This window comes from Vidua macroura, chromosome 4 (genome assembly GCF_024509145.1).
Source record: "Vidua macroura isolate BioBank_ID:100142 chromosome 4, ASM2450914v1, whole genome shotgun sequence".
Lineage (NCBI taxonomy): Eukaryota > Metazoa > Chordata > Aves > Passeriformes > Viduidae > Vidua > Vidua macroura.
This window is the reverse complement of record NC_071574.1, coordinates 71,205,962-71,276,450: the sequence shown is the minus strand read 5'-3', so window position 1 is coordinate 71,276,450 and position 70,489 is coordinate 71,205,962. Positions and strand designations below refer to the sequence as shown.

Sequence of the window (70,489 nt, the reverse complement as noted above, 5' to 3'; positions counted from 1 at the left end):
TTAGCCCCCTCAGCTGAGCTGACTTTGTGTCTCAACATCCCCCTGACACCTCTGGGCAGGTAAACTTGACTTTTAACACTTTTGCTGACTGAAAACTATCCTGAAAGCACAATTCATCCCAAGGGAATCCAAATGGAATTTGGGATATCCAGAGTCAAAGGATGAAACTGGCAAAGGGAAGGGACTGAGCCCCCTTCATGCAGGCTGCAGGCACGGGAGAACAGGCAGCAGGGATCTCTGCAATTTAAAGGATAAAACATAAAAAAATTTCAAATGGGCTTTTTAAATTAACATTAAATTAAAATCAACATTTTAAAAATTGAAATAGACATTAAGATTTCAAGTATGAAAAACCAGAGGCACAAATGACCACGATCCAGGTGTAATTAAGCCACTGATGAGTATCTTTTGGGGTGGAGGAAGGCTCAGGTCCCCCAGCACGACATGGAGCATTGTTAGAAGGAGGCAGCTGGCAACACAGGCAGGTACTTTTTTTTCCTGTCACGAAGCCAGCAAGTCTCCTCTTCCACAGCAATTATTTGCCTCGGATGCCTAAAAATACAATGCTCTGGGATTTGCAAAACTTTTGTTTTTTAAAACAAAGCGAGCGCTTTGAACTCTTTTTGTCGTGAAGCAAGTCAGCACTCGCGTGGATTTTGTCTCAGCCCCATCCCACAGCCTACCCAAAGCCCTGTTTCGGTTTCAAGTCTGCCGTGGATTGTTTTAGGCAACCCCATCACTTTGGAGGTGTTAAATCCGGGTTTTTGGTTAACCTCGGCTTTGCCGCCCCCGCAAGCCGGGCACGTGTGAGGAGGGAAGGGGAGGCAGAGCGGAGCCCCCGCGTTGATGGAACGCCACATCTCGGTGCACTCACAGACAGACTCCTCTTGTCACCGAAAATATCCCGGTGGCAGCAGCTGCAGAGCTCGTTTTAGCTCCAGGCGTGCCTCCAGCCCACACTGGGTGCTCTCCTGCTGGGTGCTGACAGCAGGGCTAATGATCACTAATCTCTGGTTTATTATTATTTAATCTTTTTTTTTTTTTTTCCCAGGCTCCTGAGAGAAGGAGAGTTATCTGTGTCATTCCCCTCCTGCTCGCCCCACTCCTCTGCTGCGATCTTTGCCACCTGTTGACCAGTTTGCAATGGAATGGAGGGAAAATATGCAGCAGAGGGATGATCTTAAGGAGAGAAGAGCCCTTCCAGGCATCACCACTCACAGGGGATGATCATCATGAGCCAGACTCTAGCTTGTGAAGAGCGTTCATGTTTGTCGTGTTCCCCAGGCAAAGATTTACATTTTCCTCCTCAAAAGCCTCCCCAGCAGTCACAGAATAATAAAATCACGGAGTCATTGAATGGTTTGAGTTGGAAGAGACTTTAAAGCTCATCTTGTTCCACCCCCCATCCATGGGCAGGGGCACCTTCCACTATCCCAGGTTACTCCAAGCCTCATCCAACCCAGCCTTGAATGTTCCCAAGGATGGAAACTTCTCTGGGCAACTTGCACCAATGATTTGTCATCCTCATTGTAAAAAATTTCATCCTAATATCTCATCTAAATCTCTCCTCTTTTTAGTTTAAAACCATCAACCCTCGTCCTGTTCTGACAGACCCAATTAAAAGTCTGTCCCCATCTCTCCTGGGAGCCCCCTTTAAGTGTGGAAAGGCCACAAAAAGGTCTCTGCCTCCATGGGTACCACGTGTCCCCAGCCTGTGCCACCAAGGAGGGAGGGGTGGCCCCAGGTTTGTTTTCCAGAGCTGTTTGGAGATCCCAAAGCTTCGGATGCGTGAGTCATTCCCAGCAGCAAACCCACCCGTGCCATTTCAGAAGCTCTTCCCTGGGAGTTTGCTCGGCTGCTCGGCTTCCAGCTCCCGATCCGCCGCTCCCAGGCATGTGCTCTGCGATCTGTGGGAGGAAATACTTTCTCAGATCCTCCTGGGTTTGCCCTGAACTCCTCAAGAAACTGGGAAAGGGATGAAACAGAGCGTTTCCTGCCAGCAGAGGGGATTTGACCTGGCACTAAACCCATTGCCCGTAGAACAGTCGCTGGAGAGGAAAGAAAGGACGGAGAGGAAATGCTCAAGTCCTTCTGCATTCCGTGTGCCCGGGCTCCCGGTGAGGAAATCCAGTGCCAATGAATTATACAAATGCTTATGCAATTAGAAGGAGCTACAGTCAGTCCTCCCGCAGCCAAAAATAGCTGTGTGCACCAGCAAAGGGCCTGCCTGCCTTCACATCTCGTTAGGAGGAGAAAACACTCTGGGCTGGTGAGTGGGAGAAGCTTCAGACAGAACAAAATATCCCTGGCTGGGGATGCTGGAGGGCAATGAGACACAGGGGTGGAACACACAGCTGGCCCCACGTGTCCTCCTTCCCAACAGGGGTCTTGGAATCATGGAATGGGTTTGGTAGGAAGGGACCTTAGAGACCATCCAGTTCCACCCCTGCCATGAGCAGGGACACCTTCCACCAGCCCAGGGTGCTCCAAGCCCTGGAAGTGTCCAGCCTGGCCTTGGGCACTTCCAGAGATCCCGGGGCAGCCACAGCTCCTCTGGGCAACCTGTGCCAGGGTCTCATCATCCTTAAATTCAGGTGACTGGATGATCTATAATGTCCCTTCTATCCCAAAGCACTCTGGGATTCTGAGAGATGGCCCTGAAATTCTCCCCCAAGTATCTACACTCCCAGGTGGGAGAGGGATTCCCCAGCAATCAGACATGGGGCAAATGTCCAGACTGATGGGAAAGGGGACAGGATTCCCATGGGACAGGACTGAGCAAAGCTCTAACCCCTGCTGGCCTCTGGGCATGTCTTAGGTTGGAAGATTTAGCTGGGGGTGTGTGTTCTGTTGCCATCTGTCAGAGCTGGGGCAGTTCTCTGCTGATCATTGGGCAGTTTTTTTCTTCATCTCTCCCACAGCCAATCCTCCCTCCAGGAGATACCTTCTGTTCATGGGCCATTAATTATTAATTATCTTCTGTTCATGGGCCACTGAGTGTCCCTGCATGGCTGAGAAAATTCCATCATCCCACTGGGAGAGGCTCTGCCCAGGGAGAGGAGCCAAGCATTCCTACCTGGATACAATCTGAGATTTTGGGACACCACAGCAGCCTTTGCCCACTGCATTCCCAGAGGAGCAGCTTTCTTCCCCTCTGCATTCCCAGAGGAGCAGCTTTCTTCCCCACTGCATTCCCAGAGGAGCAGCTTTCTTCCCCACTGCATTCCCAGAGGAAGCCCAGGCCCATCTCCAGCAGCCCTGGAGCTTCAGAGGAAAACTCCAGCCTTGTCCAGGATCCCTGCTCCAGCAGAAGCACAGCTGGCACTGCAGGAGGGCTGAGCCACCATGGAATGGCACTGCTGCCACCACCCTGACCCACAGGCTGCCAGGGCCTGCTCTCACTCTGGCAGTGTTTGGGGGTTTTTGTTTGTACTATTGCATTTGAATTTTTAATTTTCCTAATAAAGAACTGTTATTCCCACTCCCATATCTTCACCTGAGAGCCCCTTAATTTCAAAATTATAATAATTTGGAGGGAGGGGGGTTTACATTTTCCATTTCAAGGAAGGCTCCAGCCTTCCTTAGCAGACACCTGGCTTTTCAAACCAAGACAGGGCAGAAGGACGTGGAGGTTTATCTTGATTCCACAGTAATCTTCAAATTGGGATTTGGAGACACCCACCCTGTGCACTGGCCAGGGCATGGAGAGGAGCCTGGAGGAGAAGAGAAGCAGAAATGCCATCTGGGCTTGGCAGAGACAGTCCTGAGATCCCTGTTCTTGGCAAATCCCAGCACTGCCGAGGCCTTCCAGGATAAAGTGGCAACAGACCAAAGATGCCAACTCAGCTGCACTTGGCCCAAGGTGCAGAGAGGGGTGGAAGGGGGCCAGGAGCGCTCTGGGAGTCCATGGAAATCACTGGAGATGTTAAATCCTTCCCAGCAGCAGTGCTGATGGCAGGGGGAGGTGGCTGCAAGTCCCAGAAATGCCACTGTGGCAGGAAGATGATGAGGTGGGAAGATGCTGAGGTGCTACACACCAATCCTGAACAATTTTGTGGGAAAGAAGGTGGAAAGATAAGTGATCAGCAAGCAGACCCATCCCAGGGTGGGGAATATCCCAGGGACACGCCTGCATCCACAGAGGTTGAAAATCACTCATTAAAAACTGGCCAACAGCAAGGCTTGGAGATGGCAACTGGATGTGCAATCAGAGCTGGAAACCCCACCTTTCCCACCTGTGTCACACCTGACAGCCTCCCATATTCCTGGGGGAACCTCAGGTGGCTTCTGGCACAACGATCAGGCCACCAAACCACACCCTTGCACTGTGGACACTGGTGTGGGTGTCTCGACTTTGGCAAAACCCCACACTGGTGATGATGGTGGTGGTGACACTGAAAGAAATCACCCTGTCCCCAGAGCCTTCACCAAAGAGGGACCACCAAGATTCCTGGGATTTGTGCCACAGTCCAAGGGCAGTCACTTGGTGCAAGATTTCCCATCTCAGTTTGTCTGGGGGGCTCCAAGCCCTGTGTCTGGGTGTGTGTTTTACTATTTGGGAGCAGGAGGTGTTGCATGCAGCAGGATCTCTCCAGCCTGCCAGGGAATTGATGTCAAAGTTTTGCTCCTGGAAAAAAAAACATATTGGGGTAGATAATGATCTTGCTGACAAGCCAGATGTCAAAACACGGCAGGATAACGTTACTGAAAGCCTCAGCTGCTCTAAAAGGGAAGTGAAGAGATGATTGCTCCTTCGTTAGACATCAAAATTTGATGGCGTATCACTATGACTGAAAGGCTCGTGAATGCTTTAAAGAAAACAGGGCTGAAAGTTGCCTGGGATATCGGCTGGGGAGTTTCCTGGGAGAGGCTGACCACGTTTGGTCTCCCTTGTGTGCATGCTCAGAGCCAGGAGATGGGCAGGGCTGTTGTGAGCTCTGCACCACCTCTGGCAAGAGCTGACCCACCACAGGCGAGTCCAGACAACAGAATCAGAGAATTGTTTAGGCTGGAGAGGCCCTCTAAGATCATCCAGTCCAATCAGCACCGCCAAGGCCAGCATTAAACCTTGTCCCCAAGCGCCACATCCACACATCTTTTAAACCCCTCAAAGGGATGGGGTCTCCACCACTGCTCTGGACAGCCTGCACTTTTCCAGTGAAGCAATTCTTCCTAATATCCAACCTAAACCTCCTCAGTGCAAACCAAGGTCTGTCTAAACCCAGGTTGGACAGCCTCGGGGTATGTCTCTGTGGTGTTGGGATGACCCCAAGATTGTAAAAGTCCTTTTTCTCCCAGCCTGTGCAGCCAAAGAAGTCTGGAATGCGTAGAGTCGGCTTCTCTAGGTTGTTTATTTTTCCTTATCTAGAACATTCTTTCTCTGACCTGCCAAGCTCCGTTTAGCAAGGAGGCCATGGCATTCTGTGTCCCGCCCCAGGCGGTGTGTACATTTTATACCAAAAATTATGTGTAGCATGTTTACAATAATGTGCCAATATCTATCATTTATGTTGGACAGTGTGTCTCTACCTTAAACCAATAGAAAAGTGTCACCATCACAGCAAGACATGGAGGACAAGAAGGAGGAGAAGGTCAGGACACGCCCAAATCTCTCCATCTTGTCCCCTGAACCCCTTACTTTAAAAACCCCAAATTTCTACTTTTTCACCCTGTGTTAATTCAACCACCACACAACTCAAACCCTTTTGGCTTGTAATTCCCCATACAAAGTTGGCAGCTTTTTCCACAGGGTAAAATCAAAGCCACAGGTGTTTTTGATTTCGTGCCAAGGCCTCCCAGCCCCCTGCCAGGGTCTCGAGACAGCCAGGGCAGCCAGAGGGATGTCCTGGGTTCCAGCAGGACAGTAGCCCACAGTGGGTGGCTTCAGGACCACGTAAGAGCTGCAAAGTCTGGGACAGTGACAAGCAGCCTTTCCCAGGACACACCTCTGTGGTCGCTCACTGGAGCTGCCACGGCAGTGCTGTCTCAGCCCATTTCTTGTCCTGTCCTTTGGGCTCCTCAATGTCCCCAAGGAAGGCTGGTGAGGACACCAAGGTTTTTTCTTCTTCCCGATATCTAATCTAAATCTTCCCTCTCTCGGTGTGAAGCCATTCTCCCTTATCCTGTCACTCCATGTCCTTGCCCAAAGTCCCTCTCCAGCTCCTTTAGGTATTGGAAAGACCAACAGCAGCTCAGTCAAAGGAGTCACTGATTTTGTGACACCTCTGTGACCCTGGTCCTGTGACAGAACTGATGTGCTGGGAGCACCAGAGAGCTGTGAATCATCAGCTGGATCATATCTTGCTGCCCTGCCAAGGTTGTAAGGAAGTGAGAATCCTGAAAAACATGAAAATGAGAAGGTTTGGATTGGTTGTTGGCTTGTTTTTCTTGAACAAGTGTTGTACCATTTAATTTTACATGCGTAAAATCATGGAATGGTTTGGGTTGGAAGGGACATTAAAGACCACCCAGTGCCACCCCCTGCCACGGGCAGGGACACCTCCCACTATCCCAGGTTGCTCCAAGCCCTGTCCAGCCTGGCCTTGGACACTTCCAGGGAGACTCAGCAAGGATTTCACAGGGGAAGGTCTCCCACATCCTTTGGTTAACAAACCTGTCTGCAAGCCAAACCACTGAGGGTGCTGCAAGTTGATGGGAAGTTACTGGGAATGGAGGGAATTGCCTGCCTGGTTTGGCAGGGAGAACCCTTGGCTCTGTGCAAACTCAAAGGCCTGGAAAGCCCCAGCCTGCTGCACAAGGTCTAGACTGGTGTCTGAACAAGCTGGATGGATCATGCCAGGATGATACTGGACAGATGCACATCAGCCTGCTGAATCTTGCCCAAAACAACAGGCAGAAATATCTCCCGTGATTTACAGGCAAATCCTGCCCACAGAGGGGCCCAGGTTAGATCAACACCAAGGACCAGGGGACAGATGCCCAATTCCCCATCATTTCCTGCCCACACCAATGTGCCAAACACCAGCCTGAGCTCTGCCATGACAAACACGACTCAGGGGTACCTTCCAGAGCAATCATCATCCTCTCTGTGAGCCACAGGACAAGCAGCAACTGTCGAGACTGCTTTTGACCTTTGCTGGTGTCATTTATCTGCATTCAGTGCTCCAGGTCCCATCTGTCTCGCAAAGATTTTCTCTTGACATCAGCTCTTCGTGGAATTTCTTTATCAACTTCACCGCGTCTTTCAGCACAAAGGCAACCTGACACGACTCTTCCAGGAGGCTCTGTAGCAAAATAAAATGGAAATGATCCTGTTCTTAATGCTTTACCTACCTCAGGAGTGATTTATGGGTGTTGCTGAATGCACGCAGAGATAAATCTCAGTCGGTTACGCCTGGCTCATCTCCTGAACACCTTTGAAGTAAAGAAGGACAAAAAGAATCCAAACACAAAACTAGAACAGAGACCAGCTCAGAAAAAGGGGGGGAGATTCTTGGGGTAACCCATCCTCTGCAGGATCTCAAGATCTGTGAGGGAACCTGTAGGTGCCATCTCCCCATTTCAGAGATGAGCAAACAGAGAGAGATAGGAAACGCTGTTCCCACTTGCTTATAAAAGGGTTAATGGCTTTGAATAAATAAATAAATAGTTAGAAGTGCCAGATAATAATGCTTGCTGCCACATTTCCTCAGTATTAGAAATTCCTTCACTCTGCAAAACAAAAAGCAACAGGACTGTGCACTGGGTGCAAGTTTCAGCTCAAGCTCCCACATCTTCCCAATCCTAAGCGATTTCCTTTCACTTAAAAGGGGAAAAAAATTACCAGATCACACATTTATAGCATGGCAATTCTGACTTTCCCCAGCACTGGCTGCCCTGTGCACACCAGAAATGCTCCCACGATGACAAGCAGCTCTTTTGGCCAATACTGGTGCTCCCAGGACTGGTGTAGCCTCACATATCCTGATTATTCCCTGTGTTTGGGGTTGTCCCCAACAAACACGAGTCTGGAAGCCCAGAGCCACAGCAGATCTGAGCATGCTGAGCACATCTGGCCAGAAAATACAGAGCAGACCGTGCACACAGTTAATGGTTAAAGAGAATTAGTTAAAACATGAAAAAGGAGGTCCTAACACAACCTTCAAATCCCTTTTGCTGGCCTGGGAGCAGCGCTGATATGAACCTCACCTCCTTAATTTCATGTTAAGAAGCATTTTAGAGCTGATCAGAAAACAAAGCAGGGAGTGGAGCTGGTGCACAAAGAAGCATTCAGTGGATTTGTTCCTAAAATGATCTCCTGGTTTTGAACACCTCACAGAGACGCAGCCCCCACAACTTTCTACCAAATGCTTTTTACGTGGAAGCCCTAAAACAGCAGGCAGAGCATTTTCTCCATTTCCCAGTGATGAGAAGCAGTTTATTCATCAGCTGTCGCTTTTCACCACTTCCTTTTAGGGTGTTTTAGACACTTCTTCAGGAAAAGAAATCTGGGAATGCTTTTAACCACCTGCAGGCTTCATTAGAGGTTTTTACACTGAGCCAGGAAGGTGACACCCTGTTACATCCTCGCAGTGTCTGGGACCAAGAGGAGAAGGGATCGATGCAAGGACACCCAGGCTGGCTCTGGAGGGAGCAGGATGCAAGGCCAGATCTTTGGAAGCTGTGGGGATAATTTAATTACAGACTCTGCCACACCACTGCCCTGGGCAGCCTGTGCCAGGGCTGGACAACCATTTCTGTAAAGAATCTTCCCCTAATATCCAACTTAAACATGCCCTGGCACAATATGAGGCTGTTTCTTCTCATCCCAAATCCAATTCACTCTCACATGATCTCCATCCTGGATTGCATCAGGGAAAGTGACCCAAAACCTTCCTGCTGCAAGAAGCCTCCCTTTCCCAGGAGATGTCACCAGGTTTGATGGCAGCCATCCCCACACCCCCAGAGCCAGCTCCCCTCTTGTATCTCTCATCACCCTCTCAATATCTCCTTCTCCTCTGCTTCCCTCTTCTGGGAACCCTCCAGAATTCACGTCCCTGGGTGTCCCACCCAGCATCAATTGGCCAAAAACCCAGCTGAAGCCTCCTGAGGGCACCTGGGGACCTTCTGGCCACGTTGTCCCCACTCAGCTCAACCATCCTGGATAAATACCAGAGGCAGGCTGAGCACCAGCCAGGAGAGGAGTGGATCGAGGTCCATCCATGTAGGAATGTGCCCTCTGTTGATGGAGTAAACAAGTTACTCTTTGTCTCTTTAAAAAGGACAGAAGCTTAGAAGTTTCTTTCCTCATTTTGGTTAAAAGACACCTCATGGGACTTCGGAGACTTTACCTTAAACTTAAGGGTAGCTAACTAGACAGGAGCGGAAAAAGTCCCGCCTAAGCAATTCACTAGAAAAAGAAGAGAACAAAAGAAAGAGCTTTTTTATTTTGCCTTTTATTAAAACTTTTTTGTTTCCAACACTGTCACAGGAGCCATCCCACTACTTTATGCCACCTGAGGTAGCTGAGCTATCAAGAGTATGATGTTTGTCTATGAGAGCCTGTAAGACGTGGCTCCAATAGATAAAACACATCCATGGTGGTAGGGAGTGAGAAACACTGATTCCCACCCAGCCCTGATTTTTGGATAGTGTTCTTCATCACACCTCACTCCTCACCCACACAGCCCAGAAGTGAAAAGCAAATCAGCCACATCACACCAAAAAAATCCTCATTCCTTTTCTTTCAGCTCCAAAAAATAAAAAGCTCCTTGGCCTCTGAGTGGAAGGAAGTTTTCCCACACAATAGCTCAGATCCCATTAAAGCATTGACAAGCAACCACTTTGTACTTCACTTAAAATTTAGCCAGGAGGGAAAATATTACTTTGGATGGCAAGAAGAGATTGCTTTTAATTGAAACTCTTTCTGTGCTGAACTGCTGTTGACACTCAGTGTTCAATTAACAGTTCCATCGGTTTTAGTTCAGTTCAAGTCAAGGCTGTAAAGTGGGAAAAAAAGAAGTAAAATCAAATCAAATCAGAGCTTCTGGCTGATCTTGGAGAAGTTCAAAGGGATTTAAATGCAAGTCTGTGTGGGGTTTTTTTTCCTTCAAATCGTTGACTCAGTGGTGTTCTGCCATTTTCAAGGTCACCTTGAACTATTGAAGGACTGAGGTTGGGAGGGACCCCTGAGGTCTTCAGTCCAACCCTTTGGGTGAACTTGAAGGTCAGAGCTGGTTGCCCGTAGCCTTTTCCAGGTGGGATGGACATTTTCAGCAGTGGTGGCTGCACAGCTTTGGGAGAAGTGTGGGACATCCAGGTTTGGCTGCAGTTTGGCTGGGATGTGCCCACCCTTGGTGTGGGAGCCATGGTCCATCCATCTGGCACATCAGCCTGGGACAGGGTGGGAAAATGACATTTCTGACAAGGGAGAAAGGTGCAAATCAAGTGAAATCACTGCAGACACAGATTTCATGGAATTGCACTAAAAACACTTTGTATGAGCAAAGTGGAAACACCCCTTATTTTTATATCTAGAGATGCATTTAAGTGGTGGCCTTGGCAGTGCTGGGTTTATGGTTGGACTCAATAATCTTGGAAGGCTTTTCCAACCTAAATGATTCCAGTCTGTACATAAAGTCAAGGATTTACTGTTGGTATAACCGGAACCACAAATCTGCCTTCATAAAATTTATAAAAATAATTTTAAAAAGGAAGCAAATTAAAAATTAAAAAAAAAAAATAAAGTTGTTTTCTGGCAGTTTCCTCCAGCATTCTTATGCATGAAAATAAATCTCTCTTCACACAGCAGCACAGCCAGGGAGGTTATTTCAAGTGGAATTGCTCCAGCCAAGGGCAGGAGGATGCTGGAACAAGTTTGCTCCCAGCAAAGTCTCTCCATGGGAAAACCATTTGGAGAGGAGCAGCTCCAGCAAATCCCAGCCCTCAAACCCAGCTCCTGGCAGAGTGGTCCAAGCTGCAGTCAGCAAGTCTTCCCAAAACCATCAATCTTCTCATTACAGCCTGATTCAAGCACTGGAGCTTCCATTGTCTTCGGTCCCCAGAGGTCAATAGAAGGCAGGTCCTGATTGTTGGGCAATTTATTTGAGTCGATGTAATGACACTGCAATGGGCTGTGAAGAAAAAACAAGATGCTCTGTGCTTGAGTCTATCCAGAGGCTGCGTTTGTCCCTTGTCCCTTTCGTCCCTGGTGATAAATGTGTAACTCTCCAGATCCTCTCATGTATTACCCGCTAAACCAGAGATGAGTACAGCTTCAACTCTTAAATTCTGTGCGTGTTGTTCACTGTCATTTTCATTCAGTTTATTTGGGAGGGGTGAAAAAGGGAAAAGTTGATTTTACTTGTGTAAAGTGGGTTTTGCTTCCCTTAAGTAAGAAAGGATGATTTGAAAATTGTGCCACAGAGGTTTATGTACCACAGGCAGTTCTATGGTCCTAAAACTGGCCTTGCTCTTGATCTAAATTGTCTCTCCTGCAGCACATCCAGGTGGAATTTCAGCCCTCTGGAATTCAGATGCCTGGATTCTGTGGCCAGCCCTGCCAGAAACTCACCCCATGCCCCTGAGAAGGTCACACAGGCTTAGATTTGGGTGGGAAAACTCGCCATGGAGGCACAGAATGACAGAATCTGGTAAAGATCTCTAAGATCACCAATGTTCACCACTAATCCACGTCCTCCAGTGCCATATCCATGTGTTTTTGGAACACTTCCAGGGATGGTGACTCCACCACTGCCTTGGGCAGCCTGGACAGCCCTTTCCCTGTCTTGCTTTGCAAGCAATTTGATGTGAATAATTTCACGTTCCTCCATCTGTTCCATGTGTCAATACTGCAGAATAATTGAGGTGGGAGGAGGGTTTTCGAGGCCTCCAGTTCAACTTTAGGACCAAAGCTGAGTCCTCTTCTAACACCAATTTACTGCCCTTGGTTATGTCCAGCAGAATTTTGAGTATCTCCAAGGATGGAGAATCCACAGCCTCTTTGATCCCCCTTTTCCTGTGTTTGACCACTCTGACAATGGAAACTTTTCTCTTAAATCTCACTGGGTTTGTCACCTCTTGCCTTTCCCCGTGCACTTCCAAGAGTCCATCCTCTCTGGAACCCTCCTTTAGGGGTTGTAGACACAATTTGGAACCACCATAGACCTTCACCTTTCCTCTACCAGTTTGTCACCTCTCCTGCAGCCACAGAGGGGACACTGGCTGTGCTTTGGGACACAGCTGCACTTCCCATGGGCACTCAGATGACCTCACAGATCCCAGAGGATTGGATCCAGGCTGGTCTGCATGAGCTGCAGGAACATTTGGGCTCTTCTGGCCTGAATATTTTTGGAACTGTCAAAAATATTGCAGCAAATGGTGAGGTTATGAAAAGCTGGTATTTCACACTGAAAGAAGGTAGATTTAGTTTGGATATTGGTAAGAAATTCTTCCCTGTGAGGGTGGGGAGGCCCTGGCACAGGGTGCCCAGAGAAGCTGTGGCTGCCCCTGGATCCCTGGAAGTGCCCAAGGCCAGGCTGGACTGGGCTTGGAGCAATCTGGGAGAGTGGAAAATGTCCCTGCATATGGCAGGAGGTTGGAATTGGAAGATCTTTAAGGTCCCTTCCAACCCAAACCACTCCAGAATTCTGTGATTCCATGATCTGGGAAGTGGTGGCTTCCCAAGTCATGAAGTTCAGTCCATCTGATTTATTCTCTGGATCAGGATGTGCAGCAAGAAGAAAAAAAAAAAAGCAGAAAGGGAGGAGAAAAAGGGGGGAGAAAGAGAGATGTGAATCCAGCATGGAAAGCTGATGTAGGGCGGCAAAATGTGTCTGCTCAGCTCTTCACTGGATTTCTTCCACTTGAATTTGAATGGAGAAGGATGTAATTCACTGTGATATCGTTCTGGTGTCCAGCGTGGGTGGAAGAAGATGTGCATGATAAGAGAACTCCAAAGATAACAGCAGATTTTGGAAGGAATTTTAAAAAATGCCATTGGAAGTGGCCATGCAAGCCCTGGAGCCAGGCTGTGGGGATGGGTGAGTACCCAAGGTGAGGCATGGCCAGAAGTTCCTCCTGTCAATCTTCCAGACCTTCCCATCCCCACATCCTTGGCAGGACCAGATCACTGCTGCTCTGCTGTTCTCCAAGAGTGTGCCTGCACTTTTCTCCATCCCTGACACAGCTTCTATTTTTATCAAAAGGAACAAAAAAAAAAAAAAAAAGGTAAAAAAGTTTTGTTTTGCTGATTTTGTTTTTTAACACAGCCTAACAAAACTCCAGATAATGACAAACAAGTGAGCAAGACTCTGGCACAAGCAAATGAGATTTAATCTGTCAGCCCGTGGGCGGCTGGAGCAGGATAGTGCTGGCTGTATTTTCTTAAGGTGGCTCTTTCCATCCCTGGGGCTGCTTAAAATAAAGCAGATGGGAATACAGAATTATCCTCGACGCTGAAATATGGTGCTGCATGCAGGAAATGTTGCTTTTTGTGGAGTCTCTGCTCTGACACACTAAATCCACACCAGCCACTCAAGCACTGACTGGAAAATGATGGCCCAGACACTTCCAGTGGCAGTGGAATCAGATCCCCTGGGATGTTTGAGCCTGATTTTGGGTTTCAGGGCATTGAAATGTATGAGGAAGGGTCACCTGGACCAAAACCATGGAGCTGTTTAGGTCACCCCATGAGCCAGGAGGTGGCTGCTCTCCTCCAGGTCCTGTTGCATTTTTTTGCATCCCTCTGATCCAGACTGTGTTGGGGAGATAATTTTCAGCTTGGTTCATACCAAAGACCTGATGCATTAAAGGAATGAGTTGCCAGACAGAACCACTGAACCATGGAATCCCAGAACCACAAAATCCCAGAATGGTTAATGTGGGAAAAGCCCTCTAACATCAGCAAATCCAACCGATCCCCCAGCACTGCCAAGGCCACCCCTAAACCACCCCCAAGTGTCACATTCACAAGTTTTTTGAACCCTTTCAGGGAGGATGACTCTGCCACCTCCCTGGGCAGCTGTGCCAGGGCTGGACAACCCTTTCCATGAAGAAATTTTCCCAAATATCCAATCTAGACCTTCCCTGGCACAACTTGAGGCCATTCCCTCTCCTCCTGTCCCTGTTCCCTGGGAGCAGAGCCCAATCCCCCCAGCTGTCCCCTCCTGTCAGGAGCTGTGCAGAGCCACAAGGTCCCCCCTGATCCCCCTTTTCTCCAGGCTGAGCCCCTTTCCAGCTCCATCAGCCACTCCTGGGGCTCCAGCCCCTTCCCCAGCTCTGTTCCCTTTTCCCTGGACATGCTCCAGCCCCTCAAAGTCTTTCTTGTTGGGAAGGGCTAAAACTAAATCCAGGATGTTTTTCCTCTCTCTTCAGGCAAAGGAAGAGTCAGGAAAGGCTGAGTGACTTGGGAGCGCCATGGGAGAAACGGATGAGCACAACTCCATCACTGACAGGACCCTGAAAGGACAACGAAGGGCCAGGAGTTGGACTCGATGATGCTTGTGGGTCCCTTCCATCTCAGGAGATTCCATGGGTCTATAATTCTGTAAGAAACTGCGGATACATACAGATGGAAATAGGATCCCAATGGCATTTGTATGCTGAAAGGTGATTAAGCACCTTTTCAGCACCTTCATGACCTGTCCTTGTGATTCAGCAGATGGGAGGAGAAATCCCTGTGTCTTTCTCTTTCCTTTCACCACTCTCTCCTGGCTCGGTGGGAGTTTGTCCAGCTTCTGTTTTGGGGGGGGTCACTGCCAGACCTTCAAGTCCCTGCCTTCAGACCAGTCCAGTGGCTCCAAAGGGCAGTGACCACGGGATGGCAGCAAAATCCGTCACTGGAGGAGTCCCCAAGCCCGGATTTCCCAGTCCTTCTTGGCTGGGGACCGCTGCTGGCACCGGGACACAGCAGGGCTGGGGCTGGCAGTGCAGAGCCCAACCCGAGGCTGCAAAGGGACAGGGATGAGGGGAGGTCAAATGAGCTTTTTTCTCAGGGATAGTTTTGCTTTTCTGTTGAAAAGCAATCCCTAAAAAAAAAAAAAACAAAAACAAACCAAAGAAGAAAAAACAATATAACTGCAAAACACACCGTGCTTTTTGGATGAATCCTCCCGGGTTGGATGCTTTCTGTGGATGCGGATAGGAGCCGTGAAAAATTAAAAATTTTGCAACAAAATGAGCCTTTTTTTTTTTTCTTTTTTTTTTTTTTCCACACACAAATCCATATAAATATCTCAGGGTAGGATTCCAAGGCTGTCCCTCTCCAAGCAGCAACCTCTGCGGATGCTGGGAGAGCAGAAGGCACTCGGGGCAGGCAGAACAGGCTGTTCTGCTCAGGGATGAGGAGATCTCTGCCTAATGAATTGGCCCCATTTCAGGAATGACTGCCAGGATGAAATGGGGTCTCTCCTCCACTTATTCATGGGAATTGGCTGCTTCCAACCTCTCTGCCTGTGTCATTTCTGGGATGGAACAGAAGTGCAATGGGAAGGAAAGGAATGAGTTCACATTTATGTCCTGGTAGGAATTTTGGCTGAACCCCATTAAAACCAAGGTAAATCAGGGCTTTTTATCAGAGCTTCCTAAAGTAACACCTCCCTGGTATCCTTTTCCTTGCTTCTTTCTTTTTGCGGAGTAGATAAAAATTGCAGGAGGGAGGAAAAGAAAACTAAAGCTGTGAGGTTTGGGATTTTTTTTTTTTAATAATGACATTTTGGTAATTAAATTATTTTTTTAATAAAGTAAACATGCCCTGATTGACTTTCCCCACCCTCCTTTTTAAACTTCATCACTGAATCATGGAATAGTTTGGGTTGGAAGGGACCTTAAAGACCATCTTGTTCCAACCTCTGCCATGGAGGGACACCTTCCACTATCCCAAGTGGCTCCAAGCCCTGTCCAGCCTGGCCTTGGACATTTCCAGGGATCCAGGAGCAGCCACAGCTTCTCTGGACAACTTCTGCCAGGGCCCACCACCTTCACATGGAAGAATTTCTTCTTAATTCCCAGTCTAAACCTACTCTCTTTCCATTTGAAGCCATTCCCCCTTTTCCTGTCTTCCTGTCCCTCCATATTTTGTCCAAAGTTCCTCTCCACCTCTCTTGGGGGTCCTTCAGGTACTGGAAGGCTGCAATTAGGTCACCCCAAAGCCTTCTCTTCTCCAGGCTGAACAATCCCAATTCTCCCAGCCTTTCCTCATGGACAGATGCTTCACCCCTCCTTTCCCTCCAGCTGAGAACAGGAGCAAAGCACCTCCTCCTCCTCCTTTTCCCATCCATAGCAATTATCCAGCACCTCAGACCTGAGAGCACTGACAGAGGGGAACCTCCCCAGCCATCCCACTTCCAGACAAGGATGGGGTCATGTAATCATCCTTCCCAGCAGATTTAATTGGGAATCCGCCCCACTGACAGAGGATGGATCACTCTATCACTTCGAGGTCAGCGTGCACACAAATCAAATTCCCGTGCCTCCAGTGTAAAGAGATCTCTTAGGGCTGTAGGGTTAGGATTGAAGAGTCTAATAAGGGGAGAGAATTAAGCCTGCAATCACTTGGACTGATTTAAATTAAGGTTGGTTTTTTTTCCCATCTTGCTTTGATTAAAATAAGCCGATTTTCCTTTCCACCTGTGTTTCTTATGCGGGCAGAATTTCCATTAACTTCAGTCAAAGCTTTTTTTAACTTCTTGAAGATAAAACTTCATGGCATCCCTTCCTCCTGGTTGCCAGGATTTTCCTGAGCACATTCCCACCCTTGTGATATTAATTATAATATCTCCCTGCTTTATGTACCAGTCACCTCTGTTATTAAATGGACCTCCTGTGTGCCTTTCTTCTCTCTTATTAAAGAACACTGACCTTCGTTATGTTACAGAAAATGATGAATATTCATTATGGGATGGAGATGATCTTGGGCTTATATTGTCTGCAGGAAGATTTAGGTCAGGAATAAAGGAAACCCTTGCTGTGACAGGGACAGTGATGAACTGGAAGGGTTGGAGGTGGGACAGGGCACGTGGCTTTCAAGCACACAGACAAACATTAGGGATGCAGCAGTAGAGGTGATGCAGGTGATGCTGATTTGGGGTGAATAGGTGGGATCCTAGGCAGCCCTTCTCCTTTTGCACACTTCCTATGGAAACAGGAGTATTGGAAATCCTCCAGTAAGTTCTCCCAGTAGCCATGCATTAAAAAGGACAGCACAATGTTTGATAGCATAATTTTCAAGCTCTGGACTAATTGTACAGTGCTTAAATCAAAGAGAAGACAAAGTAACCTGGGCATGCATCTCTGGCCATCGATTCATCCTCCAGCCCTGCACTAATGGCACTAAAGACAGTTCCTGTCCCCATCCCCCTGATGTATTCACAGGAAATCCTCCAGCAGCCACACTGAGCTCATCTCCCCACTTTTCACCTGGCTTAGGGTTGGGATAATGCCCAGCAGTGGGATGGCAAAGTGCCTGAGGAGCATGGAGAAGGCTGCGGCAGCCCTGGGAATCCACTTTCCTGAGTCCCACAGATATTCACAAGGTATCCACACCCCCCTCTTCACTTACAGACCTACAGGAAGCATTCCTTTAAATCCCTTGGGCGGGGGCAACCCTGAGCACAAACACAGGCTCAGTGGAGAATGGATTTAGATTGATTAGAATTATTTAATTGTTGACTGTAAAGGTGGTGAGGCCCTGGCACAGGGTGCCCAGAGGAGCTGTGGCTGCCCCTGGATCCCTGGAAATGTCCAAGGCCAGGCTGGAGGGGGTTTGGAGCACCCTGGGATAGTGGAAAGTGTCCCTCCATAGCAGGGGGTGCAATGGGATGATCTTTAAGGTATCTTCCAACCCAAACCAGTCTGTGATTCTATGATCTGGTTGCCAGTGGCAGATGAAATCCAGTGAATCATGTTCATGGGGTTACTGGTTCTCTCCTGGGGATCCAGTTTAGCTACTTTAGGATCTGCAACACAGAGCAAAGATAATTTCTGAGCACCATGACCTCTGCTGGAGACAGATCCCTGCAGAAGTGTTTTCCTGGTTGCTTTTGAAGGACATTTGTAGCCTGGGTTTCCCTGCCCTTTCCTTTAGAATACCATGGAAAATCCTGAATTGGAAGGGACCCACAAGGATCGTCCAAATCCAACACCTAAAGGTTCCAGGCTTTCATGATTCAAAATACACAGAGGCAGCAAAAGACTCCTGGTACCTCTGGCAAAGCCCATGTGTCAGTTCTGACCTTTTCCCACTTCCCTGGGGGATCCCAGCTGTCTTCCCCAAATTGTTCTTAATTACTTGTCCCTACAACTTACTGTGGGTCTACACCACCACCAGCAACTCACAGCCTTACAGAAACTCTTGGAAATCTTCCTGATTTTTTAAAGCTGACCTTGCAAGGATGGCAGTCAGGGCAATATTTTGGGGAAAAGGGGAACAAAATGAACAATTTTTTCCTCTGAAATGCTTTTAAAATGATTCCTGGAAACCTGCTGTGCTGATCAGCAAAGAAAGCAAGGAACTGGATTCCGTGTGCCTCGAGCCTAATCCAGCCTGACAGTCCTCACAATTCCGTGTTGCCTCTGTTATCCACAGAGCAGGGACAGCACAGACAGCTCTGCTCCCTTTTCCCCACTGCCCAACCAACACTGGGTAGGAGCAGCTCCATTTGTGGGAAAACGAGGCAATTCAGTCCAGACATTTAACACAGGCAATAAATTCAGCACCAGCAAGGACTGCTGCCTCCTGATCCTGCTGAAGCCCTGCTAAGCGCTTTGATTTTAAGGATTTCTTTAATTTATTTTTAAATAAAGATACTCTGTCTTCTCCTGCTCTCCCCTGACTTCCCCCAGCAACGTGATCCATTTGGATTAGCTCCGGGAAGATGAAAGCAGCCTTGCTGCTCCCAGAGTTATCTGTGTACTCCACGCAGTCCGAGGAGAAAAGCGAATATTCCTGGTCGTTGATGCAGCTCTTGGCCTGCTGTCAGCGTGGAGCCGCTGAACGGAGCAGTGGCATTTCAAAGACAGATAAGGAGACTCTGCAGGCTGCATCCACACTCGTCTCTGCATGTACATGCAATTCCTTCTGTTCTGGTTCATGGGCGTTTGCAGAATTGCATCAAAATTCAGGCTGGGTGGTGCCTCGTCCAGCTGAGTGTGGGACACCTCCAAGGGAAGCAATGCCCCCAACCCCTCTGGGCTCGTGGTCCAGCATTTCTCCATCCTCACAGTGCAAACATTGTTCCTTGCCTTATGGAATTGCCCTTGCTGCAGCCTAGGCCTGTTGCTTTTCATCCTTTTATCACACACCTCTGAGGGGAGACAGGCTCTCCCTTCTCTATAATCTTAATTACGAAGCTGAAAAGAGAAATTAGATCTCACAAGGCCACAAGTGGCCAAGTTGTTCATATTCAAGACAGAAAGATGATGTTAAGTGAAGTCTGGCACCACTAGGGCAGGGAGCAAGAGGACCTGGGCTTGTCCAGCCTCACTGAAGGAGTCTGGAAGGGAGATGAAGGCAGGCAGATGAACACCCACCCCTGGGTTACACCAGTAATGCTGTTCTGCCACAGACACGTCTTTTGCTGATAAAAAGGCTGTCAGAAGCCAGGATCCATTCCCTGGCCCATTCCACCATGTGCTCATGAGCACAGAGGGAAGGCAGAGGTAAAGGGATGCTGAGAACAGTGGGGGAAAGCCTTTAGAGAAGGGGAGGCTTTGCCCAAAAGACAACAGGCACCCCACAGTTCAGACTCCAGCCATGACAAAATAAAAGTGATTTCTTCTGTGCTGCACCCAGGAAGAAAAATGCAGCCCATGACTCCAGCTGCTCATGCCAAAACCAGGATGTGAAATGCAACGTTCCCATTAAGCGGAGTCTGCAATCCAACTAAACGCTCTGGATTTATGGGAGTTGGCTGCAAAGGTGGATTTTTGCAGCTAAAAGCCTCCCCTCAGGCAGCAAAGCCATTACAGCTGCAAGTCCCCGTGGCCCCTGGGGACAACCTGAGGGAGATACTGCTGGGTCACAACTGCTCCCCTTTTCTTCACCTGCAGCAAAGAAACCAAATTCCATTTTGGCATCTCTGGTTTTCTTTCCTCCTTGTGCTGGTGGATTTTTGGAGACAGGAGAACAGCTCTTTGTTAATTTGGACTGGAAATCCTTTTCATCCAGGTCTTGGTCACTGCTCGTGTGTTGTCAGCTGAGTCACAGACTTTGAGGGACATTTATTACAAACCCAGCTGATGCCCCGAGAATGAGATTAAATTGTAATTAAATGGGGTTTAATGGAAACACGGGAAGGGACAGGTGAAATTCAAACGAGGCTGCAGTGACCAACTTCATAACTAATGACTTGTAAATTCGTTACAACTTACATTTTGAAAAGACAGAGGAAACTCATTAAGGCTCTAGTCAAACAGCTCGATGGGGATGAGAGGAGAGCAGAGAGCTCTGCAGCAGGAGCAGCTCTGAATGACAAAGACATCCTGAACAGCAACAACCTCTGAACGTTTCCTCTGAACATTTCCACCACAGCTGTTTCTGTGATGCTTGTCCTCCCCAGGACTGATTTTGGGAAGAAAACCAGTGGTTTTATCTTTGATTTTCAGCTACCAAATTCCAGAGGAGAAGCTTGCTCAGTGCTGAGACCATGCTCAGATAATGCAGCTGGAGCCAAGTCTTGGAAAACACCTCCAAGATCAAGTCCAACTTCTGACTCATCACCACCTTGTCAAACAGCCCAGAGCACTCAGTGTCACCTCCAGTCACTCCTTGGAGACCTCCAGGGATGGGGACTACAAGGTCTGTGCTAGGAATGTGTCCATGCCCAAGAAACACTGGTTAAGAATCATCTGGAATAGTTTATTCTAAAGTGACAAAGAAAATATTGTAGATGAATTGCTGAGAAGACAGCCACAGATGCAGTCACAGCCACGCAGGCTGAACCCTGTGGTCAGAGCATTAACCAGGGACATCCAAACCCACCACCTCTATGGCTTCACTGTTCACCAAAGAGCCTTTGAAAGGTTTTGGGTTTGTGGCCACAGGAGGGAAAGCATCTGAATTTCACTTGTAGGGATTTCACTTCAGCACTATTTTTTCCTTTAATCCCCTGCCAGCACAACAGTTTTGATCTCCAAATATTTTTGAAGACCTGCTCAAAGAAATCCTTAGCCTGGCTGGATTTCTTTTAGATTTATTTATTTACTGGCATTATTTGTTTCAAATCTTCCCTCAGCTTTTAAGGCAAAAAAAGCCTTTATCTGATCAAGTCCCACTCCCTGCATCACTCAGACATCCTGGCCCAGAAGCAGCTGTGGCTGAACTAGACCAGTCAGTGAAACCTTCAGAGCAGAAATGAGCTGTTATAAATCACAACACAGAGGGAATCACCTCACAATGATTTTGAGCCTCAAAATTTCCATGCATTTCTTAATTTTCTAATGTTGTTTTCAAGAACTAAGATTCTATTTTGATTGTGACCACTACTTGTGTTTAAATTTCGCTGTTTAAGGTAGATTTGGAAGCTATCTCAAGCAACAAGAAACCATTTTATTTCTCCTAAAACTAGTGACACAAGTAGAGCAGTGAGAAGGAAGCGGCAGGGCCAGAAAAGAGCAAGGCAGGTCTCAGAAGCTTCTTCAGAGGCTTTGGGGAGGTGCTGAGCTCCAGGATGGTGCAGGGGTGTCCTGGGTGAAGCTCACCCCACATTTAGGGTCACCAGCTCACTGCCCTACAATTTTAAAATAATCTGCAGCTCTTTGGCACTCTGATCCAGATCCTTCCCAGAGTGTGATCCTGCAATCCAGAGCGTTTCCTGGAAGGTGCTGTGTCCCACTGGCACAAAGGAGCAATGCAGAAACGCTCCCCCTTCATCAGCACATTTCGTGAGAGCATTTGAAAGAATAGCCGAGGTGCATATCCAAGTGGGTGGGAGCTGGAAGGCAGCACTTGCAGCATTTCTCCCTGTAAATAAATCCTGCTGCACTTAAGTTGCATCCCTGCTGGAAAATAAGGCGTGCCCAGGCGCTGAGAGCTACATCCATGGGAGAAAAAGATTGGTCAGAAAGTCCCTCTGCACAAACTTGGGTGCCAAGCTGCACTTTCCTAGATAATTCCCGGCTCAAAGCAGTCCAGGAACAGCTCCCAGCAGGCAGTTTGCATCCAGCCACCCTCTCTGGAAGGCGAGGCGAGCTGACAAGTGTGGAAGAGGGCGTTTTGTGCCAGCTGGCCCCGGGGCCCGGGATACACCGAGTTCCTGGATGCACTTTAGTTTATTCGCACGGAATCAGAGCCTCATTACCGGCCACCGATACCTGACGCCACCGCGCGTCACTGGATCGAAGCCTCGGGGCTGCTCTGCCAGCTGGGCAAGTTCTCCCGCCTGCTCCAAAAAAAGTGACGAGCGCTCACACGCGTGGATGTGCCTCCAGCCCCACAAGGATTTCAGTTTAAAGAGATTTTAGGTGTAGAGGTGGTGATTTGGTGGTGGTTTTGGCAGTGGGGCATAGTTGGACTTGATGATGCAAGAGGGCTTCTCTAACCTTAATGATTCTGTGATTCTATGTAATTCCTGTGTACAATGAGGTGTTTGAGGGGGAATGTACTATTTGACCTTTTGTCACAATAGATTTTAAAAAAGACCAATTTTCCCTTAAAACAGCCTGTACTGGGATCAGGCGCTGCTCCCACGCTGGGTGAGAAAATTCCACAGGTCTGCAAATACTGTATTGTTGTGATTAAGGATTTCCAACTGCTGGGACAAGGGGAAATGTTTTTAAATGAAAAGAGGGCAGATTTAGAATGAATATTGAGGGAATTCTTGTCTGTGAGAGTGCTGAGCCCAGAGAAGCTGTGGCTGCCCCTGGATCCCTGGCAGTGCCCAAGGCCAGGTTGGGCAGGGTTTGGAGCCACCTGGGCTAGTGAAGGTGTCCCTGCCCATGGCAGGGGGTGGAACGAGATGGTCTCAAAGGTCCCTCCCAACCCAAATCATTCCATGATTCCATGATATTCTTGCAGGATTTGCATGACTGAGTGGAACAAGTCACGCTCCAGCAGCAGCCACCAAATTCAATCACCACCCACAGCTCATCACAGCCTTCACACATTCTCCCAGTGTCCTGGTAGAAAGCCAGCCTCAAAATCCTCTGGAATTTACATGGTTATTGAGGAAACTGGAGGGATTTTTCCAGACTTAAATTAGGAAAATACAAAAAGGCTTCTGTGAAACACAACCCGAGGGATCTCAAATATTTCAGAAGACTCTGGTGTTGCATCAAACCGACCTGAGCATCCCACGCTCGGTCCTTCCTCGGGAGTTTAAGCTCAGTTTCTACACGGGATATTGGTGACACCTACAGGAAAAACTCCTCTGCTCCCTCTGCAGCCCAGAGAGGAGCAGGTGACATCCCATCGTTAACACCACGTCCTTATTGAAGGCAGCAGGGACCATGCAGGGAAATGAAACACTCAGCAGCGACACAAGCCTGTGCTGGCTGCCTGCAGGGCTGGATGACATGGATGATGGTTCCATGGGGCTCTGGGAACCCCCGGCTCCCCCACGCCTGCTTCAGCCAAAGCTCAGCCTGAGGGGGCGTTGGGGGTGGGGAAGCAGCTCCACGTGGCCCAGCCAGAGCCCTCCGTGTCCTCACCCCCAGCGTGGGCAGCAGGGGAGGGGGATTCTGCAGGTGAGAGCCCACCTCAGCCCTGGGGCCAACAGCAGGAGGACGTGGAGCTGCTGGAGAGAGTCCAGAGGAGGCCATGGAACTGCTCCAAGGGCTGGAGCCAGGCTGGGAGAGCTGGGGGTGCTCACCTGGAGAGGAGAAAGCTCCAGGGAGAGCTCAGAGCCCCTTGCAGGGCCTGAAGGGGCTCCAGGAGAGCTGGAGAGGGACTGGGGACAAGGCATGGAGGGACAGGACCCAGGGAATGGCTCCCACTACCAGAGGGCAGGAACAGATGGGATATTGGGAAGGAATTGTTCCCTGTGAGTGTGCAGAGGCCCTGGAAGGATTTCCCAGAGAAGCTGTGGCTGCCCCTGGATCCCTGGAAGTGTCCAAGGCCAGGTTGGACAGGGCTTGGAGCAGCCTGGGCTAGTGGAAGCTGTCCCTGCCCATGGCAGGGGGTGGAGCAAGATGAGCTTTAAGGCTCTTCTAACCCAAACCGTTCCACGATTCTATGAATGATTCCCAAAATGAGATTTTTGAAAGGCTATTACTAAAATAAAACTTTGCCATGAAACATTCAGCCTGTAGTTCAGCTCTTTTTTTGGAGAGCTTCCCACTGTGTTGCTGGCTCTACATTGCTAAAATTCAGCAAATCCCTCAGCAGAAGCTGCTTTCCATCTGCTGACAGATCTGAACTCATCTCGAGCTCATGACAGGGACACAGGCAGCTGTGGAGCCCACAGCAATGACTAATTAGCTAAAACAGTGCTTTTGAGCACCTTTAGATGTCCCACAGCCTCTAATTTGCATATTCAATTTATTAAAACACTTTCCCCCACTGCTTTAAACAGTCACACTGAAAGTATTTCTGAAGCAAGGAAGGGCTTGATCAGCCTGAACTTCACAACCACAAAGTGTAAATGGGTAAAGCCTAAAAACACTTCTCACTCACAGGACTGGGGCAGAGCCTGACAAAGTTTCAGATCTAACACTGGGTGGGAAATATCTTCTCTATCTCCAGTGCAAGTTTCTGCATCTTTTTGTGCACTTTCGGTTGAGGCCAGGTCAGGATATCACTCCTGACACGCTGCTGAGCCAGGCAGCTCCAGCTTCATCCCGCTCCCAAATTCCAGAGACCTAAAGGCAGAAGACAGAAATTACTCAGAGGTGTAATTTAAGTTTCACCATTGCCTGGGTCACCCCGACAGCTGTCAGGGCCTGCCTGGGGCTGACCCGGTGCGGGGTCACGGCTGAGGATCTCCCCAGCCTGGGCCCAGCCGCCGAGTGTGAAGGACGGACGCGTCACCAGCTACCCGCAGCAGCCGTGCCGGGCGGCCAGACCCGCGGGCGCCGCGCTCACGGCCGGTTTCGCCTCGCAGTTTTTAATTTCTCCTTTAACTCCGGCTTTAATTCCGTCTTTAATTCCTTTTTCCGCGCCCTCCCTCAGCGCCCGCCTCAGCGACGAGCCAGGACCCCTCTCGCGGGCTGCCCGCACCGCGCCTGCCCGATCGCAGCGGGCCCGCCGCGCCGCGCCGCCACAGGCACCCCGCGGGGCAGCCCGCGCGCTGGGGGCCTTGCAGCAGGGGAAAGGGACGGGGCGTACCAAGGGTGCTGTGGGCGGGGCCGGTGCTGCGCGATGGACGCGGTTCTGCTCGCCGCCGCTGCCGTGCTGCTCGCCGTCCTTCTCTTCTTCGCCACCCGCCTCCGCGGCCAAGCCAGGGCAGGTGGGTCGCGGCGCCGAACGGACCGGCCGGGCCTCCCTCGCCCCTCCCCCCGCGGGCCCGTTCCGGTGGGCGCGGCCCTGCTCTCAATGGGGTCCGCACGCGCGCGGGGGGCGCGTTTCTCCGGAGCCGCCAGGGGGCGCCGCGCCTCGGGCGGCCCCTGAGGGGCACCCGCCATGTTGGGGGGAGCGGGGATTTTTGGGGGGTCCCGAGGGGTTTTGGGGTGTCCCGGGGAGGGTTCCGGGGCTGTCCCGGCGTCCTAACCCCGCGCTCCGCCTGGGCTGCCCCGCAGGCTGCGGACGCCGAGGCCTGGTCGCTGCTCCTGGGGGTTCCCGGCCTGAGGCGGCCCCAGGGTGAGGGGCGCCGGGTTGGAAGCCTGAGTTCTCTGTCAGGGGTTCTGCCAGGGGCTTTGGGACTGGGAAGGTGTCCCTGAGGTTCCTGCAGATGAGGGGGGGGGTGGAGGACAGATCCCGGAGGCTCGGGATCGCGCACAGGGGGTCGGTGGAGTGCCGCGAGTGGTGCCCCCAGGGTTCTGTACTTGGTGTGTGCAGCTCGTTCAGCAGTGACTTGGACAAAGGGGTGGACGCTCCCTCAGCAAATTCGCTGATGACACAAAACAGGGAAGGGCCGATGTCCCAGAGGGTTGTGCCGCCTTCAGAGGGACTTTGACAGGGAGGGGAGACCCTTCCGAAACTCAGCGCAGTGCAGTTCAGGACCTGCACTTGGGGAGAAGAACCCCGAGCACCGGCAGGCGCTGGGCTGTGACTTCTGGGAAGGACCTGGGTGTCCTGGTGGACAGCGAGCTGTCCCCGAGCCAGCAGTGTTCCCTTGTGCCAAGAATGCCAAGGGGATCCCGGGATGAGAGCGTTTCCAGCAGGTCAGGGAGTGATCCTGCCCCTCTGCTCAGCCCTGCGAGGCACAGCCGGGCTGCTGTGTCCAGTTTTGGGCTCCTCGGGACAGGAGGGACCAGCAGAGGCTGTGAGGATGATGAAGGGGCTGCTGGAGCATTTCCTGACCGGGAAAGGCTGAGGGAGCTGGGGCTGTTCAGCCTGGAGAAGAGAAAACTGAGAGGGGACTTCACCCATGTCCAGCAGCAGGGAGGGCTCAGAGCAGGACCCAGCAATGGCACAGCAGGAACAGGCAGGAACTGAAGCTCTATCAATGATTCCCAAAATAAGATTTTTGAAAGGCTATTACTAAAATAAAACTTTGCCATAAAACGCTCAGCCTGTAGTTGAACCCGTAGCCTGAACACGAGGAAGAATTTCTTTACTGGGAGCACTGGAAAAGATTGCCCAGAGAGGGAGGCTGCAGAGTTTCCCTCACTGGAGATATTCCAGAGCCATCTGGAGTCAATCCTGTGCCATGTCCCACTTTTGCTCCTTTTCCACCTCACCCAGTGCAGTCCTGGGGCTGTGGGAAGCCAAGTGGATGATGCAGCACTTCCAGCCCTGTGTCACTGCTGAGCAGTGTTAGATCAGAGAATCACCTGGGCTGGAAAAAAACCCTTTAAAATCACTGAGTCCAGCCATAGGCAACACTGCCAGTTCCACTGTGGTGGAGGTGACTTTGTGTGGGTGGGAATTGAGTGTTGTGGGAGGGAGTCAGGTGTGGTGTGAACTCACTGACCTTGTTGTGTTCTCACAGTGGAAGGAGTGAGCTTGTTTGGCTGCCAGGTGTCAAATTAAGATGTTTAGCCAGGACAAACTCTGAACTCCTGGTCAATACTTCCACAGATTTTGGGGATATGGGGTGTTTTGGGGTTGGAATTTCTATTATTTTTCTTTTGGGGGAGTTGCTTTGATAATTTTTAATTAAGAGGTAAAACCACACATTTAATATAAACACAGTCGCTCAGTGCAACGCTGTGCTGGAAAGGGATCTGTGTTAAAAGCAGGTTTTGCTGATAATAATTAAATTTTCCAACACATTTCTCACACACCTCTGCTTCCACAGACCTGGTCTAAATCTTTCTCTTGGAAAGGTTTGGAAACTGATGTCATTTCATTGCATTCCTATGAATGAAGAGATGAACATTTGGTAAAAGTGAGGCATGCATGTCCTGGAGAAATACATCATTTCCTGAGCTTGAATCCTGTCAGGGTAAATCAGGGGCTGTGGGGTTTGGGAGGATTTCTTTTCTCTTCAAGCATTCAAAGCTCCAAATTGAAGCCCAAGCATTTGTTTTAAATAGTGTGAATTATTTACAAAAAAACAAACTTTAATACTGATTTTGAGCAAGTTGGTTGAAGTTAATTTACATTCAGGACAATTTCATCATCTTGAAGCCTTTTTTAGTGGTGACTTTTTGACATTTCTAAGTTGGCCATGCTTTTTTTTACCGTGCTTTGAAGATATTTTTTACTTTAATATATTGTTTTCTGTCATGATAAAGCCCTTCACAGAATTTCAGCTGCTGGGGATGACTTTTTTTCTCTGTACACAACAGAAATTATTTTTCAGAACCACAGGGACTGTGGTGTATTTAATAGCCACAAAATTTAGTTTAAAGCAGGAATTTCCTTTTCTATTGCATGTTCTTAGGTGGAAAATGGAAGCTGCCACAATTCTGCCAGTAAATCAGTGTAGCCACCTGGAAAGGACTTGAAACCAGGGACACTGGACCTAAAGGAAGTGGTGGGAGCTCTCACCTTTTCTTGTTAACGTGCAGGGATTGGGGCAGCAGCTTAATTTTGTGTTATCTCATGGAAATTGGCTTTTAAAAATGTTCAACACTTGCCTGCTTTAGGGAGCTGAGGGTCAGGAGAGGTAAATCCTGTACCTTTGCATTTCTTTGAAAGGTCACTTGGAGCAGCACGTTGTTTCCAGCAGATTCATGCCTGGGCTTGTTCTACTGAAAATTAAAAAAAAAAAAAAAAAAAGTGGCATTTCTTGATTTTACACGTGGCTGCCACTTCTCTTTCTGATAAGCTCCACTGGGCCAAAGCACCTCCTTGGGAAGCTTCCACCTGTTGAATTTTGAATCCCTCTCTGAATTTCAGATGTTTTGCACGGAGGCAGAAGGTGCTGGATGGTGCCACCAGTGTGGTGGGAAGTGCCACCACGTGTGAGGGTGCAGCAAGTGGAGCTGTGTCCCTGAGCTGCCTCCATTCCTGCCAGCCCAGGTGTCACCTGCTCACCTGATGGAACTGAGAGGAAGGTGCTGTGACAGGCAAGGGGTTGTTCTCCAGAAATGCATCTCTGCTCTAAGCAAAAGCTTGCACAGTTTCGTCAAGGGGCAGATTTTTACCTGCAGAGTGTAAAATGAAGTCCTGATCTGGGCTCTGAATGACTCCGCGGTGTTTTTTGCAGTGGTGCCTCACATCCAGCTCAGGAAAGATTTCTGCTTGCAGAGCACAGTTCTGTTCTCTCTCCCTTCAGGAAGGAGACACAACCAGAGTCTCAGAGCTGCTGCCGTGCCCTGGCTGACAAGTCAGCTGAAATAATCTCTTGCCTGCACCGCTGCTTCCTGAACACTGAGGCAGAGCTGCTGTGCCCAGCACAAAAATGTTCTCGGGTTTTCAGACCCTGGACACCACAAATACAAATTGAGCCCGTGTCCCTTTCCCAGACAGCTGTTGAGTGTTTTGTTTGTATTACCTGTTAATTTGAGGGGTTTATCTCATTAATTCAGCCTGGCCTGTCATTCTGCAAAGCTTGTGGTTGGCTTGTCTCACCTCTTTAATGCTGGCCATTAATTTTCACTCAGATGGCTCTGGATCAAGGCTAATTAGTGCTTGTGTGACTAATCTCTGCATGATCTGACTAGCCTGGGGTGCCACTGCTGAGATCTCTGCAGCTCCAGGAAAATGAAGAGATGTGCTAAGATAAGTGCAGCAGCCAAACCCCGCCCTGTGCTGGAGGAGGTGAAAAAAAAACCCAGCAGGGCCAGACCCCAAAGCAAATCATTCTTGTGCTCAGATCTGATGGTCAGTCCCGTCCCAAGGAAAAAGAAAAGTGATTTTTAAGTGTGTTCTCTGTTGTGTGAAGCCTCCTCTCTGTGTGCCACCAGTGTGTGACACAGCTCACGGGGAGGGAGGGAGAGCAGAGCTGAGCTTTCAGCACTCCGCTGTGTCTGGAGTCACGTAGGCAAAGCCCTGACCCCTGAGGGAGCAGCTCCAGGTGTGTTACAGCAGAGCAAAGGAAATGAGGGTTTTTTCCTACTCCTGTGAAGGACAGGGAGAAATGCAGTGAGTAACATTCATGTTTTCCAATCCCTGCCATCTGAGTGCCTGGCAAACAGAAGCTCTAGAATGCTCGACTCAAACAGGGTGGAAAAGCCCTCAAAAGATCATCCAGTCCACCCTTAACCCAGCACTGCCAAGGCCACCCCTGACCCATGTCCCCAAGTGCCACATCCACATGGCTTCTAAATCCCTCCAAGGATGGGGACTCCCCCACTGCCCTGGGCAGCTGTGCCAGGGCTGGACACCCTTTCCATGAAGAAATGTTCCTAAATATCCAACCTGACCCTCCCCTGGCCCAGCCTGAGGCCGTTCCCTCTCCTCCTGTCCCTGTTCCCTGGCAGCAGAGCCCGACCCCCCCCGGCTGTCCCCTCTTGTCAGGAGCTGTGCAGAGCCACAAGGTCCCCCCTGAGCCTCCTTTTCTCCAGGCTGAGCCCCTTTCCAGCTCCATCAGCTGTTCCTGGTGCTCTAGTCCCTTCCCCAGCTCCATTATCTTCCCTGGATTCTCTCCAGCCCCTCCAGGTCATTCTGACTGGGAGTAGCTCAAAAACTGCCCCCAGGACTGGAGGTGCCCCAGCACAGGGGACAGGCACTGCCCTGGCCCTGCTGCCACAAGCCAGGTGTCACTGGCTCATGTTCAGCCAGCTGTGTGCTGCTGAAAAAGAAGCTGCAGTCGGGAGAAAAATTTTAGAGACTGGAAGGAAGAATAAAAACCTTCATTAAAACATTTCCTGCTAAATGACAATCCATAGTGGCTTGGTGTTGTCTGTTAATGTGCACGTTTTGGAGATGTGACAGATACTGTCCTACAGCTGCCCGGGGTGTTTGACTGTGATACGGGTCAGGTGTGGTGGGGTTTAGAACATCCTGAGCCCAGTCCACACCGGTCACTTTGAGGAATTACTGAGTCTCCTGTCGGGAGTTAAATGGAGAAAAGCAGAGAGCTTGGTTCACATGTTTTTCTCCGTGAGGGTTGAGCTCTTCGGTTTGAAATAAATACATGGCTTATAAATAGATTCCTCTTTCATAAAATGCAAAGCAGTCTCTGTTTCACAGGACAACAGGAACCAAAACCAAAATGAATGAGTGCTGGAACTGCACAGCTGAGCTGCTGGGCACGACCATCTTGGGAATTACTGAAGCTTGCAGGTGAAAGGATGCTGAGGTTTGAATTGCAGCATGTCTCAAGAACTTAGGAAGTGAAATGCTTCATTTGTATAAAAAGCTTTTTGCAGAGTGTTTTTGGCATTTATCAGTGTCCAAGTGCTGCTCTGCCTCTCCAGGAGAATGTTTCCTGTAGCAGTGAGCTGTGGATAGCACTGGGCAAGCCTTGAAGCAGCATTTTGGCATCTCTGCAGTCAGTGATTTCTCACAGCCCCGTTCTGTCTGCACAGGTGGATGGGACCAGGAGGGTGACAGCAGTGTGACAGGGCAGTGGCTCTGTTCCAAGGGGACCTGCTGCCATCCCTGTGACATCTCTGCTGGCCAAAGGTGGCTCTGCTGTGCAGCCCTGCTGAGCTGGGGGCTGCAGCCTGTCCTTGTCAGCCCCACAGTCAGCACTTTGAAGGCTGAGATAACTGAGGTGAGCTGCAGGCACGCCTTTGGTGCTGCACAGATTCACTCATAACAAATCCCATTTTCTGATGGCAGATATGCTAACAGGAGGTTTTTTAGGAGGGCATTGTTTGGATCAGGGGGTGCTGGAGACTTGGCACAGTGTGCAAAGCGTTTTGTGCTCCTGTTGGGAGGACACAACGTAATCTGTCAGATCACAAAATAAATGTGTCCTGAGTTGGGGTAAGTGGGTTGTTCTGCAGTTTTCCATGAGACCATTTGAATTTTTGCTTGAATTAAAGCTTAAAAGTTAATACTTTGCAGGATTGAGCAGGTAACAAATATCAGTTAGGCTTATCAACAGAATATGCAAAGCAGGTATCAAGGATGATGATATTTTACCATTATGTGGTTTTGGGTTTTTGGCTTTTTTTTGCATTACTGCCATAGTTAAAAGCAACAGGAAGCCTCAAAAAAAAAAAAATCGGAGAGTTTTCTGGAAAACTTCTAAAATTAACCCACTGGTCAGTTCCATCTCCCAGCTGCTCATGTTAGGATATTCTTCATTTGCCAGATCTTAATTAGTAACTGCAGCATATGCAGAGAAGATGGCAGTGAGAGCTGCAGTGGCCCTTAGTGGCCTGTTTGTACCTACCTGGGATTTGGGGAGTTTAAATCAGCAGGGTAGAATGAAGTGTTTATTTCAGCTGTAATTTGTGATCCTTGTTTGCTCTTCAGGTTTTGTTTCATGTGTAATAATTTACATACTCCTCTCTGAAATATTCAGCCTCTGAGCTTTCAGTCACACGAATCTGCATTACACAAGTTACAAATTAAAATTAAAAAAAAAAAAAACAGAATACTTCAGGAAGAAAACCACACTTTTAGGTCTGTGCTGTTCGGTAGCTCAGAGGCGGAAGGGGAAAGCCAGCTTTAACAGGAATATTTTCTTTCCTTCTTGCAGCTGACGAGGAGCACCAGCAGAATGTGGCAGCAGCAGCAGCAGCAGCAGCAGCAGGGGCCAGGCCCCGGCCCCACGGGGAGGAACGGGCAGAGGGGCTGCCCCGGCGCCGCAGGAACATGGGCAGCAGGCTGATGGCCCAGAGGAGAGCCCAGCAGGCACAGGAGTGGCTGGAAGGTAACTCTGCCTTCAGCTCACCTTGCAGACATTGAAACAAGCCTTCACTGCAGGTGTTAAAGCTGGGGAAGGGGTGCAGCTGCCTCGTGGAGGAAGTTGTTGAGTTTTGCTGATGGATTATTTACACTTTCACCGTAATCTGTCTTCTCTCCCTACTTCATCACTTTTCTCTATATACCCCTTACATGAAACCTCTGCCTCCTCCTGAGGTGAATGCTGGCTATTTGTGGTGCCATCCTTCCTAAAAACTTTTGTATTTCCTTCTTAGCCATGCAGGGAATTAAATTAACTTACCTTAAATTAAGTGACCTCATCACTCTCCACAACTCCCTGAAAAAGTGGTTGTAGGCAGATGGGGTTGGTCTCTTTCTCCAAGCAACAAATGACAGAACCAGAGGACACAGCCTCAAGCTGTGCCAAGGGAAACACAGGTTGGATATTAGGAAAAAGTTTTTCACAGAAAGGGTGATAAAGTTCTGGAATTCTCTGCCCAGGGAAGTGGTGGAATCACCAGTCCTGGATGTGTTTAACAAAGCCTGGATGTGGCACTGGGTGCCAGGGTTTACTTGAGGTGTTGGGGCTGGGTTGGACTCAATGATCTTGAAGGTCTCTTCCAACCTGGTCATTCTGTGAATTCTGTAAATTTGGGAAAACACAATCCACACCTTGCATTGAACAAGAAGCTGTGGTACATTACCGATTCCTTTTAAATTGGTGGGAAGTATTAATTCCCCAATGTAATCTCTGCAAAATGTGGAGTTCTCTGTCCAAGGAGCCAGGTGGGGGTCAGGATCAAGTGGAGTACCTGGAGATCACCACAGACTGCAGCATTTTGCCAGCAGGTTGTTGACAATGTGTTGTGTAAATCCTGTGCTGGATTTACAGTTCACAGCTACATTTCTGTGGTGTGGTTATAGACAAAAATATGGTGATAAATAAGATCTTTCTACACCCTGTAAGTATAATTCCTTTTTCTGGTGAAGCTTGACACATTATTCTCTTTATTGCTGGAGGGATGAGATCACCATGATTCACCCCCCTGGATTCTTTCTACTTTCAGATCGTGGGTGAAGTGTTCAGGCTTTCTGCTCAAGTTCTGGAGTGTGCAGTGGAGATCAGGGTGTCTCTGTGGTGTGCAGGAGGTGAAAGCACTGAGCACACACCTCTGTGATGCCTTCATTAGGGACTGTTTGCACTTTGTTCAGCTCTTCTTGCCCTGCAGTTTGTAGGAAGCCTCACATTAGCAGGTGAATGTCCTTTTCCAGCTAATTATGTTCAGCAGTTTCACAGATGGAAATTGGACAGGTGTGAACTTTTCAACTTTGGTTATTTCTTTTCATGTGATAACATCCTGGAAAGAAAATGGAATCTAAAAATACGCAGTTTGCAACTCCAGACATCAAAAGTTTGAATGCTGAAGGCCGACAGTGAAGCTGTCAAAGCAAATGGCTCATCTTATCTTATCTTACTTTGTCACTTTAGCAATAGAAGAATCTGTGTCATTGGGCTTTATAAATAATTCTATTGCAGCTTTCTGTACATCAGATGCAAGTGCTGCTGCTTTTGCATGAAGTTCCCTTTGAAATGACATGCCTTCTTTTATTTGTTTTCCCTAATTTCTTACCCAAATTAAAGCAGCTTCTTGCTCTTTGCTTCTGTGGGCGGTTTTATTCATATTTTGGGATGGATTTTCCGAGTGGCTGAGCACAGGTGCACAGCAGGAACAGCAAAGCCTTTGGAGAGTGAGCACAGACTTGGGCAGAGGAGCTGTGGAGAGAAGCAGCTGTCCCTGCTTCCCCAGCACTGAGGAGCTCAGTGACCAGAGGCCATTATTAATTGGGATTAGCCACCCTCTGTGCTGCAAATCCTTCAGCCTGGCCCTGAGCTACCTGTCTTAGTGTAAGGTTTGGGGTTTCCCCTTACAAAAAGATGTGTTGAATATTTTAAAGCCCTCTCTGTGGACATGTGACACAAGCCTGGAGTCTCTCTGGGATTTATCCCTTTTTTTTTGCATTTTCTCTGTGTCACACTGCAGTATAGAGCAGTTTTGCCTAATTGCTGCTTGCATTTGAACCAGCTGGAATGGCAAGTTCTCTCCACAGCAGAGTTTTGTGCAAAAGAATTCAATGACTCCTTGGAAAAAGAGCCCAGTGCAGCACTAAGGCTGAAGAGCAAAATTATTTGGCAATTTTGGCAGAAACACCAAACCCAAGCCAGTCTGGTTTCTCCACTCTTGCCTTTGAAAACCAAAGCAGATTTTGTTTGTTTGTTTGTTTGTTTGAATTTGTTGCAAATTTTTACTGGTAAATTTCTGTTCCGTTTGTGGAATTTCCACTCTGGGCCTGTGCTGAACTTTGGGCAAAGCTGCCTGATCCGTCTGTGTGTCACTCTGACTTCTGCCAAGAAGTGATTTCTTCACCAAGCCATGGCTGCAAGAAGCTGAGCAGTGACCTCAGGGAGGGTGTGAGGATGCCCTGACCATCCCTGTGTCCCTGTGAGAGTCACAAAGTGCAGCCAGGTAGGAAGTGCTGTTGCCACCTAAGAGTTCTGCCTGTTTGGAGCCACTTCTGCTGACTCTAGGAAATGTCCCCAAAGCTGCACTTGCAGACTTTGGAGTTGTGGTTAGCATGAGGGTTTTCTGTTTTCCATCTAACAATCAGATTTCAATTCCAGAATGAGAAAGAAGCTTTGAGGGTAAAGTTGTAGCCCACGGTTTCTGCTGCATTTGTGCCAGCACTCAAATCTCTCACAGAGCAGTGGGGGAGGAAAAATAACCCCAAACAAACCCTGGGCACTAAGATCAAAACCTTGAAAACATCATTGTCCCTTCTGTAGCTTAAATTTTACTTGTAGGTCTGGATAAGGAATAATTTAATACAGACAGAGATAGTAAATTATTATTTTCAACATTCAAATCTACACCCACTGCATTTTGGAGCAGAAAGTGACCCGTCCATCTGATATTTACATCAAAAACTTAATTTCCTCTCAAGTGAGAAGAAACTGGTGGGGATGAAATAATGACAGGTGCAGTTGGGTTGTCTTGATCCAGCTGTGCTAAAAATAGTGAGGGTGAGGGTTTTCTGTCACTTGGAGGGGTGTCTCAGGCCGAAACCAGGTTGTAATTCTTCAGCTTGCTGGGGTAGCTAATTAAATTAGTTATAGGATGTGGAAATCCAGGGCGAGGAGAATATTTCTGTGTCTGCCCTGAGGAGTTCTGACTCTGAGAGTAGCACTGACTTTGACCCTCATTCATGGAGAAAGCCTCCGAAGCCTCAAGGTAAACTAGAGACCACAAAAGTGTGAAATAGATTATAGAGTGTAGTATAGTATGTCACTTGGGTGAGAAATTCAGGTTTTAGGATTTTTAGTAGGTTGTAGATGGGTTCAAGATGGAGGGTACAGGGTGTTTTTCTTCCTTCTTCTTCCTTCTTCTTCATGGGTTTGGGTGGTATCTTGTAATTGGGCAGAAAAATCCGCATTGCGGGTCTTTAGGGGTCAGTTATTGGGTTAGAAGGGAAAATAATCGACGTGTCACTTCTTAATTGGGTAGCTTAGTTTTTGATTAGCCTTAAAAGGCCTTGTGACACGAGGTCATTGGCCATTTTTGTGCTGTAATCCAGCATGCGAGGTCTGGTGCAGACAGCGTGCTGAAGTTTTGATAGGATAACAATAAAACAAGAAGCTGAAGACTGAAAAAGTCCTGTGTGTCTCCTTCTCCTGACACAGAACTGCTCCAGGAGGGTTTCCCCACTCAGGGGAGCCCCCAGGGAGTGGCCCAGCTTGGGGCCAACAAAGCCGTAAGATTGCCACAGACAGACAGTAGTGCAGCAGCAAATATCTTGACTTTCCTCCCAGAGGGAAAACCCAACTGGTGCTGGGTTCCTGACTCCCAGGGTCCATGTGGGCTGTGCTGTGGGACAAACCCAGCCAGGTGCCCACCCTGCCTCAGTTTACTGAGCAGTGTTTCTCAGGGAGTGCTCCAAGGAGGTCGCCTGTCAGGAGAGCATCAGCACCTGCAGATACCCTCTGATGACCACAGATTGCTGGGAGATGGTTCTCCTTGGTGACAAAGTAATTCTCAAAATGACTGGGACCTCTGAGCTGTGACTTTCAGGCTGGCTTTAGAAAAATGATTTTGATTGCCTCAAATTGCCCAATTTAATTCCAGCCACAGCACTCCTGCCTTTCCTGCAGCCCTCTGCAATCTGGGAGTCTTGTTAAAAGCCTCTGTGCTCTCTGCACATTGGAACAGGGTGCCTGCTCCTTTCCCTGTGCAAAAGGAGTCTGGGAGGAGAGTTGTGTGTTCATGTGGTTAGGTTGAGATCCCAGCTAGCAGACTTAATGAACTCTGTGTGTCTTAATTTAAATTGAATCCAGACAGAGCTGGCTTTGTGGACTGGCTGCAGCCAGGATGAAAATGCTGCAAGGCATAAATGGGTGAGGATTTCAGGTATTAATCATTTAGGGCAAGAGAGGCCAAGCTAAGCAGTGGGAGAAGGGGATAAATTGGAGTTGGAGTGAGGGTTGTTTGGGTCATGTGGTAGTGTAAATAAATAGCATTACCCATTTCCAATTACAAATTCCTTTTATTTGCTATCCAAGGAGGGTGTGCTTGGCTCTTGCTTTTGCCTGACTGATGCTCTAAGTGCATCCACTTGGATTCTGCTCACCTCTGGGTGCACATAAGGGTGTTCTGTTGTGAGCTTTTACTTGGTTGCTGATCACGTGCAGAAAAAACACTTGTCCAGCTCTCAAGTTGAGCTTGACCCTCCAAACCTGCTCCTGGTCCTTGAACACTGCAAAGAGCTCAGAGGTGAAGAAGGTGCTTCTCTTGAGACTGCACTTTGGAGCAGAAAGTGACCCATCCATCTGATATTTACATCAAAAACGTAATTTCCTCTCAAGTGACAAGAAACTCGTGAGGATGAAATGATGGCAGGTACAGTTGGGTTGTCTTGATCCAGCTGTGCTAAAAACAGTGAGGGTGAGGGTTTTCTGTCACTTGGAGGGGTGTCTTAGGCCAAAACTTTGCTGCTGTTGATGTGAGGGAGAGAGAAACTGCTGATTATAACTGCCCTAAATCACGGTGTGATGAGCAAGAAAACCAGACTTGTGTAAGAAATGCCAGCACTTTCCAACGTGCCACAGAACAGGGACCACTAGGTCTGCTGGGGGTGTGGCTGGAAAAGAAAGGAAAAGGGAAGGACATGCCAGAAAAGCCTCAGCAGCCCAGTCCATTTTCAGGGAGTATTTTTCAAGGGTTTGAATTGGAAAGACACTTATTTTCACATCTTCAAAATGACCTCTCTGACTTGTTGCCAGAAAATGGGGCTTTGTGTGGATCGTTGTTTTGGTTTGGTTTTTTTAACAAAGAGAAAGTAAGGACTCCCTCAAAGAAATAATCTGCTTTTGTCAGGTTGCTTTTATTATTTACCCCAGTCTATGGGCTCTCTACTTCTGGCAGCAGCATAAAACTCCCAAAGGTTAAATATCCCAACAACTGTGTGACTTTTCTCTGAGCTTTTAGCATTGTGCAGCTGAGCACAAGTGTTGGAATCTTCAGTACAGTGAACATTTGGTTAAATTATTTTACTTCCACAGCATCAGTAATGATAAATCCAACAGCCTTTGACAGTCTGAGTGCTCGAGCTTGTAAAATAAAACATGATAAAGAAAAGTTTGTGAGTGCAACATAAATGAAATTGTAAGTTCCTCTCTTCTTTTGCATGGCAAGGTTTGGAGATCAGAATCTCACATTTTTCTTCGTAAGTATTAATCACTATTGGGAAAGAAAGCAAAGAGCAAGGTTTTAAAAGTTTTTAAAATTACAATAATTGGACATTTAAAAATGCTTTTTATTGTTTTGTGTGGCATCTAAGCTCAGTATTCAAATCTTGCAGCTAAAAAAATCTTGTATGAATGGTTTCTGCTACTTTTTTTTGGAAAAATAATATAAAAATAATGCTTCATCCCCATTGAGTGATGGATATTGTGCATAAGTTCAAGAAGAATGTGTTTGTGCTGAAATCTCTTAAAATAAGCACTTTTTCTGAGCACTGAAAGATCTGGAAAATGTGTAAATTTAGAAGCAGTGATGTGGTCCCACGCTGTTCTTGTGAAATTGAGCTGCGTTCATTGGCGTAGTAGTTGAAATTATTTTAATGCTTAATCAGTAGGAAAACCTTTCTAGTACAGTTAAACTTTGACTAATATCCCAACTAATGAATCAAAAGCCAGTTTTGCCTTGCTGCTACTCATCCAGTGAGTTTGGTGTTGTCAGAGTGCCCCCAGTGAGTGTCTGATCCCGTTCAGGCACAGGCAGGCTGTGGAGGGGGGGAGGTCTGTGGTTTCTCACTTCTGCCAAATGGTTTGAGCTGAGAATAAACTTCACATTCTGCTCTAGAGTTCTTGCCTTTGTGTCTGCTGCACTTTTCTGCCCTAAGTGTTGCCTGCTTTTGTGGTTTCAGATTAATGAACCGGTTTCTTGTTCAGTTTCTAAATTAAAAATGAAAAAAGCGCAAAAATTAAGGCTAGTTATTAGACTATAAATAATCCCACCAGAGGACTGTGTTACTGGGGAATGGCCACACCTTTCCAGTGGCTGGTGTCACACATCTGTTGGGTATTAATTACATGCTGTTAATAACATCTTCTGCTTTTGCCTGGCACCTTTTCCCCCCTCCTTTCTCTTACTCCTTTTGTTAGGTGCTGCATAAGCAGTAAATAAGGCTGCTGGCTGTGCCCAAAGGGCTTTCTGTGAGTAGCCACCTGTGCAACTCTCATTCTTTTTCATGGATGGGAATCCATTTGCTTCACCCAAAATTTAAAAAAAAGCAAGACAAGGACAGCTAGACCAGATTGGATGGGGCTTGGATAAACGTGGGAGTGGCAGTGGGGTTGGAACGAGACGATCTTTAAGGTCCTTTCCAATCCAAACCATTCTGTGATTCTGGGATAACTAAAATACACAATGCTGATTGTTTATTTTGGAAGTTTTTGTCTGTTCTGTGTACAGTACAGAATTCTACTAAATTTCTGTCCTGATAGAGAACATCAGCACTCCAGCACATTTTCTAAAGGCACTGGGAAGCATTTTTAAAAAGAAGTCTGTAAATTTCCAGCAATTCAGACACCTGTGTGACTGATAACTTCCCTGTTGTGCTGCCTCTCAGTATGTTCAAAATATCAATGAAAAGCAAAATTTCCCTGAAGCCGCCTCTCAGCTGGCCAGCTGAGAACCCCACGTCTGTGTATAGCAGAGTGTGTCACACTGCTTGTGCTTTCTGACTCTTGAGATGGGAACTCCTGGGACTGTTGAAATCACAGAAATGATTGGGTTGGAATTAATGTTAAAGCTCATCCAGTGCCACCCCCTGCCATGGGCAGGGACACCTTCCACCATCCCAGGTTACTCCAAGCCCTGTCCAGCCTGGCCTTGGACACTTCCAGGGATCCAGGGGCAGCCACAGCTTCTCCGGCAAATCCTTTCTAGGGCCTCCCCACCCTCACAGGGGAAAATTCATTCCCAGCACCCCATCTAAACCTGCTTTATTTCAGTTTTAATGCTGTCAGAGTGTGGGGTTTCCCAGCTGAGCACAAACCCAGGCTGCCCAAGCACAGCACTTGGGGGATGCTCAACTGCTTCCATTAACTGACCCTCCTGCATCCCACCCAAGCTCAGGGACAGGTGGAGTCCAAGTTCCTATGGACTCACTCCCCACGGAGTCTCCCAGTGCTGTCACAGCCACAAGGGCGTGAAAAGTGATTGTCACAAGCTGCTGAAACAATCACTGCTTTATTAACATGGAATAAAGAATTGCTGGCTGTGTGCAGCAACCCTCCCTGCTTTTGGTGGAGCTGTTCTGCTGTAACAACAAATGGATTCAGCAAATGCTGTGACCAAGTGTTTATGTTGCTGTCAGCACGTTCAGGTTTATTTAGGGAATTTCCAATTGCTCTGCCGTCTGCAAAATCGGTCCGGAAGTTTTCCCGGTCGCCGGCCAGCAGCACTCAGGTGGAGAACATCCAGGGCCCACGGATCCTCTCTGTTCTGGGTGGAGTTTGAAGCGGTTTGTTCTCTGCAGGGGTCAGGCTGTCCTCCTCAGGAAGGATTCTTCCCGGGCTGGGATTCGATGCCAGATGTTCAGCCCAGCTGGTGAGCCAGAGTCCTGCCCACCCAGGGACGCCAAGTCTCGGGGTCCGGGTGTCGAGGTGACCCCAAGATTGTAAAAGTCCTCATTTCCCAGCCCGTGCAGCCAAAGAAGTCTGAATGCGTAGGGTCGGCTTCTCAAGGGTGTTTATTTTCCCTTATCTAGAACATTCTTTCTCTGCCCTGCTGAGCTCTGTCCAGCAGCTCGGCCATGGCATTCTGTCTGCCCTCAGGGTGGTGTTCACATTTTATACCAAAAACTCCGTGTGCCATGTTTACAATAACGTGCCAATATCTATCATTTATGTTAGACAGTGTGTCTGTACCTTAAACCAATAGAAAAGTGTCACCATCACACCAAGACATGGAGGGCAAAGAGAAGGAGAAGAAAGTCAGGGCATGCCCAGATTCCTCCATCTTGTCCCCTTGAACCCCATTCTAAAAAGCCCCAAAATTCTACTTTTCCACCCTGTGTTAATTCAGCTATCACACTACTCAAACCCTTGTGGTTTGTAATTCCTCATACAGAGTTGTCAGCTTTTTCCATGGGCTAAAATCGAAGCCACAGGTGTTTTTGACTTCGTGCCAAGGTCTACAAGCCCCCTGCCAGGGTCTCGAGGCAGCCAGGGCAGCCAGAGGGATGTCCTGGGTTCCCACAGGAGGCCAAGTTCCTATGGACTCACTCACCACAGAGTCTCCCAGTGCTGTCACAGCCACAAGGGCGTGAAAAGTGATTGTCACAAGCTGCTGAAACAATCACTGCTTTATTAACATGGAATAAAGAATTGCTGGCTGTGTGCAGCAACCCTCCCTGCTTTTGGTGGAGCTGTTCTGCTGTAACAACAAATGGATTCAGCAATGTTGCTGTCAGCACGTTCAGGTTTATTTAGGGAATTTTAATTGCAGCCAGGCTTAGTGCCCTGGTGACCTTTGCAGCTCTGCTGAATCATGTGCTCTGTCTGCATCCCCGTCTCTGGCCTTTGATGCATGGAGCTCCACACGCTGGAGGAAGCTTGGAGGAAATGGTGCTTAAGGGGTCACATCAGATGCTTCAAACAGGAGGAAAGAAATGCTCCTGAACAACAAAGGTGTGTTTGATCCAGGACTGGGAGGAAAAAAAAGCTTTAAAACAAGCCTTCCTTAGATTTCTGCCTCACATCTAGCTCAGGTAATCTTAATATAGATGAAATCTGAGAAGCCCTCAGGTGGAACATAGATGGTGTTTTATACTTGTGGTGGTTGCAAGAAATAATTTTCTAAACAATAATAGCAGAACTGAGCTGTTAATTTTGGAGTAATAACTACTAGTGCTGGGTGTGCTCACCCATTGTGTTTGGAACTCCCCTCAATGCTGTATTTAAAATATAAACAAAGTTATTTTAAGCATCATTAAAATTCTAGAAGCAGCTGTGTCAGGTCTGAGTGTCCCTCCTTGCTCTGTGTGGTTCAGGAAGGGGGGAACCCTTTTGATCATCTCAGTAATCAGACTCCAGTAATTCTCTGAAGCCCAGCTCAGCAACCAGGCTCATATTAATTCCATCTCCTGAAAACTGCTGTTATTTGAGAGCCACCTACACAGCTCTCAGATACGTTTATTTCTCATGATGTCTTGGTAATTTAACCATAGTCCCATTCTGTGTCTTGGAATTAGTAAAACAAGAGTGTTTCCAACCTAATTCTTCGTAAAAAAGAAGTGGGAGCGTCATTCATCCATGTGCTCCTTTCACAGCAGCTTTTTGGGTTCCCAAAAAAAAAAAAAGGGAACCAGGTGCTCTGGAGAGAGCTCCCTCCAGAAAACATCCTGGCACAAATCTCTTCCAGTTTGGATGTGAAGTCAGCGTCGAGCAGAGCGGCACTGGGGATGCTCAAAGCCCCGGTTATTTTACCCAGAAAGGGGAGCCATGTGTGAGAGTTTTCATTTTGAGCCTGCCATGACTGTGAATGTGTTGTGTGGTGTTTGTGCCGTGAGCTGAGGATTTCTCTGGGAGTGTTGAGGTCAGTCCCCAGCACTTAGGTGGGATCAAGGACTGATTTGGACCAGCACATAAAGTGGCCACATGTTCCTGAGCTTTGGGCAGGGAGGAAGTGGCTGCATTTAAAAGCTCTTCTTCCTCAGCCCTTGAGTGAGCAGAAATCCTCATTTGCATACCCTTTGAGCATAAAACTCTTTCATATTTCACCGTTGCAGAAATCACCTCTGCAAACAACCATTTGTCATACAACAGGCAAATATTTACGTGTCATTTTCTTGCAGACAGACCCAAGATTTGCATTTCAAGGATTTTTTCCCTTCATCCCTGAAAGGTTATTTATGTCAGGCTAGAACCAGTGCAGGAGTGGGGTGCCTCTGATTCCCACTTTTTCAGTGGATATCTGCTGTGCAAAGCCTGAGGCTAACTGGGAAGAAAGTCTCTGCAGGCCAGTGTTGAGCAGATAAATAATGACAACCATTAGCACAATTTATGTATCAGAGAAAATCTCTTTTAATTGTGGAAAGCAAGAAATACTTATGAAAAGCCTTCCTTCAAAGGATCAAGGAAATTTTTATTTCTGCCTTCACTTGAGTGTGTGTTTGCCTTGTTACTTCTGCTCTGTGGCTTTGGCAGTCTCGTGTGTTTTTTTTTTCCCTTTTTCCATCTAAAAGGTCTTGTCTGAGCTCTGTGTGTGTCTCCTTTTCATCTGCTGCTGCTTTCCTAGGCAGCACTGAAGTTTCTCCAAGGAGACTCTTGACAGATGATTTAAAATTTGTCATTTATGCAATGTTGCAGAGGAAGAGGATGCTGAGGAGGTGCCAGAATTTCAGGTGTCTGGGAAAATTGGAGCAAAGAAGCAGAGGAAATTAGAAGAGAAACAAGCCAGGAAAGCACAGAGAGAGGTGAGTATTTCCTGCCACGTATTGAGCAGAGCCTGAACAGCTCAGCAGAGAACTGGGGATGACAGCCCAGAAAGGCAAAGGCAGTGTCATCCCTTAATGGTTGTTTTATCTTAAAAATGTGAATTCAGCTTTTGCTGGCCCAAGAGGGCCATGGAAAACTGTGTCTCATTTTCTTTCCATTCACACTCCTGGGGAGGAGAGGAGTTAAACTCTTGAGTGCTCTTTCTTGGATGTTTCCACTGCCTTCCAGCTTAATGTCAGCACTGTCTCCCCTCAAAAATACATTCCAGTGCCCATGGTGGTGTTGTAACACCCTGGGCAGCTGTGAGGAGTGGTTCAGGTGCTCTCAGAGTGCAAAAACATGGTTTGGTTTTATCTGTGTTTAGCTATATTTATTTTTTTTACAGAATGGGGGAGATGAAAAGCTTTTTGGTGTTAATTCCAGGGAAGCAAGAGGCTTTTCAGCCTTCTGAAGGCAGCAGTTTGTGCATTTTCCTTGGAATTGTTTTATTTTTAATTTTATTTTTGCAGACTCTGTATTGTTCTGTATGAACATTTTTAAAGCTTGTGAAATCCCAAGTTGGGCATTTTAGTGTCACCTGAGGTTTAAATCCAGTGTAGTAGATGGAGCAGTAATAAACTTAATTACTAGTTATATATATGCTCTCATTATGAACCTTTTCTCACTCAGTGCTTTCATCATTTTGTTACTTTCCATACTCATTGAATTTAATTTCCTTTTTTTTTTTTTTTTTTTGTGGAAAATGTGAGCAAAGTTGAATTAAGTTGGATAAGCATCAGTTGGTGGTGCAAGGAATCTTCTGTTTCATTCTAAAACATGCTGATTTTTATTTTCCCATGTAGACAGATAAATTCCTTGCATGAGGCTTTTTCTCAGAAACACTCAAATTTAAATCATCCACTGGAATATTTTCTGCTTGTCCTCTTAAATATATTTTTTAATTATTTTCAATCTATTTCAATATTCTCAAATATATTTTCAAATTTAAGTATCCTGAAGAGCCTGGAAAAAAAAAATCTTTAAAAAAGCTAAACTCACCAAGACAACACCCTTTTTTATTTTTCCCTCATTTTGCAACAACTTCTTTGTCTTAACAACAAAAATAAAATTACTTCAGGAGACCATTGCAGCTTTTCCTGCAAGAGATTCTGCCCAGGTTAATGGTACATTTGAATGCACTTCTTTTTACAGTTTGTGTTCCAAATCCTTTTTTTTTTTTTTTTTCTTCCTTAGGGTCCTTTCTAACTAAACTCCAAGTGAGTAGAACTGGAATTCCATGACACAGCATTGCTTTAACATCACTGTTGTAATAAGCTCATAAGAACATTCAAAATTTAATCTGTTACTGAGATACAGACAAGACAAGTAAGGAGGGCAATTCCTAAATTCACCACAATGTTGAGTGTGCTGAAGGGGAGGGGAAGTGAAATGATAGTGGCTTTTTATTTATTATTATTCTTTTTTGATGTTTCTTTCTGAGCAGGCATCTAAAAGGTGGTAAGAAACCCCCTCATGGTATCATAACATGAAATTTTAAAATGTAAATTTAAAAAAAAAAAAGAGTAAGGCTTGGCTTGCATCATGTTTATTTTAGGCTGAAGAAGCAGAGAGAGAAGAAAGGAGAAAGCTCGAGTCAAAAAGAGAGGAGGAGAGGAGGAAAGAAGAGGAGAGGATTCGTCTGGAGGAGGAACGACAGGTGGGAAGAATTGTATTTATCTGTACAAATCCTGAGCCAGGTCTGCTTTTGGGATTGCTTCTGGGGGAGTTCTGTGCCCAGGGACCTGCAGGGACCACAGGGTCTGTCCTGCTCCAGCCACATGCAGGATTTGGAGCTCAGGACTTTGCCCAGCCCAGCTCTGAGTTTCTCCCAAGGATTGAGATTCACAACTTCCCCTGTTCCCTGTGAGCTGCCAGCTGGAACCAGCGGGGCAGAAAGTGAAAGGCAGCAGCAGCAACTGATTTTGCAAGTGTTGTGTGAAATTTTATGATTTCATTCTAATTTTTATGTATTTGCATGTGCTTCCCAATTAAAGATTCCTGAGCTGTGCATATGTTAGCAGGAGTGACCCAGAAAAACAGGTACTGCTCAACTGAAATGCTTGTGTGGAATATTTTTCGTTAGTGAGGGAGGAAAACTTTGATTTCAGAGCTGCTTTTTGTACTCAGGCCATCAGTGCTGCTGCCTGAGAGCTTCATGCTCTGGTGCTGCTGCAAGTTGTGTGCTGGAAAGGACAGAGGTGTTCTGCACAGTCCTGAGATGAGAAATTGCAGCCCACAGCTCTCACTGTGAATTTTTTTGTGTTTTTTGGAAATTGGTGTCTCTGCTTCATGGAGATTTATTTTAATTTGCTCCAAGAGCGGGTTGTGTAAGTGGGCTGTGTTGCTGATAATATTTTAAAAAGGAAAAGACAATTTTTCCTTTCCTCTGTTGAGGGCATGAAGGCAGGATAAAGCAATTTGGAAAAATAATCCACACATTACACATAGAGATTGTATCCATGAGGTTTTTATGTGAATATCCATTTAGCTCTGGGGTTATTCCCCACAAATCCTTTTCCTGCTGAACTCTCAGTTCCTTTCCATCAGTAGAAGTCTTGAATTTCAGAAATTGGAGGGGGAGAATGTCAGCACTACAAGATCAGGATATGACTTTGTAAAGCAGCTTGACCAAACTTCCAGAGGAACAATAATTCCACAGCTTCCCTTCCAAGAGAGATGTACAATTTTTTTTTTTTTTTTCATATTTTCATAAAGTTCTGAGAACTTCATATTCCTGAAGCCCTGAATAACGAGTTGAGATGACTGCAGTGCTTTGGGGGAATTGTGACACACCTGCTGGACAGTGACATTAAGTGACACTGGAACTTCCCAGTCCCTTGCAGGGTGGCAGCCAGCACAGCACAGCAGCTGAATTTTTAAACAAATTCCACCTGAGCTAACCTGCTCCAAGGAAGCTGTGGCACAGGTCTGAGTTGTTCTCCTGGGATCTGACCTGGGCTTCAGCAGTTTAGCTGGGTTAATTCAGGCACAGGTGAAAAGTAAAAGAAAATAAAGGTGAAATTTCAACCAGGCCTCTCTTCACACAGAAATGTTTATTTACCTTCTTTTGGTTTCTGTTCAGTTGAGGGCTGTGTAATTTAATTTTGATTGAATGAGGAAACTTTTATTTGTTTCTGGTTTAGTTTGCAGTATTCCTAATAAAGACTGCACTACAGCACTTCTGTTTCACATGGCTCAGGGAAAAAGAGGAATACAAACTAAGACTCTGATTTTATTTATTTGTTTGTTTATTTATTTTAAATGTTGTGCACAACAATCCACAGAGTACTTCCTAGAACTTGGAAAATTGCCCAAATGCCTGAATCCAGCTTGGTCACTTTAGCCAGTACCTGCCTACTTAAACCCTGTAATTTTAAGCTATTTTAGTTTGGTTTAATTATTTGTTTTCCCAGTATTTATCAGGACAGCAAGCCCACCCACCAGGCTGCATCAGGATCATTATTCTGCCTCTCAGAGGAAAGTGCCTTCAGTATTTTTTTCTTTTTGCTTGTGTCTAAGTTGATAATCCAGTAACTGCTGAACATTTGCAGTGTGGATCAAAGTAAATGTGTCTGACAATGTTTAATGTCCATGCTCAGCTGTTTGCTGGTAATTTTAAATTTGTCTTCATGGAGTCTGTAACAGGGAACAGAACAATTGAAGAGAGCCTGTCCTTAGGCTCAGAACATCTCATCTTTCCAATCTTGTTACAGACTGATGCTGTGATGGAAAAGGCAGAGCCTCTGTGAGCAGTGAGAGGATCATTGGGTTTATGGAACACACAGGATAAAATGGCATTTCTTTTCCTCTAGAGGAGAAATTCTTCACTGCCACAAGTAATGTCTTGTCACCAGTCCCTTGTCACCCCTGTGGAGTGCACATGTGATGATTCCATTCCCTCATCTGAAATAGGAGGTGGAAAGGCAAAATTCTGAGAGACACCTCAAGCACTGACTGATAGTCAGGAGATAAAAATCAGGGAGGAGCTGATTTTTTTTAGAGGCATTTTGGTCACTGACATTGCTGCAGTTTATATAATCCCACAAGGCACAAAAAAATCAGTTTATCACTGAAGTTTGCCTGAGAAATGTTGCAGTTGTCAGATACCTCCTTTTCCCCTTCCTCTCCCAGAGTATTTCTGCGGGTTCACTGACAGGGGCAAGTCCCCAAACAAGCACAGCCAGCTTTGGCACCTAAATTCCACTTGAACATCTTCTTTCAGTCTCTCTCCCAAGAAGTGCTACTAAAATTGTGCTGACAGGTGGGAACTGTACCTTGAGGGAGTTATGGGGACTAAAATCTTATCTGGTCTTGAGAAAAATACCCTCTGCTTCTATTTCAATAGATTTGTATGCACTTATAAATAAAATGTGGTTGCCCCTTGGCTTGAGTGTTGCAAACCAGCTCATGTATTTTTAAATTCAAGTTTCCTTTCCAGCGTTCTGCTGAGCTGATTGGCTGCAGGCCTGAGGAGGCTCCTTTATAATTGGCATTTGCTTCAGCTCTGCTTTACCCTGGGGATTTCCCTTTCACTCCTGGAGTTTTTTGGTGGTGAGCTGGTTTACCAGCTGACACCTTATCAATGAGAGTGAATTTCCTCTGATGTTGCAAAACAGAGTCTTCAGACAAAACCTGGCAGATTGCTCACATAAAAAAACTCTTTTTCCTTTGCCTGTGCACAGAGATTTTGGTAAATTTGCACTTAAGTGCCTAAATGCACTTAGATTTCAGTAAATTTGCATTTAAGTACCTGAATAAAAAAGGTTTGGATCTTCAGAGCTGTGGAAATGGGGGTCAGCCAGGATCACAAGGGTCTTCTGGGAGGTTTTACCCTCAAGTTTTGACTCTTTGATATTTGATCACGGAAGAAGAGGCACCAAGTTTCAGTTGTTTCATTATGTGGACATCAAGATTTGTGTGTGTCTCAGCAGAGCTCTTCATTATCTGTTTGATATTTACATCCATTTTTCCTACATGAACAGTGCATTTCTGGAGGCTGATGGAGAGCCACTCCATAATTTCAGTTTAAGCATCAGTTTTCAAGTGTGTATATTTCCCTCAAAATCAATTTCTCCTAAGGGAGTACAAGTGGAAAACCTTGCAAAAAAACCTCATTCTCCTCTGATTTTGAGGGGTTAAGGACACTTATTCTGTCTAATCAGTGAGGGGGGCAGGAATCCTAGAGATCCACCTCCTCTGTGCCAAATTATTCTCTGCAAAGTCCCTTTTGGCTTCCTGCAGAACCTGCCCTGACAATACAAAAAATGGATGCTGTACAAGGAGGGTTTCTTTGCTCCATGGCCCTCTAAACACTCAGGATGCTTTTCCTCATCCTAAAAAATTCGGGAAACAGCCACAAATGAAGGAATGTCAGGGAGCAGGTGGTGCCTGAAGAGTGTCCAGTGTTTGCTCTGCCTTCCTCACTACCAGTGAGGTTTGCTCCACTCAAGCAGCATCCCAGGACTCCTGAGCAATCTGTGATCCCAAAAATCAATGTGTGCTTCCAGTTGGAAGCCTTAAGAGAGTTTTCAGGATGCTGTGGGTTTCACCTGGTAAAAAGCTGGGCTCTTGTGCAGTTGGCACAGGGAATAATCCCTGGGATCAAGGTCAGGGACAAACAGAGGGTGATGATCTGAAGGGAGCCTCACAGCACATCCAGGTCCTTGGTGAGCAGGTGAGAAAAAGAACAGAAAACAAAGGTTTGAGTGACTCATTTATTTACTGATCTGTTCAATAAAGATGTGGTCAAAGTGGGATAGTCTGTTCTTCGCACGCAGTGGAATAAACTAATCAAAAAAGAAATCTTTACATTGTTCAAGCCCCCAGTCTGAGTTAACAGTTAGATGGGTGAGGAGAGAGGCAAGCCTGCTTAAAAAAAAATAAAAAAAATAAAATAAAATAAAATAAAAAAATAAAACAAAAGCAGGCAGCTGAAGATCTGCAGTTATCAAATTTCCATCTGCTGGGATTTCCCCAGCACCCCACCCATGGCTGGGGCTGGCCCAGCCACTCTCTGCTCTGAGCCACGAGCTCAGAAGGAACCTGAGTGCCAAAAATGTGAGGTTTAAAGGTGGGTTTGAGCCCAGTGCCCTCTGTGTGCCTGGCACAAAATCCTGCCCTCAGTGTGTGAGGAGACCCTGAGGGGCTGGGGGTGTTTCTGGGTTATTTGTATGGGCACACTGAGTTTTGTGGGAATTCTGCCGCCTAAATTTGACCCTGCACCTCCCACACAGCTGCTCCATGAGAGAAGAGGGTTAGAGAGGTGGTCAAACAAAAAAATAGAAATAAATACTCTAAATAAATAGAAATAAATACTCCCAGCCATCCTGACTGTGCCTGGGTTCCCCTGCTCAGCCTCCACCTTGCTTCTCCCTGGGCACTTGTGCAAAGTCATCTCCTCTTGCTCTGAACCAAGCTGCACTCTGGATAAATCCTTTTTTTTCCCTACAGATTGAATCATAGGTGAATTTAGGTTGTAAAGCATGTGAGGCTCTTCATGAATTTTTAATTTTTAGATGATAAAAAAAAAAAAAAATCAGCTGGAAATATTTAGTGTTATGGAGAAAGCTACAACCACCAGGAAGCTTTGACACACTTTAGCTACCAAAGCAGTGCCTCAGAGCACTTGGAAATGCTCTGCTGATCAAAATTCAGCATCTGGAAAACAAACTCCTGTTGGCAAAAAAAGGGGCTGGGAGCTGAGTGCTTTGCCAGTCTCACAGCAGGGCTGCTCTTCTGCCTGTGTTGGGAATGGAAGTGCTGATAGGAACGTGCTGGGATACTTCCAAAAAATGCAAGGTGCTGTTTTTCAGGTAGGGAAGGACCACAGGAAGGAGCCTTGCTCATTTCTTAGACCTTCCAGAAGCAGGAAAACGTGTTTTAGTTATTGTTGCTCTCAGTTACAAGTGGGACACTGTCTTCTGATCTTTTCTTTTTTTGCAGAACCATCTAGAAATTATTTACCAAAGCAATTTTGAGGCTTCGTGATTGTTTTGGTTTTTTTTTTTACTTTTTCCTCATTTCAAATCCTGCTGAATTACAACCTCTCTAACAAACCAGGGGAAAAACATTATTCTTGTCTTTCCAGGATCAAGATTAAATGTAATGCACTTGCAAGAAAAGAACAGTTGCTGTTGCTTCCAAATGAAATATGGTTATGTTGTTCTTGGCATCTGGAGTGCATATAAGGAAAAAAATCTGCTGTTGGATTAATTGTTGTGGTGATGAATGACCCAAAAATTATCTTGTTTTGTCTAAAAAACTTCCTCAAATCCGTAGATTTTTCATGAGATAGCAGTTTTAAAAATGGATTTGGCTTTGCAGATACACTTAAGATCCTTTCAGTCCTGTTTTTCTCATTCTTGGATGTTGGCAGGATTCTTTCTCCTGACTTTCTGGGAATTTGATATAAAAATATTTTTATGTATAAATAATTGTTATTTTATATATATATATAATTTATATTTAAATAAAAACGGGACCAAATACTCTTTGGTTTTTTAACAAAAGACATCTTTTTTAATATGGATATATTTTCTATATATTGAATGACCTGTTCCTGTCTCTCCCTTTTTTTTTTTTAATGGAACAAATATTTACATTCCAGCTACTTAAGGAAACAATTACCATATCAATGTCAAAGATGTAGCATGGCAAGCATTTAGAAATCAATATCATTGTGCTTTAAAAAATCAATTTCTCTGCTGATGATAGAGGAATGCCCTGGGATTGTCACTGAAATTTGAAGAACTCCTCTGTTTGTTTTAATCATCCCCTGGAATGTGATGGAGCCAGAGGCCAGATCCTTTTGGAATCTCTTTGTACCAGGTGCTGCACAAACAGAAATTCCTCTGTGCAAGAAACTGTCCTGGAGGGAAACATTTTTGTTCTGTGTGAGCCATGGAATCTTTTAGATTTGAAAAGGCCTCTTAGATCATCAAATCCAACCTTCAACGTTAGTCCAGCCTTCTCTTGGAGAAGAGCAAAACAAATTTCAAATGAAAATAATGGAAAACTGCAAATTTAGGAGTTCCCAATAAAAACCAATTCTTATTTGAAACATTTTCTAAGTAATCTGTCGCATTCCCAGACCTTTAATCACCATTTTGATTTGTGAAGGTGTGAATTCCACAGAACCAGGCATCACCATGTCACTGATGCTGGGCTTGGAGTTCTCTGGGTCAGCTTTATTGTGGGCTTTAAGGCTTTAACATTTATTTCATGGTAGGCCATGATTTTTTTTTATTGCAGAAAACCAAAAGCCTGAAGCTTTTGTTTAACAAACAACATGTAAAAAACTCCTTTTGTCAATACAGTTGTGCTTCCTGTGCCTAAAATACTTTATACAATAATTTATATATTATATGTATGCACAGTTTGCTAGAAGAAAGTTTTCATAAGGAAGAGGTTTTCTTAGAAAACTTGATTTTACCTGCAGCTTTCACAGTTTCTCTCCAGCAGTGTAGCTCCACTGTTCCTTGTGAGCACTCCCAATGTCCTGCAGTGGCAGAGCAGACCTGGGGCCAGTAACCAAAAATGTGAACGTTGCATCAAAGTGCAGGGAGGGGCAGGGACTTCCTGTGAGGAGCAGCAGATTGATGCAAATGAAGCAGGCAGGTTGCTATTTAAGAGGTTTTCTGTCAGCTCTGCTAAGAACCAGCCCTGGTGTGGAAGGCAGCAGAAACTGATTGTGCCATCAAGGGACAACTTAGGCTCAGCTTAAAAACTTTTTATGTGCTGGCTGCAGAGAAAGAAGATGCTGCTTCACTTAAAACCTGTCTTGGGAAAGAGCAAACTGACCACTTGTCATCTTCTCTGTCCAGGAAGAGGAAAAAAGGAAGGCAAAGGAAGAAGAGGAGAAGAGAGAATATGAAGAGTACCTGAAGCTGAAGGAGAGTTTTGTGGTTGAAGAGGAAGGGGTTGAAGAATCAATGACAGAGGAGCAGGTATGTGAGGCTGGTTCTGCAGTTCCCCTTCTCCTGTTAGACGTGCTGCATTCTGTCTTGTGTAAAATGAAATTAAAAGTAGGAGTCAGCCAAAGGTTTTTGCTTGTGAAAGCTAAATTGTGTCTGTGGCACAGGTTAACCCTGGAATATTTCCTGGGGAATGCTGCTGTTCCTCATACCAGACTCCTACGGGGTATTTTAGAGTTCTGAGAGAACTTGCTGGAAATGAGTTCTGTCCTCCCTGTGTCTAAGGACTGAAATCAAACTCATTCTGGAATTCAGGTGATCTCTCACTGTCAGCAGCTCTGCCTTACCCACAGAGACTGAGCCAGTAAAGCTGAATTTGGAGCTGGAAGGTGCCCACAGACCTTGGGGGCAATTATGTGGGTTTGGCTTTATTTTCTACATCAAGAGAGCTGCTGTGAAATCAAATTAAAAGCCAGGCTCTTGTCTCAAAAGGCTTCTGATAAGGGAATCCTCAGGACAAGCCCACACTGCTGCTCCTGTGGCTGCCTGCAGAGCTGTGGGGATGGTGGTTGAAATGTGATACTTGATATAAAATCACAGCAAACCTGAAGAAGTTTTGCTGTTGTGGGAGGCAGAGTTTTGCCTGCTGAAAACCTGTTAGACACAATTTATTTGCTATCACACCCTGGAATTGCTCTTGGGCTGTAGCTGCCAATTTGAGCTGTCCAGTGCATTTCTTGGGAAGGATTTATTTCAGGGCCATGTGTGCATTTGGTGCTCTGCTGAAGAGACTCTGGAATTCAGTGGATTTGCTTTAGTGTGACTGAGAGTGGCTTTGAGCACAGCAGATTGTGCCCAATGTCAAGCACCATTGACTCATTACAGGTTCTCACTATGGACCCCTTCCCATCAAGAAAAATTCCTCCATCACTGACACCAAGAGAAGTTCTGTCTGCTGATGGGGAATTCCCTAGGACGCAGTGAACAGCAAAATGCACACTTTTATGGACAGCTCCTTCAAAAATCTGTACCTGTCCTGTCAGGAGATGAGATTATCCCTAAATATGGGTGTGTTCTACTTCAAACACCCTTTAAAACTGGAATGTGGTGATTGTCCATGTTCCTACAGCTGCCTGTCAAGGAGAAATGAATCTCCCTCCATGTCAGAACAGAGCAGGGTGTTCCTCACCTAAAAGAGCTTGGCAGGCACTTGATGATGCCTGCATCTCAACCTGAGATAACTTTGGTAGGGGTGAGGAGCTAGAACTTAAATTGCAGGTGATTTAAAAGACTCATTCAGAAATAATAACAGGTACAGAGTTATTTGGAGGCAGCAGAAATGAGAAGGAAATTAAGCAGCCACCCTGGCCTCGTGGTGGCTGAAGTACTGAAGCATTTCAGGATCCTGTCAGCAAAGCTGGCTCTGCCTTGTGTTGTCGGGGCTGCTTGTGCTGAAAATCAAGCTCCTGCCTCCAGAGCTCACCAGTTAATTAAGGCTGATTGATTGCCAGGGTTGCAGAGTAACCTGATCTCCTTTTAACTTCAGTGCACGCTGTTTGCATGGCCTCTGAAATGGAGCTGCTCACTGGATCTCAGGTGCATGGCTCTGAAATGCTTCAGCCTCCACAGGTGCTGTGCAGCTGTGCTGCACTTGGCCATCTGCAGGTCCTGAGTCACTCTGGGTTTCCCTCTGCACAGAATGACTTAATGGTGCTTAAATTCACCCAGATGTGGTTATTTCAGGGTATTTATGATGTGAAGAATAAAAAAGTGTATGATAACCTTTTGGGAAAAATCTAAATTGTACCTGAGCCACATTCTGTCTCAAAAAGTACCTGTCAGAAATCCCTTGTGAAGATTAAATCTAGATTATTTTTAGATCTAGATTATATCTTCCCAGTTCAATATCTCAGTCGGTGTAGTTAAAACTTAGAAATTATGCAGTCTAAACACTTTTATAGTATTTCTACTCAGCAAGTTTTTGATGCATTTAATGCTCATGAATTCAAAATAATAATTGTTTTCCTTGCTGTCTCCAGTCTCGCAGCTTTCTTATGGAATTCCTGGAATATGTTAAGGTAAGGTGCCTTTGGTTTTTCTCTCCTTGGTGTGAAAAACCTTTTTGTCAAAGAGGGACATCTTTGCTTCCTCTTTCATTTACTTAAATATTCAACAAGTAACAAAAGCGATCCCTTCAATAAGTGTTATTTACTGAACCAGCACAAACACAGTTAACTTAAAATAGTTTTAATTCCAGCTGGGTCCTGGCTTTTGGGGCAGGATGTGGCTCTTGCCCTGTGGTATAAGACAGGCCTGGTGGATCTCCCTCAGAGTTCATGGAAGCAATGTTTGCTGTGGATTGGGATTTGGGGCATTCAGGCTTTTTTGTTTGTGAGCATCAGCCACTGATTTAAAAACAGTCTCTGTGTGTGAGCTCAGCAGGAAGGAGAATTGCTGTACCTGGAGGGTGTTTTTGAGCCTCCAACACTGGCACTGGAAAGCTCAATCCCAACTTTTCCTGTGATTCCTTCGCTTTTTTTCTGTCCTTGCAGCTTCCAGTGTTTTCTTAATGTTCAGGAGGGCAGTGTAAGAAGCAGCTGCCTTGTTTTAACCAGGGTGTGTCAGTCTCCCTTTCATCCCATTGTATGGCTGGGTATTTCAAACCTGGGCTGTGGTCCTGAGGGTTTGTGCTTTTGATCTGTGAGGCCAAAAGCTCTCCACTATTGCTGTATCAAAGGTCAGATGCATTTTTCTCCTCTCACTCCAGCACTGTCATACAAACCTTTTTTTTTTTCCTAATGAATCCCTTTCTTCCTTTACTGGAATCTGAACTCTCAGGATGTGTGACCTGTGTGAAAGGCTTCTCCAGCAAGCAAATCACTTGGATAACTCAGTGAGCTGCTAATCATTTCCTACTCCAAAATCTCACATTTCGCACGTTCATTATCCCAGCAAAACCCTGGACTTAGAGCAGATTTATCTCCTGGACGTAGAGATTTGCCTCATGGATAACTCTCCTTGGGGAGTCCTTTGGAGTGATTGCCAGGCAGTTCTGGACGAGAGCTCAGAGCAGAGCCCTGCAAAGCTCTGCTGGGCTGCTCTCTGCCTCTCCTTTACTTCTGTGGGTAAAAAATGAGATTCCAGTGTCCCTTGAGGTCTTCCACAAGCACTGGGAGGTTTCCAAGGGAGGACACAGCCAGGGCAGACTCTGCCCATTGCCCAGGGGCTGTGGTGGATGGACCAGATTAGTCACAAACTCCCCGTTGAGTGTTTCAGCACTAAATTCTCTATCAGTCCCTTCATCTTGACGTCAGAGAAATTAAACTTGGGCTGGAAAGCGAAGTCTGAATATTCGACACCTGATTTCCTCTGCAGAGCTGAGCTGCAGAACTGGGGCAGCGCTTTCTTTCACAAGTTTTAAGTATTTTTTCTTTAATCTTGAAAGTGTGCTTAACGTATAGATTATGTATTGCCCTCATCTTCTGTTCTGTTCACAGAAACCATTGACAGGAAGCGGTGCTGAGCTGCTCGTAGCTGTCAGAAAAAAATGTATAAATTAAGAGTAATTGGCATTTTTTAAAAAAATAAAATTGAATTTAGCTCTTCTGTTGAATAATTTCTTGTGCTGGTATCACTGACTGGAGATAGCTCACCCCCTGCTTCATTCTTAAGGGTGTTGGGAGAAAAATGCAGCCTCTTGCTGTGTTTCATCCCTTGCTGAGGACAGCAGCAGCATCACCCCTAAAATGAAATTAATTCAGGAAAATGTGGATGTGTTTATGTTGCTGAAGGAAAGTTAAGCCTGTCTCTAGACCATGATGCATGTTTTATTCCCTTGGGACCTCATGGTGTTGTTGTATTCCAGAGTGTGGGGAGTGCATCCTCATCCCACCCCCTTGGGCTCTCATTCCCTGCAGGATCTGTCTTGGAAAGCTTCCACTAAACTTGGTCATTGAGGGGGAATATCTTTGAGTGAAGGTTTAAGTCCTGTTTTTCTTGTTCATGTGGCTTTGCACCAACCCCCCCAGTCCCTTTAAAAGAAGATGTGACGAATGTTGGCAGTTCCCAGCTCTGAGAACTGAATTCCATGGACTGGTTCCAGTTCCCTGTGTTCAGTCCATGGTATTCAGTTCTCTAGCTTGGCTGCATCAAACTTCACAGCTGCTAAATCTGTGTGTGGCTTGCTTTTTGGTCTGATTTTATTAATGAAAAAGATTCATCTATTTCAGCCTCTCTTTATTTCTTCAGTGGCCTCCCAGTATGCTCTCAAGACCAAGAACAAAGGACTTTATTGTTTGAAGTATTTCATTTGTTAATGGAGATGCAGCTCCTGTGGCTGTACATACATGGATTTTAGGAATGTAGACCTGAATATTAACTGAGCTTTCCAACAGTTTTGTCTTTTCCAAGCTCCTTACAAACGCTGCATCCTTTTGCAACTGAACAGATGAGTTCCTAAAACTTTGGCAGAGAGGAAAACAGGACCCAAGTAGCTCCAGACAAGCACTGCAGGTGTTTTCTCTGGAGCTACAGAGAAGCACAAAACCAGATGTGAGCAGTGCTGGTTGTGCTTTGGCTGAGAAAAGCTGCAGGAAGAATCTGTCAAAAGCAAGATGACGATGTGCAGTTCCAACACTGACAAATTGAATAAGGTGTTGGCTTGCTTAGGAAGATTATTATGGCATTAATACACATGACATCAGTAAAACAGACTAAAGCACTTAATGCTGCCAGTCCTGCCTGGGTTTTATGTAAGTGCTGATACACACCAGTGATGGTTTTAAAAGGTGCTTTGAGACATCCCTCAAAGAAGAAAGGGATCTTGGTAAAACTCACTGGAAATTAAAGGCAGCAGCTGAGAAACTCAGGAGGTGGGGGAACAGAGTCATGGCTGTTCCTTGTGCTCATCCCAATGTAAGGAAAAGTCCAGGGTCGAGGCTGGCAGATGTGTTTGAGTCTTGCCCTGAGTGGGTCAGAGCACTCAGGTCTTTCCACAGAGCTCCCTGCTTTAGGTAACCTGAGAGTTTTTCATCAGAAGAAAGTGCTTACTAGGAAAAGTTACTTAAAAGGAACAGGTTCTGCCTTGTCAGGTCAATGCATTTTTTTATTTGAATGGGGAAAAAAAATCCCAGCTTTCTCATTCATCAGCTTAACTCTTGTTTGTTCCCACAGAAAACAAAGGTTATCCAGCTGGAGGACTTGGCTTCACATCTGGGTTTAAGGACACAGGTAAGCACTGACTTGTGGGGTGGAAGTACTCATTTTTGCTGGGTCCCTGCCTCCCTCTTAAACCAGAATTCCATTTAAGTGTGCAGTGGGTTACTTACAGGAATTTATCTGGTTGAAATATAAATTTTAATTTCCTTCTGCAGTCATATAACAAGAAAAAGAGAGAGGTAGAACTGTAGAAACCAACACTTAAGGTGCAGTGGAACTGCATGCTTGGAGTAACTGTGGAGTAAACCCAGCCATAAATTCAACAGATTGTTGCTTTGGGTTGGTAGGAGAGGTTTGCTCCTAAAAGAAGCAGGAAAAGATGTAAAAACGTGGAATTTTTGAGCAAGGACCTTGGAGAAGGACCTCTGTGCTTCATGGAACTTCATGGCACTGCACAACCTTTCCATGGGAAGATTCCTATAACCCCCTGCTCCTTGAAACAGGCAATAAGTGTCTCTTTTAAGGAGTAGGGAATTTAATTTGAACATCCCAAAATACAGAAAAAAAAAATCATCCCTCTAAGACCAAAGGGCTGATTCCACCTCTTTGTGTGGGAGTGCTGAATTCCTTAACCCTGAGGGATTTCAAGGTAAGCCTCTGTAGTTTGTCTGAACGTGTGAAATGGTTTTTGCTTCCCTTTTGATCAGTCTTGTTATTCCTTTTTCTCTCCTGCACAGGATGCAATTAACAGAATCCAGGACCTGATGGCAGATGGCACCCTGACAGGTGACAGCCAAAGCACAAAGGGGATCTTTCTGTAGCTGGTGGTGCAGAAAGTGCCTTCCCTGTGGCAGAAAGAATTCCAGTGTCATTCCTGTTTTAAGGATCTAGTAGGACTTGACAGCTAGATATTTATATTTTATTAATTTACCCATCTGCTGAAGGCCCTTTGGGGTTGCTGAGCAGCCAGCTGCAAGTGGGGCCTTCTGAAATCTGAATTTGAGAGGATCACTGGGATGATTTGGGGTGGTTTCCAAGCCTGGTGGTTAAAGCCAGGGCTGGGGTGTGGCATGTGGGAGAGGCAGACATCCCAGAGCACTGCAGGATGCTGGAGTCAGTGAAGTGCTTGTTCCCAGCCCTGGAACACCCAGTCCAAGCTGGCATGGCAGCAGGGACTGAGCAGGAACAAAACATGGCTTAGTGCTGGGCAGTCTTCTTCTTTCCAAGGGTGAAGTAGAGAAAGGTGCCAGCACAAACATTTATTCACCTGATCTTGTGCTCGTGGCTGGAGAACAACTGTCTCAGCAAGTGCATGTGGAAACCCTTTCAAATGCCCTAAAAGTGCTTGGAATCCAGGGAGAAAGGATGTGTGCTGTCCTGGCTGGCTGTGCCCAAAGCCAGGGAGGCTCTGCCTCGGTGGAATCCATAAAAGCAGAGTTCTGTTCTCATTCTGGAGCCACAGAAATATGAAAACTGAGCTGCATTCCCTTGAGGGGAGGCTGAAAAGGCTGAGCTGGGCCCCACAAGGGCTCTCAGTGCCCTCCTGGACCCTCCTGCTCCAACTTTCTCCACCAGGTGCCTGAGCTGGGAACACGAGCACCAAAAAAGCAGGGCTAGGAAGGGGAAGGGTCTGGAGAGGAATCCATGTGAGGAGCAGCTGAGGGCACTTGGCTTGTTCAGCCTGGAGAAGAGGAGGCTGAGGGGAGATCCATCAAGTTCTGCAACTTCCTCCCCCGGGGCAGCTCTGATCTCTGCTCTCTGAGACAGGGACAGCACCCAGGGAACGGCTGGAGCTGGGTCAGGGGAATTTATGTTGGGGATCAGGGAAAGGTTCTTCCCCCAGAGCACTGCCCAGGCTCCCCAGGGAATGGGCACGGCCCCAAACGTGCCAGAGCTCCAGGAGTGTTTGGACAACGCTCCCGGGGACAGGGTGAGATTGTTGGGGTGTCTGTGCAGGGACAGGAGCTGGATCAGTGATCCTGGTGGGTCCCTTCCAGCTCAGGACATTCTGTGATCCCTGCAGCAGCTGCTGTGGAGCTCCCAGGCAGCTGTTCCCAGTGCACAGGACGGGTTCCTTTGAGCAAAAGGAGCATTCCCAGGGCCCTGGGCTGCTGGCACAGCCCTGCTCCAGCGCCCAGCAGTGGCCAGGAGATAAAATCCTGCCCAGCCTAGATAGGAAGTGCTGCCTCAGCAGCTGGAACATCCCTGCCAAAGCAGTGAGTGATGCCTGGTGGGAAGTGAGGGGAGCCCGGTGCTGACTGAATCTGCAGGCTGCTCTCTTTGCCCTGCAGGTGTGATTGATGACAGGGGAAAGTTCATCTACATCACTGCAGAGGAGATGGCAGCCGTGGCCCAGTACATCAAGCAGCGAGGCCGAGTCTCCATTGCAGAGCTGGCCCAGGCCAGCAACTCCCTCATCAACCTCCAGCCTGACAGCAGAGCTGTGCCTCCAACCCTGGCCTGAGAGACACACTGCAGGAGTTTAACCTCTTAATGAATAAAGCACTTCATTAAAGGCAAACGAGAACCTTCGTGGTGCCTGAAGGTAGGATGCTCTTTTTGAAGCACCAGCTGCAAACTCAGAGGTTTTCAGAACTGGTGTTAAATGGTAGAGTTGATTGTACAAGAGGCTGCCCAGGAACTCAAACACTGATGCACCTGTGGCCCAGGAGGATCAGTCATTTATCCCCTGGCAGCCAGTCTCATGTTGTTATAAACAAACTTTTTATTGTTTGCAGATTCTGATGTCTGTATCAGATAGATTTGGGGTTGATTGCATTCGGGGTTTGCTATAAACAAACTTCTTTATTGTTTGCAGATTCTGATGTCTGTATCAGATAGATTTGGGGTTGATTGCATTCAGGGTTCTCCAGGCTTGCTCTGCACTGTGGAGTTGTTTAACTTTGTGATGGACACAACGTAGGTCTGTAGGCTTTGGCTGCTGTACTCAGATTGGAAGGAAAGAGTAAAAAGAAAATACTCTATGTGTGTCTTTGTTCTTGCTGAAATATATCCTGAAACTCTGAAAAGAATGGTTGCTCTGTTCAAAATTCCAGGGGCTATTTCAGGAAACCTTTGCTATATAAATATGTTTTCCTTGGTTTATGTAACATGAGAAGTTTGCTTGCAGACAAGCTGCATCATTTCCCTGTAGCCAAGAGACAGAAACCCCTCCAGGGAAGGGCTGACTGGGCTCATTTATTGTGCAGGCCAGTTCTGCTGATACCACCCAGATCCTGGTGATTCATCCTTTGAAGTCAGAGCCAGCTCAGAGTGTCTGAAGGCCTCAGACACCCCCACCCCGTGGCCTCTGTGTTCTGCAGGTCTGGGGGTTTTTAAATAAAAACTTCAGACGCTCTGAGTCACACAATGAATGTTCCAAGTTAATGATTATTAATGTATTAATTGTATGGGTCAGTGTATTTCCTGCATAAGAATATTTATTTTTTCAATCATTGATTCATTCTCCTTTCTGAAATCAGCAGAATTTATGTGGGTAAACAGTAATTGGGGAGGACAAGAGGTTTTGTCTCTGCCAAACTTAGAGGTAACTTGAGCAGACTAAAAGCCACCTTATCAGTGGGATGAGACAGCGATAAAAGAATGGAAGGAAACATTTCCTTTTAATCTCTGCACTGCTGCTGGATGTGAGAGTGCAGGAGAGTGGAGTTCCACCAGTCCCATGTGCTGGTGTGAAAGACCAGCACATTCTGAGTGCTGTACAACCACAGCCAGCAAAGAGGTTATTGAACATTTGAGGCTTGTAAAGTCTCTTGCATGTTAATTTTTAAAAAATATTTGGGTTTGCCACTGTTCTTTTGTTCTGTCTTCAATTATTCTTGTAATAAAATCAACAATATTGAAAGAATTGCAGAGGTTTGTGTTAGAAATGGGCAGGGACAGGGTTGGGGTAAGACATGACTGTGAGCTCTGCCAGCAGCTGCTCTGCCCTCCTCATCCTCTCCCACCATTTCCATTCCTGTTCTTTTCACCCAGCTGCATCCTCTCAGGAAAACTCCTTTTTCTCTCATTTTGGGGGTGCTTTGCTGCATGTGAATTGCGAGGCTGGGGACTTACATGAGCCAGGAGAAAATAATGTAGGTAACAAAAACCATGGCTGGGGCTTCTAACTCTGCTGAAAACTCCTGTGGGACAACCTCTGCTCTGCCTTGAAGGAATTGTTGCACTTCTCTGAGTTTCCTGAGTGGCTGCAGGAGGTGAGGACAGGCGGGTGTTGGTGCTCTGAGCCTGTGCCTTGGGGAGCAGCCACCACTATTCAACTGCAGCTCCGTTTTCTATTAAAGGAATGTTTTGGTATTTTCTAGGAATTCACATCCAAAGTCCCAGGAGGCAGTTGAAGGTCTGGAGCACAATTGCTTCAGGCCATTTGTTTGGATGGGTTATAAATGAGGCAGTTCCAACCTAAGCTGCTGTTTCAGTCTGTGTCTGTGGAAGTGGAGGGGGAAGAAATTCAGGGCTGTGCCCCCAGAATGATTTCACTGGCTGAATTCAAAGCACAAGTTTAATATATCCCAACGGACACCTAATGGGAAGAGAGTTGTTCCCTCCCTGTTGGCACTGAAATAGGGACACCCCTGGGTGTCCTGGCTCAGCTGGGAGTTGTCCCCAATGTCCTGGGTGAGGATGGTGGCTGAGGGTGCTGGGAGAGAGGTGGAACAACCTGGGGGTACTGGAGTGCTCTCCTCTCCTAATAAACCCCAGTGTTTAGGTGCTGAACTTCATCTCCCTCCAGCCTTCCAGTGCCTAAAGCTCCAGGAGAGCTGGAGAGGGACTGGGGACAAGGCCTGGAGGGACAGGACACAGGGAATGGCTTCCCTCTGTCAGAAGGCAGGAATAGATGGGATATTGGGAAGGAATTGTTCCCTCTGAGGGTGCAGAGGCCCTGGAATGCATTTCCCAGAGAAGCTGTGGCTGCCCCTGGATCCCTGGAAGTGCCCAAGGCCAGGTTGGACAGGGCTTGGAGCCACCTGGGCTGGTGGAAGGTGTCCCTGCCATGGCAGGGGTGGCACTGGATGGGGGTTTAGGTCCCTTCCCAAACCATTCCTTACCCTCCCTCATCCCATTCCCTGGGATGGGTCTGTGGTTCTGTGGGACTCAGCTGCCAGCTGGGGCCCAGCCCTGACAGTCTGGCACAGTCAGCACCAAATACAGGGCAACAAAACGCTGATAAAATGGTAAATACAGTAAAATTCTGGGCAGTAGATTTTGGGCTCCTCACTTTGGGATGACCCATATGCAAATCACTCATCAAAATTAGCCGTGGGCAAGGGCAGCTCCTCCCACTGCCCCTCTCTGCAAGAGGCAGGATGGGGGTGATATTTTGCTTCCTGCAGCTTTCTGCTGTCCAATCTACTTCCATCAGTTTTAAAAAGGTGGAACATCCCCCTATTATCTGACTTTAAAATTTCTGTTAAACTTTGCCATGCATTATGCAGCATTTTCCTCCATGTTTACCCTCTGAAGTAGCACAGGACTCCCAGGTACTCTGACTGTACATGGAAGGAATAATAATAATAATAATAATAATAATCATCATCATCATCATCATCATCATCATCATCTCACTGGAGCAAACTTATTTTGTCCTAATTTTGCCATTCCACCCAAAGGCAAAGGGCAAAAAAGAAATAGAGATTGAAAAACTTCTTTCCAGAACACACAGGTGAGATGTCATCAAGGGAAACTCCAGCTTTTTGTCTGATGGAAGAATGGAGTTCATCCAAAGAGTTTACAGGTTAAAAAATAAACTTAAAAGCAACAAAAATGTCACAACTTTTCATTTTATGTCTTTGTGATAGGAGCTTTTCTACCCATCACCCTCAGGGTCTCCGAGTTTTCTCTGTAACTATGGATACTAGGAACAGATTTGGGTTTGGTTTTTTTTTTTTGTTGTTGTTTGGGGTTCTGTTCTAATCCATGTTGCATGTTCATCATTTTAGGAAAACGTTAAATATCACAAGATGGCAGTGAATTACAAAGCTGCAATATTCCCCTCTGCATTCACAGATTTCTTTCTTTTTAACCCCAAAAGCAAATCCAGATCATTAACACCAATCTGTGGCTGCAGGGATCCCTGAAAAAAAAAAAAAAAAAGCTGATACCCAGGGAAGTCATGTGCCTGAAGCACTGCAGGGATGGGACTTGAATTCTTTTCATCTTCTTTAATACAAAAGAAAAAGTAAAACAAAGGAGGGGGGAAATGTCTCCTTCCTGCCCTGAAGACAGAAGAACATTTTATGATCTCTGGATACATCAAACATGACATTTTCTATCCCTGAGGATAAGGTGGAACAAAGAGTGACATTGCATGGGCCTGGTTTTGGAGGCTCCTCAGCTGGATAAAGCCTGGAGTGGCCCAGCCCCTCCCAGCCCACCTGGTCCAGGGTTAGTTTTGTCTTCCTCACCCATCCTGGGGCCCCAGGCCAGGCTGGACAGGGCCTGGAGCAGTTTGGGATGGTGGAAGGTGTCCCTGAATGAGATGGGCTCAAGGTCTCCTCCAACCTAAACCAAAATGATCCTTCAAAAGGCTTCTCATACTGGGATGAACTGGTCGGGTGATGAGATTAAAGGAACAACTCCAGATTTATTCGTTGTCCCTTTCTGGAGTGAACCAGTTTTAGTTTTATCCCTAAACCCCACAGGTCCTGTGCAGACCTGCACTGTGGGATGCAGTCCAGCAGCAGAGAGACACAATTAACTCCCTTTGCTCTCTCTTTTTCAGACCTTTTAGTGGTCTGAAATTAGTTTAAGATGACCTAAAAGCAGAGTTGGAATGGTTGCAGAGGGGATCTCTCTCTGTGTGCTCAGATGTGAGCTGTAGGAGGGGTGGGCACCTCCTAAAACACCTCCAGGCCAGGTGGATCCGGGGTCCCCACAGAGGACAGAGGTTCCTGGCTTGTCTCGGGGGCAAATTCCTGCCAGCATCGAATTAAGAGCAGGGGACAGAGCAGAACTGGCCCTGCTTGAGCCTGGCAGGGACTCTGGCATCAGGAGCGTGGGTGCCACAGCCTTGGAGCAGGACGTGGATAGATCCTGGTTCTGCTGGTGCCTTTGGGCCATCTCCCACAGCTGGGGGACACTGGTGTGGCTTTGTGTGTCCCCATCCTCCTGCCAGGACAATGCCCCTCTGGAATGCTCTGTGTGAACTTCTCCCCCCTGGCAGGAGCTCTTTGGGGAGGGGAGGGCAGGGCTCAGGTGTCTGAGGGGATCAGCAGGATCACGGGGCCGGGATGTCCAAGCAAGGAGAAGGTTGGGATGGGACAACCCTTGCAGGAGGTGCTGCTGCAACTGGAGCTGAGCTGGCAAACAAACAAAAAAAAAAAAAAAACACACACAAGCCCCCCAAAAAGCCCAAAAAACAAACAAACAAACAAAAAAAAAAAAAAAAACCCACAGGGTGGTACAAGGACATCCCACAGGAGCATGGCAGTTCCTAAGGACACTTTTTCTCAGGTGATTGTGACCAAGCACAGGGTGAGGCTACCCCATTTAAAACCATTTAATAGCTCGGTGTTTCTGGCCTTTAGCACAAGCAATCCCATGTCCCAGCTCCTGTCACTCTGTCCCTAAAGTGGCCAAAGGAATCCACGGTGTGTCCCTGCCAGCCTGGCACGTGTCCCGCGTCACCTTCACGAGCAGGAGCTGAGGTTTCCATGCTGGGGACTGGGATCCCTGATCCCCGTGAGCTCCTGCTGACAGCGAGGATGGGAAGGGATGGGGAAAGGTGACATTCACATTCTCTGGACAGAGAGACATCATTCTGTCTCTCAGGAGAAGCACGGAGAGAAGAAGAGAGAACAATCTTTACCTCTGCTCCTTTGTTTTCCCCATGTGGAATGTGGTGTGGAGATTACCTGGAGTGATTGCTGGGTTGGATTCTGGTGAAGGTTGTTTGGGGTCAGTGACCAATGGGATCCAGCTGTGGCTCACTCTCAGCAGAGTCACAAGTTTGAGTTAGATAAGTAAGAAAGAAGTACGTAGAATAGGATAGTCTCTCTTTAAATAGTATATTAATGTAATATAAGTATAGTTTTAGTATATTAATAGTATATTTATATAATATTTTAGTTAATTAATATTTTAGTATATTAATGTAATGTAGTATCATTTTAATAAATCTATCCTTCAGCCTCCTGATCTGGAGCCAGACATCGTCATTTCTTCCCTGGATCCGAGGTTTGCCACATTTTACTGTAGGAAAGCAAAGCTGCAGCTCTTGGTCGTAACCCTGAGGAACGAGGCTGAGCTGCAGCTCCAGCACGTCCCACGCTCACTGTGGTGCCTCCACACAGGCAGAGGAACCTCACAGCCTTCCTCCTGCCATCTGCACCCTGTGCTGCCACCTTTGCTCCCCTGCTGCCCTTCCATCAGGGCACCGAGGGTGGGATTAGCTCCTCCAGAGTGCTCTTGCTGGAGCAGCCACCTCTGAGCCACTCTCCATCCTGGGGCTGGCCTCAGCAGCCCTTCAGCGTCCTCCCAGGGAGGCCAGTCCAGCACAGGATGTGCCCAAAGCTCCCAAAATGTACCGTGGGCAGTTCTGGTTTGTCCCAGCATTGGGGTGGCAGCAGGGCCAGGGTAGTGCCCTGTGCTGGCACTGCTGGGCCACCTCCAGTCTGGGGCACTTCAGGGCTGCTTGTGACAAAAAGGACATTGGGGAAGGGTCTGGAGCCCCAGGAGCAGCTGAGGGAGCTGGAAAGGGGCTCAGCCTGGAGAAAAGGAGGCTCAGGGGGGACCTTGTGGCTCTGCACAACTCCTGACAGGAGGGGACAGCCGGGGGGATCGGGCTCTGCTGCCAGGGAACAGGGACAGGAGGAGAGGGAACGGCCTCAGGCTGGGCCAGGGGAGGGTCAGGGTGGATATTTAAGAAAAATTCTTCACCAAAAGGGTTAAAGGGACTCCACCCAGGGCAGTGTTGGAGTCCCCATCCCTTGAAGGATTTAGAAGCCCTGTGGATGTAGCACCTGGGGACGTGGCTCAGTGGTGGCCTTGGCAGTGCTGGGTTAATGGTTGGACCGGATGATCTCAGAGGGCTTTTCCAACTTTAATGACTTTATGATTTGGGGTCATGGCCGCTGGAATTGTTAATGTGTTTTTTTGGGAGAGCCCGCACATTCAGGGTGACATTCTGCCCGCATCCAGCGGCCCCACTGAGCTCTGCTGTGCCCAGACCCCTCGGTACCAATGTCCCTGCCCGGGTTTGCGCTGAGCCCTGCCCGGGACATCCCCGGCTTAGCCGTGCTCTCCCTAACCCCCGCTTAGCCACCCCGGCTCCTCCAGGAGATGGCAGCAGCAGATCTCGCATCCCCCTCCCGCGCAGCATTCCCATGGCAACGGGAGCGAAGCATCCCCCAGAGCTTGGAGGGACCGCCACAAAGCTGGGGAGAACCGTCACAGCCCCTGTCCCGCTTCCCAGGGGCTCGGCAGGGCCTGGCAGAGCCGCCTGCTGCTCTGCTCCTCGCCCAGCATTGCGACATTGAGGTGACAGTGGAGTTCAGTGAACCAAAACTGCCGAGTTTTACTTCTTTCAGCAGGACGGAAAAGCCACGGGAGGAATGCCGCCGCTCCTGGATGCACTGAAAACGGCAGGATTGACCCCAAAAGCTTTGCAGCATCCCCAGAGCAGCGCGGCCATGGGCCGGGAGCAGCCGGAGCAGGGAATTCTTGGCGAGTTTGGATCCTGCTCCGCTGAGCGGAGGCTCCCAAGTGTTTGGGAAGCCGCTGCTCGCAGCCTCCCACCCCGAGTAAGCTGCTCAGCACACGGGGGGTGTCACCCAGGGCCGGCCCCATGCAGGAGCAGCGCTGGGAGCTCATTAGCGTTTGTTAATGAGCCTTGGGAGCAGAGCCCGGCAGCGCGGAGAGCATCGCGCCTCGTCCCGCGGAATTGCACGGAGAGTTTTTGGCAATCTGTGGCTAATGCCACTCGGCAGGTCGTGAGCCGGGCTCTGGGATGCAGCTCAGACCTGTGCTGGAGAGCTCCAAGGAAGGGGTTTCCCATAGAATCATAGAATTTGGGTGGGAAGAATCTTAAAGCTCATTTCATTCCAGCCCCTGCCATGGGCAAGGACAGCTTCCACTATCCCAGGCTGCTCCAAGCCCTGTCCAGCCTGGCCTTGGGCACTTCCAGGGATCCAGGGGCAGCCACAGCTCCTGTGGGCACCCTGTGCCAGGGCCTCCCACCCTCACAGGGGAGGATTCCTTCCCAGTCTCTATCCCTGCCCTCTGGCAGTGAGAAGCCATTCCCACTTTCAGCCCAAAGATGCCATCCTTCCTTGGAGTCAGGGCACAGCTCCAAGTGCTGCTCAAGGAGGGCAAAGGCAGTGTTTGGAAGGGGTTGTATCTCAAGGCTGCTCTGATTTGTCTGTTCAATTTGATACTTTCATCCCTGGAAGTGTCCAAGGCCAGGTTGGAGCAATCTGGAACAGTGGAAGGTGTCCCTGCCCATGGCAGGGCTGGAATGAAATGGGATTTAAGATCCCCTCCAACCCAAGGACTGGGAGGGATCACCCAGCACCCAGATTTGTTGCCCATGTTGACTCAAGCTGAGCCCTGGAGCTGGTTCATCCCCCAGCAGAGAGCAGGAGCAGCACAGATCCTGTCCCGGGGCTGCTCTCCAGCTGCTCAATCTTTGCCTTTGGGATTCAGCTCCAGCCAGAGGTGCTGACAGTGCTGGTGTCACCCTGCTGGGACCTGACACAGCACAGGCAGACACTGCCCTGCTGTTGTTCCAGCCCTGCTGACCAGCTGCTGTGGCTTCAAGTCCCAGAGAGGGACTGACACAGCAGGTATGGCCCCACAGAAAAACACACATCATCATCATCATCATCATCATCATCATCATCATCATCATCAGGCCTTTGGGATCCTGAGGAATCTGCCAGATGGCTCCTACACTTGTGCAGTTTCAGGTTTCTTCTCTAGAAGGATTGCACCTGTTTTTCTTGGGAACTTTCCTTGGACTGATCCTGACTCCATTTCATTTCATTTCATTTCATTTCATTTCATTTCATTTCATTTCATTTCATTTCATTTCAATTTGAACAGCTCTGAAGGGCTGCAGCTCTTACCAGCTCAGCTGTGGGCGAGGTGCACTGTCCCAAGCCACGTCCCCAAGGTCTGGAGAGCCAGGAGTGGAGGAGGATGGCACAGAGACAGGACAGAGACTTCAGCTGTGCTGCCCAGCCCCACAGGACCCGGTCAAGGAGAGTGGGAAAGGCACAGGTCAGCTCTCCTGGGCTGTTGGGTCGTTCTGCAGAGATGCTGCCTGTGTCTGTCTTCTTTTTCCCCTTGCTAATTTCCCCTGCTGTCATTATTTGCCTGACTGGCAGAAAGGATTCACACTGACTTAGCAGAAGTATATTCACATGCACACTCATCCCAGAGAGCTGCCACTCACCAGCATGCCGAGATATTTTGGGCAAATTGCAACGGAATAGAATAAAGCCAGGATGCAAAGCAAACTGCTTGTGCAGACAGCACAAAGCACCAGTGATGTTTGCAAAGGACCTTGGTATTCTCTGCTAGAAGGTTGATTATGCCAGGAAAATCATCCAGCCCACTGTCCAAAGCAGCCTGGGCTTCACTTCTAATCTCTGAGGAGCTTCACAAACACCCAGGTCAGCCCAGCTGTTTGTCCTGTTCTTAAAACCCACCCGAGGAGCAAGCCCAGGCTCTGGAGCCGAGGGAGCCGTGGCCGCTGGAAGCGACCTGGCACATCCCCTCAGCCTGTGGGGCTCCTCTCCGTGTGCAAGAGCAGAAGAGGAAAAATCCCAGCACAAAAATGCCCCCCTGAAAATCTCACGGAGCTCTGTAGTGAGGATATGGGGTCCCCCCACGTTTCACACACCCAGGGATCATCTGTAGCAAGGACCAGGGGCTCCCTCCCTCGCAGGCCACAGGGACTGGGCTTCACCACCAACCTCTGCTTCTCCACCCTTCCTCCCAAGCCCTCTGTCTGCTCCATAATCTTGGACAGAAGTGTGGCAGAAGGATCCTCTCCAGAGGCTTTGACTTGTGCCAGGAGTCCTGTTGTTCTCCCAGCCACCAGAGCTCTACAGGGAACATCAAATCTTGAGTTTGACGCAGCCTGCTCTGAGCCAAGGGCAGGAAAAAAGGAGAAAAAGGAGTTTTTCTTCCTCTGCAAGACTTAAATCAGGCTGTCAGGAGCCACATCCCTCCTCTCCACCTCTGGATATTGAAGTTGGCACATTCTTAAGATGTCCAGGCACCTTCTGTGAGGAAAAATCCTACACTGAGTGGAGTGGCTGCAGCTGGGCTCCCTTGGCTTTTCCCTGCCAACAGCTTTAAATAAAAACGTATTCTTTAACATAAAAATAACATAATCAGGATGGGAGTGACCTGTGCCACCACAGAATCCAAGAGGTCCCTTGGGTAGAGGGGGGATTCTTCAACATTTCTGGAAGCAGACTATGACAGGAGGGTGGCAGTGCAGATCCAAGGGGGACACAGGAAGGTTTCAGGTGCATTCAAGCTCTGCTGGAGGCTGAAATGTCTCTGCTTCACTTTTCCTCCCTCTCCACCTTCCTCAGAGAATGTCTGGGTGTGCCAGCAGCTGGGAAAACATTTTGGCCAACGTTCAGGCATCTTTTGAAGGTCCTATTAAGAAAGATAAGCTAGAGCCAGCGCTGGGGATGGAGAAGGAAGGACAGCAAAGGCCCAGCAGGTCCCGGTAGGGAACGGGATCTCCCCAGTGTGAAGGACACCAGCAGCAGCAGCACACCCCCTGTGCCCACCCAGCTGCTGTCACACCTTGTCCTGGGCTCTGCAGAGGCCTGAGCTCACCGGCTGGGCTGAGCCAAGCACAGCACCCCGGGTGAGGCCGTTCCCAGCTCTGCCTGACATTTGCCAGAGGACATTTCCAGCCCCAGAGCTGCCATTCCCTGCTGAACGCAGATCCCTGGCACTGCAGCATCCCCGAGCACCCCCACCTGCATCCCTCCATCGGTGACACCTCAACTGGCTGCCATGGAAGCCCGTGGTGTCCCCGTGTCCTGCCTGGTGCCCTGCTGCCTCCAGCTGTGGGTGTTTGTGCTCTGAGGTGCTCGGAGCAGAGGATTCCCTGCACACCTGGCAGTGGAGCAGCCCGTGTGGCTGGAAGTGTGC

The 70,489-nt window shown here is 47.5% G+C and overlaps 1 protein-coding gene across 2 annotated transcripts; it reads left to right on the top strand.

The window, feature by feature from the left end:
• The first annotated feature begins 25,198 nt into the window (after window positions 1–25,198).
• On the top strand, window positions 25,199–61,217 carry DDRGK1 (DDRGK domain containing 1). 2 transcript variants are annotated; one of them, XM_053976200.1, is made up of 9 exons: window positions 25,199–25,319; window positions 32,019–32,192; window positions 43,113–43,219; window positions 44,836–44,937; window positions 52,103–52,225; window positions 54,232–54,270; window positions 57,365–57,421; window positions 58,087–58,135; window positions 59,641–61,217. In XM_053976200.1, the coding sequence occupies exons 1-9, from the start codon at window positions 25,232–25,234 to the stop codon at window positions 59,811–59,813; spliced, it is 912 nt and encodes a 303-aa protein (XP_053832175.1). In that variant the 5' UTR covers window positions 25,199–25,231; the 3' UTR covers window positions 59,814–61,217. The 2 variants fall into 2 exon arrangements, with proteins under 2 accessions (XP_053832175.1, XP_053832176.1); XM_053976201.1 differs by lacking the exon at window positions 25,199–25,319 and adding an exon at window positions 30,531–30,649.
• Window positions 61,218–70,489: the final 9,272 nt, after the last annotated feature.

Coding starts and splice junctions, on each gene's coding strand:
- DDRGK1 (XM_053976200.1), top strand. CDS start 25,232: ATGGACGCGGTTCTGCTCGCCGCCGCTGCCGTGCTGCTCGCCGTCCTT. Junction 44,938..52,102: donor GTCTGGAGGAGGAACGACAG/GTGGGAAGAATT, acceptor TTCTCTGTCCAG/GAAGAGGAAAAAAGGAAGGC. Junction 57,422..58,086: donor ATCTGGGTTTAAGGACACAG/GTAAGCACTGAC, acceptor TCTCCTGCACAG/GATGCAATTAACAGAATCCA.